This window comes from Notolepis coatsorum (assembly GCF_963971535.1).
Source record: "Notolepis coatsorum genome assembly, chromosome: 18".
NCBI classification, from domain to species: Eukaryota; Metazoa; Chordata; class Actinopteri; order Aulopiformes; family Paralepididae; genus Notolepis; species Notolepis coatsorum.
In genome coordinates this window covers 11,488,472-11,560,560 of record NC_140182.1, presented here as the reverse complement: position 1 = coordinate 11,560,560, position 72,089 = coordinate 11,488,472, and the positions used below count along the sequence as shown (strand labels likewise).

General features: G+C 43.7%; 1 protein-coding gene across 1 annotated transcript; it reads right to left on the bottom strand.

Moving 5' to 3' along the window:
* Window positions 1–32,944: 32,944 nt before the first annotated feature.
* LOC311245192 (histone acetyltransferase p300-like) lies at window positions 32,945–59,765 on the bottom strand. The gene is made up of 11 exons (XM_084335003.1): window positions 59,674–59,765; window positions 54,522–54,609; window positions 51,837–51,992; window positions 51,443–51,631; window positions 47,751–47,864; window positions 47,416–47,539; window positions 44,389–44,517; window positions 40,313–40,448; window positions 39,916–40,085; window positions 34,589–34,706; window positions 32,945–34,361 (listed from the first exon to the last, which is right to left on the bottom strand). The coding sequence occupies exons 2-11, from the start codon at window positions 54,532–54,534 to the stop codon at window positions 34,236–34,238; spliced, it is 1,275 nt and encodes a 424-aa protein (XP_084191129.1). The 5' UTR covers window positions 54,535–54,609; window positions 59,674–59,765; the 3' UTR covers window positions 32,945–34,235.
* Between the last annotated feature and the right edge of the window lie 12,324 nt (window positions 59,766–72,089).

Sequence of the window (72,089 nt, the reverse complement as noted above, 5' to 3'; positions counted from 1 at the left end):
AATGCTAGTAGAATAGACACAACGTGAGGTAATCACCATCCATTTTAAACCGGTTATTACCTAATGCTAACGTTAGCAAATAGACGCGACTGGTAACGTTACAGCGTTGTTGTTAGCCTAATGCTAACGTTAACGTTAGCATATATAGACAGCCTAGCTGACGTTAACGCGTTGTAGAATAGACACAATGAGGGGTAACGTTAGCGTTAGCAGAATAGACACAACGAGAGTCTCGTTAATGTTGTTATTGATTGATTGAAAACTGTGTTTTACTCTGGCTTGCCAAGCTCATAGCCCCTTTCGTGACTGTGATGCACCGAGTGAATCCAGTCACTTGCTCCTTAATAGGAAACCAACCTAGATTTACCATGAAGGACTGGTTCTGGCCGAACCGTTCGTTATACAAGTATCACAGAGACATTTCAAAGGTACTCACAGTTGCACGAGGGTTTCGGACAGAGATACGGGATGGTTTGAAAGCTCGGCTTTGCTAATAAACATTTTAAATATTTTTATAAACTGCTCAACACTGCATTATTTCCGGCGTTGGCTGCCTGGTGTGATCACAGCGCATGCGCATCATGCACCCAACGCCGGAAATAATGCCGTTTTGAGCAGTTTATAAAAAATATTTAAAATGTTTATTAGCAACGCCGAGCTTTCAAACCATCCCGTATCTCTGTCCGAAACCCTCGTACAACTGTGAGTACATTTGAAATGTCTCTGTGATACTTGTATAACGAACAGTTCGGCCAGAACCAGTCCTTCAGGGTAAATCTAGGTTGGTTTCCTATTGAGGATCAACTGACTGTGGATTCACTCGGTGAGCTCTCATGCTGATCACCAGCAGCCCCGCCTCCCCACACGGAGACAAACTGAGTACTTTATTTTAGTACCTGCAGTGGAAAAGCAACATGGTACCAGGTACCTAAAGCGAGTAGAGTAGAGTAGAGTAGAGTCGAGTAGGTACTATGCAGTGGAAAAGCGAATATATGCAGTCGGCTGTGAGGCAAGTGTGCAGCCAGGGACCGTCTAAAAAGTGCAACACCGAAAAGAGACACTACAAAAAGATTCAATAACTTCACTGTCATACAATATGGTCTGATATTAACATTCAGTATTCAATATTGTCTGATTCAATATTAACATTCAGTATGCAAGTAGAACAGCTAGCTAGCTGTTGTGGACACTCACCGTTCCACAGCAAAACGGTAGGCAAGGCACCTTGGTTGACAAATGCAGGTTTCAGTCTATCTATCTTAGAATGTGCTATTATGACATCATACTGTGACATCACAAATGTTCTAGAATGTTCTATTATGACATCATCTGTGACATCACAACGGAACATGTTTGAGTGTCATTTGAATAATATAAATAATATGTTTGGTAAGGCTGTCCCCGAAGCCTGTTTTTGGGATTCAAACTTCGTCAGGGTTCTTCGAACGGACGTTCGAACCTTTGTTTTTAATAAAAAAAATTAAATAAAAAATTAAAAAATTATAATTTTTCTTTTATTATTATTATATATCCTCAAAAACTAAATCCTCAATTTGAATAAAGTGATTCAAACTTCGTCAGGGTTTTTCGAACGGACGTTCGAACCTTAGTTTTTAATAAAAAAATAATAATAAAATACTATTGTATTGCAAGTATTATGTATATATCTCGTAAACTACATTTATATTGATTCAAATACTGGAATGTATAGTCCTGTGATTTATTGTGGATATTTACTGTTAATGCTTGTGTGTCTAGTTTTATGTCATGTCAAAATTTCTTTTAAAAAATTTGTTCACAAAAACAAATGCATACAAAAAATTATTCTCGTTTATTTTTATAATTTTTTTTTGTATCCTCAAATAAAATCCTCAATTTGAATAAAGTGATTAATCTGATTAAATTAGTCTTTTTTCTTTTATTATTTTGTTAGTGATGTAATCAAGAATAAAAAAAATGATAATATACGATTGGTAAACACAGTATGTCCGATATTATCGGCCTACCGATATTATCGGCCGATATTGGCATAAAAATGTGATATCGGAAAATATCGGTATCGGTTTTCAAATTATTATAATTTTTTTTACATTTATTTAACCTTTATTTACCCAGGCAAGCAAGTAAGAACAAATTATTATTTTATTTATTGTCAAAGTATGCATAATGTTGTGTTAATTACACGACAAGAGATATGTAATGTTAATTACCTGAAATTATTCATTTTTGGGGGGGGGGGGGGGGGGGGGGACCCTGAATATATCGGTATCGGAAATTAAGAGTTGGACAATATCGGTATATCGGTATCGGTAAAAAAGCTAATATCGAGCATCCCTAAACACTCTGATTAACCAAAACACTTAAAAGAAAACTGGATGAATTATTATAATAATATGTGGTTGGCACTTTTTTATCGTTGCTATTGTAGATAACTGTGGCAATTCTAGAGTTAATACATGTAAACATTTGTATTCATTGATAACCCAAAAAAACATTATCTACTTGAGGAGAGAATGTGTATATCTGTGTTTTAACTTTGTGTACACACTTACCGCCCATAATGGGAGTAGGTATGCGTTACTCATAAATTGTTTCTGCTTGGGGAGAAGTCTTGGTTTTGAGGAGAGTATTTCTTTTCTTTATAAGAGTAATACTTAGGGTTTCCAACCTGCTCTACTTCTAGAAACAAAACAGTGAACAAAATGTGTATTTTAGCAGCTTTAGGGGCTACAGGCGTGTAGTTCACCAGTTTGATAAGAATTATTTGGGAAACAGAAAATACTCTGTTACACTTGTGAGTGTAATTTCATAGTTCTCCTAATTTCTCCCAGACACCAAGGTCAGTTGTGAAGTCATGCTCGCTATTCATCATAATCAGGATTCATATGCAGGCTTGATAAAGTAGCTACACCACCAAGGTCGCAGTCTTCCTGCGATGGGCCCCGTTTGCACCGCTTCAAAAGCATATCTCTTCCGTCTTCCAAATGACCATATAAAGCCAAACCCAATCAGAAATTATCCTCCCAAAACTAAAACGCACCAATGATACGTCTCTATTCGCTATGCTTATAACGTAACACACTATGCTTTTGTTTGCTTTTCGCTCTGGCAAACCTGTGTTCATGTACCGTGATATACGCTCTGCCAAACTGAGAGTCCCTCCATGGGGGACGCTGTCGCTAATGGCGTGGCGTTGCCGCAGCCTCTGCCTGCACCTGTCCCTGATGACTTGATAGGTCATCTCTGGCAACGTCATCCTGTGAGGGAGACGGGGCGTTGTCTGCCCATTCTTCCCTTCGATGGACGCCTACGTGCGTCAGGGTGAGTGCAAGAGCGCTTCCGCATTCTTCGGCATACGCCAGTACGGTAATGCGCATTTCCTTTTCCGCCGCCCAGGTGCTCGCCGCTCGCCGCGCATGCGCGTGAGGTCGCCGCTTGGTTCGATGCGGTTCAGACCCCCATTCAACACTAATCACAGATGCAGCACACATTAACGCTGGTCAATCACATTAATACTATATGCTATTGCTATTGCTATTGCTATATATTGCTATTGCTATATGCTATTAATACTAATACGGTATATATATACACGCGATGGACGCAGCAGGCGATCACTGCTACTGTTATTCAGCCACGCCAGCCGCCGCGCCGCAGCCGTGCAAGAGGTACATGATTGATTGTGTAGTGACTGTACATAATTCACACAGAACTGTTGGGAATAGTAGTTCCCCCCGGACGATATTGTGTGTAGCACTTCCTGCCTCGAGCATTCTACCTATCGATTCGACTACGTTGACATTGTTGTTATGCTGCTGTTGAATAAAGGAATTAGGTTCAACTTCGATACACCGCCTCCGACTCCTTTATACCAGCGCTACAATTGATTGATTGATTGATAACTACTGAGCTAACATGAAGCTAACTACTGAGCTAACATGAAGCTAACTGCTGAGCTAACTGAGCTAACTACTGAGCTAACATGGAGCTAACTACTGAGCTAACGAGCTAACTGCTGAGCTAACATGGAGCTAACATGAAGCTAACTACTGAGCTAACATGAGCTAACTGCTGAGCTAACATGAGCTAACTGAGCTAACATGGAGCTAACATGCAGCTAACTAAGGGGTACGCGATTGATTGATTGACATGTATTCCATAATATGTAAAGTACATGTGGTCCTCGTTTGGATAATATGTAAAGTTGAAAAATCATGTAATATTATGGTAGTCAAGCATAATTACTCAACACCGTTACTTGAAAAAAATATAGCAAATTATTACTTGTGAATATGATCTTTGTTATTAAAAAAATGTAAATGCTTTCTTAATATCATGCATGCCAAGTGCTCTCCTGGTATTCACCACATGTGGAGTAGCAACCATTTTGTGCAAAAAATCACAACCCTGTTACGTTTGAATGTAAAGTTTGAATGTAACGGGGTTGTGAGATTGTAACGGGGTTGTGATTTTAACACTGATTTTGAAGTTATACAATAATAGTTAAATTAATTATTGCGCTTTTTCAACATGCTTATGCCACATACATATTAATTGTAATGTGCATGTTGCTGTGTGCTCACATGTTACCCTAGACTCAACCCTGTTACAGCTACATGTTTATTAATTATTTCTTTAAGTTTATGAAAAACAAATTCAACTTTTGAATAATTTTGTCTGAAACGTTTAGAGCAAACATAAGAATATAGATTTTAGTTCAAATCACATTTCTGATGAAAAAGCTTGCGGCCGCTGTCAAAAAAAGGCAAATTTCAGGGTTCAGAATAGCAAAAGTGTTGGATTTTACGTAATTTTTAGACGAGCAATTATAGAAATGGTGTGAAGGACATCTAATTATTATAGAAATGTTGACTTTAGCACAAATACATGTTTTAATCTTATTCAGAGAGCTTCCAGAGTGTCCGTAACGGGGTTGAAGAATAATGGTGTCCATATCATACAATAATGACCAAAATAATAGAGATTTCATGCCTGAGATGGGAAAATATATTTTTCTGGAAGTTAAATATGTCATTCATGTTGAGGGGTGTTCAGAAAAGTAATACCTCTTGGTAAAAAAAAAAAATCCCAAAGTCCAAATCGGACTGGGTTGGTGGAATGACTCATATACTGAACTTTGTTTGGAGTCTATTACTGTCAGAATGAAGATGTCTTTGCAAATTGAGTATTGAGGGTATTGGGATGATTTTGTTTTGATCACTATGATGGATTGGAATGTGGTGTCAAGGAGGCCTATAGCAGCCAAGCGTCATGTTTTGTTTTGTCACATGTAGGCCACATGTTATCTGTTCATGCTCGCTCTACTGAAAGAGTTTTGTCTAAATGTGTTTGTTTTTTAATAAGTTTGTATAAGGACATGATTTTTCTGCAAGATACTGGTTTTTGTGTTTTGTGATTCTATCTTTCCAGCCTGGTGAAGAGCTTGGAGAAATATATTTTTCACCTGGACACTGTGTATGAATCCACCTTTGACCACCCAGACCTGGACACTGTATTCTGAATCCATCGACCACCAGAGACAGTCACCTGTCAACTAGGGGCACCTGTCATCTGGTAGTATAGAATCCATGGTCTGATTCTGAGGATTGTGTGTAAGTCTTCTCACCCGTCACCACCAGGGGTGTAAAGTACTTGAGTAATTGTACTTTGTTACAATACTTAAGTACTGTTTTGGGGGATTTGTACTTTACTTGAGTATTATTAGGTTTGTATACTTTGTACTTTTACTCTATTACATTTCAGAGAAAAAAAACATACTTTTTACTCCTTACATTTAGAATGCAGACCTACAAAGTACAAATCTCACAGGTCCAACCATTTTAATTAGTATATTTTAATTGTTTATCTGGCCGAACTAACGTTAACGTTATTAATCCTGCGAGGTGCAAGTAAACAGCCAATCAAATCCCCATCAATGGAAAATGAACCCGCCCATACCCATGCTGATTGGTCCTTGTGCAACACTAGAAAGCGGGGATCTTTGATTAAACACCTGCTATCAGAAGAATAGACAGTCAAATCCGCATTATGCTGTGGTTAATATTGTGATATTATTCAGGGTACTCTAGTATTCTGTCTTTAATATTGTGATATTATTCAGGATAATCCAGTATGCTGTGGTTAATATTGTGATATTATTCAGGATACACCATTCTGTTTTTAATATTGTGATATTATTCATGCTGTGATGTGAATGCCGTCCATGTTAGTTTACCTTCAATGGAGAAGTGCATTAAATAATTTTAATGCAAAAAAAGTGTCCTCTGTTCTTTCATTTCAGCTTTGTCTATCACAGAACACATTCCATTGTGGGCAGAGTGTATGCTTGGTTTCATTCCAGCCTTGCCTAAACACCAGCTGATGATTTCACTAATTGGCTGACCTCTTCAACTAACTTACCTGGTGCAATGTATAGTTAAAATGAAAACTTGGCCCACGATGGAATGAGTTTGAGACCCCTGGTCTATCCCTTTTCAAAAAAAATTTACTTTTACTTTTTAGTACTTAAGTACATTTAAAAGTAGGACTTTTTTACTTTTACTCAAGTGTGTTTTTAGCCAGATACTTTTACTTTTACTTGAGTCAGATTTTGAGACGGTACCCATACTTTCACTTAAGTATAATTTCTGGGTACTTTTTACACCTCACCACACATAAGATACATTGAACATTTGCAAAGAGACACGAACGCCAAAATGACGCATCGCTCATCAAGATGAGATGAGGGTGAGATTAGCGCCTCTCTCCGACAAGTGGCATGCCGACGCCCCTACTCATCTAAGGGGTGATCGACTGTCCGGAGGATAACAACGCTAACAGTACCACATTTTTTCATTTGCTTTCATGATTGTTTTTTCTTTTTTTTTAATGATTTTTCCTTTTATTCTATTCTATTTATTTATTCACATGTACACACCCATCTGCCTGGCCACACCCACATCCGCTCTTCTACATAAGCGGGGTCATGGCCACACCAACAGCTCCTTCCCAAGTCTTTCACCACCGAAGGCGAACACCACGGGGTCCTCAGTGAGTCAGAGCAGAGCGCTCGCTATACTAATATAACTAGTGGAACACAGGAGCTGAGCAGAGCGGAGCTCGACAGATGTACCCGCTGAGGCCCCCCACAAGTTGCCACAACCATCAGAACCGGGGAGGACCCGAGCCCCCGGACCCCCCTAGAGGGGGACGGGAGGGAATCGGATCCGACTGTGCGAAGAGGGTTTAGCACCTCAAACGCACAGGGTGAGCAGATCGTGGGACTTACCTTCACACAGAAGGACCCGCAACCGCTCAGGCGCGCATCCCACATGCCACCAGGGAACGGACGGGAAGTAAAACACCCCCGTCACAGTCCCCAACATCACGGGTTCAAGGTCAAGAAACCAACCCTGTGGCAAGGCCATAGCAGCGGAGCACGGAGGAGGACCCAGCCCCAGGAACAGCTTGAGGGGGCCCGGTGAGGTCAACGATGCCGTAGCATCGGGACCCCACCAGACGGTCACTGATGACACCACCCCCCACATCGCCAGCGTATCGGACAGGGCCTAAATCAAGAGTAGGCCCTTCCCCCCTTTGGCACGCCGCCCTGAAGCACTCCAGCTTACTGCACCTGGTATTCCCAAACCTGCTTAGTTTCCGAGATCTGACGAGATTGGGCGTGTCCAGGTTGGCATGGCCGTAAGCCCCAAGAGGCTACCCCCCCACAATACTGTGGGGCCAGACGGCGTGCCGGGGAGACAACCCCAAGGGGGTTGATCCCTCAATCCAGGCAACAGGCCAGAACTCGACCTGTGCCTGGAGCATTGCGGATTAGACAGGCACCTAAAGGGTCTACTGTAAGAACTGTACCCGGCGGAAGGGGTGTTCGGTATGCTGTGCACCATGTCATGACCTCAACAAACCCGACCCCTCCAGCGGGGTCGAGGTTCAAAGGAGAGGCAGACACAATTGGCAGACATCATGAAAGATGCGGGGGCACACTCTCGGGCAGACGGGGTCAGGCCCGGCCTCAACCCGAGAGTCGACTCTGCTACCAACACACCGGCAAACCAACCACCTCCCTATGTTTAGTTTAACACTTTCGCAGCCACTTGGATGCGTCTAAAATCACTCTAAACGGCCAGCATTTCTAAACAGACTTGCATAGTCCGTGGGGCTGTTTGTAGAGCTAAATCTATGCTTTATAGTATTGCTATCTGTCCATTCTCATTGTCAATTGAAACCATAAACCATCCCTTCAAAATGGCTTAAAGAAATTATTTTTTCATCAATATGTTCTCATTTTATAGCGTCTTGAATAGCGTTATAAGGGATTTCGGCTGGGATATTTCCTGGAAGGCGAGATACAGGCCGCTAAGCTACTAACGTTAAATCCAATGGTATTTCGGATATACAGAAGCTACAGTTAAAACTCAAACTGCATATGATCGGTATGATGGTCCACCATGAATGCATGAAAGGGGGGGGGGGGGCGGGGGACGTCGTTTCTGATGATTGATTACCAATAACCGCGTTAGCCTCAGTAGCCACATACGCTGATCGGGTGGATGGCTATCATAACAAGGTCTGGTGCAACAGGTTGGTGCAAGGACGTCCATTCTCCATTTTATTTTGGCCATACAGAAGGAGGGCATACTTTCTTGCCACAGGAAAAGCCTCCTCTAGGCTTTCAAAATTGGCCATTTCTTTTAACTCACTCAAAAGGAAAAGGATCGCAACGTTAATGGGAAAGGAAGGCATCAACTGCATTTTTTATAGTGTTTGACAGATATGACCATCAACACTCAATCAAAGACCTTGAAAGGCAAAGAAGAGGCACCATCCAAACCAGCAGACCAACACATATTATCACAGGACAATCAAGTGTTCCTAACCAGGAAATACCTGAGGATCAGTGGGAACAAGGCTGCTCTATGTAGCTTTGTCAGCAACTATATAACCAATACAGGGCCACAGATAATCTCTTCAGAGAACACAGTATGCCCTCCTCCTGTATGGCCAAAATAAAATGGAGAATGGACATCCTTGCACCAACCTGGATGAGCTGAGGTACCGTACACACTAGCATCTACCACAGATTCATCAGCTGCAAATCTACCCCCAACAGAAGATGCCTTCCAGCAACATGTGTTGAGAGCCTTGTACCAAACAGCAGTGTGGTGTCACAGCCATCTGGCCAAGCCTCTTCTCTGGAGGGTGGAGGCTCAGAGAAGATGGGACCATTGAACCTGTGATGTTCCAGAAAGCACCGGCACCTAAGGACGTTTGAGACATCACCCACCTGTACTGTAAAGATGGAAACTGCAATGATGCCAGCAAATGCCAATGTCTTTCAGTGGGCTTGACTTGCACTGAGTTTTGCTCTTGCTCTTTCCCTGACTGCCCAAATATGATAAATTTGGTCACTGATGATAATGTGGATGAGTGACGGTGTTGTGTTGCTAGAATCAAGAGGTTTATTTGTCACATACATACCAAGGCTAACAGTGAAATGTCATGCCCGCATCGATTGTGCAATAATACAATAATAAAATAGACAGAAAAAAAAAACAGGTAAGACATAAGATGTGCATGATAAAAATAGACATGCTAAATTCCTGAGAAGGCACTGGTTCCTATGTACACTATTATACAATATACAATTTGAACTCCGTCATTATGTTTTACTTACTATATCTAAACTATACTATACAAGAACCACATCTGTTCTTTCCTTTTGTGTTGTGTGTGTGTGTGCTCATGTGTACTTGTGAGTGGAGGGTTCAGTGTTCAGTGTTCTGATGGCCTGGGGGAAGAAGCTGAGCCAGAGTCTCTCTGTTCTCGTAGCGTGTACGTAGGCACTTGCCTGACCACAGCAGCTTGAACAGGCTGTTGTTGGGGTGGTGGGGGTCTTTCATTATTCTGCAGGCTCTGGATTTGTACCTCCTGTTATATAAGTCCTGCAGTGGTGGTAGTGCAATACCTGTAGTACGCTCTGCTGAGCGCACCACTCTCTGGAGGGCCTTCCTGTACTGTGCCGTGCTGTTTCCAAACCAGGCAGTGATGTTTCCAGTCAGAATGCTCTCTACAGCCCCGGAATAAAAGGAGTGGAGTATCTTCCCCGATACTCTGAACTTCCTCTACTGTCTCACAGTGGCGGCTGCTGGATTTTTCTCCACTAGGGGCGCTATACTAAAACATTTTGCAAACATGTACCACGCAACCGACTCATGGCAAGACGTGAGCAATTCGACTCACGCTCACGGCAATGAATCAGCTCTTATGAACGAGTCGCTCAGCTGTTACTACAACAACACACAACAACCAGTCAAATAAAGTACAGTCTAATTCACAACTTGAAACACAATATATAAATAGAAAAGTTAGAAACAAAACTCGCTCCGTCTCCAAACACACGCAGAGAGAGAGAGAGAGAGAGAGAGAGAGAGAGAGAAGCGTTAGCTGAGTGGCTGAGAGAGAGAGAGAGAAGCGTTAGCTGAGTGGCTGAGAGAGAGAGAGAGAGAGAGAGCGAGCGAGAGAGCGAGAGAGAGAGAGAGCGAGAGAGAGAGAGAGAGAGAGAGAGAGAGAGAGAGAGAGAGAGAGAGAGAGAGAGAGAGAGAGAGAGAGAAAAAGATCGCCACTCACCAGCTAAGACAGAGTATTGCAAATCTACCTTGTTGTTGTTGTTAAATTGACAGCAGAGCAGGCAGCAGGGCTTGATAAAGTATATATCCACTCCATGGCATTGTCCATTGTGCATGTCCCTCCACACTGCATCCATATATAGCTTATAGCCAACAAGTACTGTGTGAGATAACAACAAATAGCTGCATCTCACAACAGCATAAACTCACTTTGTTTAATTGAAACGTGGTGGGCTTGATAAAGTGTATAATCCGCTGTTGATGATGTATATCCAGACCACTGTCCACTGTCCAGACTGCATCCGATCCGCCATATAGCTTGTTAGCTGTTAGCACCACAACAAGACAGTACTTGATTTCTTTGTCCATTTCCGCGTCGAACAGACTGCAAACTACCTGGCGTTCTATCGCCATGCTCTAAGACAAACTCTAACCTTAACCAACTTTGAAAGAGTGCCTAAGCTTAACCGTCGAAAGAACTTGCAGTCACGCTCTAAGACAAATAGCTCGCATCTCAGTCACAACAACACAACTATCTCTACCACCAAGCTAGAATTGGAACATAGAAATTGGATTCGGCCAATCAGAGATCGTCTCAGCGGAATGCTGCTACGGAAAAAAAAACTGACGTCGGCCAATCAGAGAGCGTCTCCGCGAAATGCGGCTACAGAAATTCTTGACGCTGCTGCCTAGACCGCTTCAAATCGCGCCCGGATTCCAACATAATAGTCATATTTCAACGCACAACGCGTTACGCACTGATTGGCTGCGACGGATACAGCGATCAAACAGTGACGCGCACTCAGAGCGCTATTGCGTCTAGCCCGGGGCGAGAAATACAAAAAAAAAAAAAAGTGAGTCACTTCCTGTTCAGGAAAACGAGTATTTTTTATTTTATATATTAACGTTATATTGTGCATTGGAAACACAAACATACTTAAAATGAGTAAATATTATTCATTTTAAACATGTTTATATTATTTATAGGGCTATAAAACAAAAAACAAAAAAAATATTTTTCTTGTTCTTCTCTCATATAACCAGGGGCCTGAGGGGGGGCGGCGCCCGAGCGCCCCTAGTGGCGAGCCGCCACTGCTGTCTCAGGTGATAGAGGCGCTGTTTTGCCTTTTTCACCACAGAATGTGTGTTGTCCATGTCAGGTCCTCTGTGATGTGGACTCCCAGGTACTTGAAACTGCTCACCTTGTCCACGATAGCCCCATTTATCCACAGTGACGTGTAGGGCTGACCTTCAAAGCTTTTTTTGGCAATCGAAGCTTCGGGGCCGAGCTTCGATTTTAATTCGAAGCTTCGAAAAATTTAAAATTAAAAATTAATCTTTTTTTTTTTTTTTTTTTTATCTTATGTTGTGGGACTTGTACAGCACTTTGGTAAACTTTGTTGTTTTTAAATGTGCTCTATAAATAAAGTGGATTGGATTAATGAATTAAGTAGCCCCTTTCGTGACTGTGACGCAGCCAACAAGGTTTCACTCGGCTGTGTGATTTAATTCAAGGTGGATCGCTGTTGTCGTTTGAACAACTTCAGATTTCATGGGAACTACCAATCCCCCAAATCAAGAATGTTTAAGATGAATGAATGAAGTAAGATTTAGATTATTTGAAATATGGCCTGTGTAGACTAAACTATGCACAGAATTATGTCAGTCTACAAGGTCCGGATTCTACATGGTCCGGCAATGTAGACCTTGTAGACTCCACTACAGACCAATTATCAGTGAATGTTTTTAAGAAGGGCTACTTCCACAAAAAAACAAAGAACTCACCAAAACATCTCAGTAGCACCTTATCTAAATGTTCTATTTCATATATGGAGATTCATATTTATTTATGTATTGCATGCATTTCTACATTTTATTTCCTATTTTTTATTCATCCCAGTATCTTTCTTTCTTATGTGTGGAATTCTACAAGGCATGTAGGTGTATATGTGTTTGAGGATGATATCCTTCAAACAGGCAATAGTGATGATATAATTTGGGCAGTGCTGAGCTGGCTTACTTTCCTCCAGTGTATTTGTCCCCCGGCCCCACCCAATGGCCCCATGCGTGCGCACACACACACACACACACACACACACACACACACACACACACACACACACACACACACACACACACACACACACACACACACACACACACACACACACACACACACACACACACACACACACACACACACACACACACACACACACACACACACACACACACACACACACACACACACACACACACACACACACACACACACACACAAATCGAAGTAAAAAGAAATTTGAAAAAAAAAAATTTAAGTTTTTTTAAACTTCGATTATTTTTTTAATGTTCGAAGCTTGTGCCATCGAACAAAGCTTCGAAGTATTTAAGACAGCCCTAGTGACGTGTGTGTCCCCTGCTGTATTCTCCTAAAATCCACGATCAGCTCTTTGCTTTTACCAATGTTCAGGAGTAGGCTGTTTTCCCGGCACCAGCATACCAGCTCATCAACCTCCTCCCGATAGGCCTTCTCGTCATTGTTAGAGATCAGCCCCACCACCACCATGTGTCGTCCGCAAACTTCACTATGGAGTTGGAGCTGAACCTGACCATACAGTCATGTGTGTACAGTGAATACAGCAGGGGGCTCAGAACACAGTAGATTGAAATAAAGGTGTTCTATTTAAATTTCAACCTGATTCAATTGGATCTTTGTTTCCATATGAAGTATCATACAATTTATCATATGAAATGTATAATTTATTACATGTATCATAAATATATTAACATTATAGACCAGAACATGACCTCAAGTGACTTTACTTTGCAGTAACATTGGATTTGTCAACATGCTTCTCACCACTGATAATGGGCTTTGGACTGAAGACTTCATTATGTCAATGTTTAATTTTCCTTCATTTAGAACACCTCATACATTTACTGATGTAACTCCCTGGCCATGCATGCTATATATACACATGTGGTATTGCTTGATTCAGCACAACGACACCTTTCCGAAAAAGCCCTCATCTGTGTTTCTATGACAATCCATGGCAGAGCTACTACAAAGTAAATGAGAACATTCTGCATAGATATAAATTTTTTACATTTCCGCTTATTTTAAGTATGTGTACATAGGTATATATTTCCTACATGCATAAAGATATTCACATCCAGGTTTTTCTATTAGGTTAAGCAACTGTCTGACTGTTAGCATATCAAGTTTGAAAGCTCTTGGAGCTTGTATTATTAATCTACATGAGTTTATATGTCTCAACTCCCATACGGCCAGGCTATATTTTGGTTATTTTTTCCTTTGGGGGTGTATAACAATATCTATCAATTTAACAAGTTTTGCAGTAAAATATTTTTATACAAGAATCCATTTCATATATGGGAGACCTTAGAGATGAGGAAAAACATGCTTGTGTTTTGTTCTACCTCCGGTAGGGGTATCTCAAAAACTAAAGCCCTTTTTGACAGTTTGTCACAGCACTATATGGTGAGGCCACAGTTACTACATGCTTTTTTATCTCGGACATGGTGTGTGAAAAACATACAATATATGTTTTTTGGTTTCTAAACATAGTAGCATAGTACATAGTAGTATTGACATATTAGCATTAGTAGGTAGTAGTATAGACATAGTAGCATAATACACAGTACATGGTAGTATAGACAGAGAAGCGTAGTAGTATAGACATATTAGCATAGTAGGTAGTAATATAGACATATTAGCATTAAGATGAGTTTATAAAAACACTTTACATGTCAACAGCTTTTACTGTAGATAGAAATGGATGATCCCATGTTGTAGAGCATGCTCTTGGCATCCTACAGTATATGGTATATTGGATGTTGGAATTTGATGCAGGCAACCTGGTGATATGGATTTTAAAAAGTATAGTTCTGTATCGTTAGTGGCTTAGCTTGGCATCGCTACTGCACTATCTCGCGTACGTGCACGCGTACTGAATAAACCACAAATGTACCTCTAATACCAGTATTAGTCTGACCACACCCCTCATCAGCTTACCTTCATAAGCAGGTGTGTGGTCACCTGCTCTCCTCCTTCTCGCTTTCACCACAAGGAAGAAGTGCCTCGGTAGATCCCCACACTTGACACCGTGATGGAAGAAATTGGATTAGGAACAGCTTGGGAAACAAGGATACGTTGACATCATATCTTTATTTTCTCTCTCACTATTTTCGAGAAAATACGGCGATATTGTCTTCGTACTGGAGTGTCTAGAAGATGATGATCATTCTAAAAACCCTCCACCGGTTTTCGTATTGGGAGCACGCCGCTGCATGCTTCTCAACTGCAGTTCCTTGCTGTGTTTGTTGGGGTGAAACCTGTCAGGCCACAGCTGAACTGTCGGACATGCCGCTGTTGTGAGGAGCGGTGCGTTCCAGGTTGGGTGAGTAGTGTTTGCTGGCGGGCTCCACTTGTCTGTTAGTGCTATGGGGGCTACTTGACAAAGTTTATGGAAACCGGCCCCAGGCTAGGGTCCTTTGTTTAGCCACCTGGGCGACAGAAGACCTTGGTCTGAAGACCATTATAGTTTTAACTATAGTGGGCCGCGACCATTGACACTGGTGATCCCTGTGTGTTCTGGACGAGTGGATTCTCTCTGTCACCGTGTTAAGGCCCCATCTTTCATATCCAAATGAGAGTATTCCTTCACGAGGGGATATGTGCATGTAATGTGCGATAGCGGCAGATTCATGTTCAAAGTCAGCTATACAGGCCAGTTGGTACTGTGCTGATTCCGCCGGACGTGGTAATGTCACCGTTGTGAAGCGGTGTTGACGTCTTGTTTTCTCTTTTCTCTTAAAAAGTGAGGAGAGGTTCAGAACGGCGGCCTGTCTGGGTGAGTGTTATGTCATTGTTTACATGTTCATAGCTTACGGTTAGCCGGTCAGTGGCCTGGCGCGGGGTAGCTTAGCTTCTCGCGCGCCGCCGGGAGCTCGCTTCTGATCGCGTGCGTCGTTAGATCGGCGTCTCGCGAGCGGAAGCAATAGCACCCGAACGGTTGGAGCAGCCGTTAGCTTGATGCTATTCTGTTGAACGTGCTTTGATTTTAACATGTTTTACACTCTTGACCACGACGTCATCCTTGACAGGGGATGTTCGTCGACCCTGCCCTGAGCCTGGACGGCGATTGCGTCAACAAAGAGGACTGTAGCGACTGGTTGGAGCGGTGACGCTGCCCGGGTCGAACAACACAGGACGGCTGTGTTCTACGGTGTCTTGTGACTGCACTTCGCTGATCTGCGTTCCGGGTAGGTACGGGGTTGGCCAGACCTCATAACACGTCTTCTGGTTTTACTTTGCTAAATGTATTGTGAATAACGATGTTTTTTCCCAAAACGTGTGTTGTTGCAATGCATTTGGGATACGTTGCGGGTTATGTGTGGGCTGTTTTTGTCACTGGCAGTTAGCTTCTCCGTGCAGATCGTGATGTATTGGTCTGGTTGTTGTGTGAGAAACATCATGGTGTTTATGTGTACCGTGTACTCACTACTAAGGCAACTAACCTATGAAGCTATGCTTGGTGACAAGTGAGTAAAAGAATGTTCTTTCTCAGACTGTAATGACAATGAACAGTGAGTTCACACATTAACAGGTTTTCCTGTTTTAACTGGCCGTATTGAGGGTAAAATAGGAGGATTGTGTTTTTCCCCCCCGGTTCCCTGGGGACTTTGTCACCTCCTATCAGACATGTTGTGCATTAATTGTGTCTTTTGTGTGGTAGGGATACGATGTAACTCTTAGCTTGATTGCTGAGGTTGTGCTAAATCTGCTGGAGAAACTTATTTCCTAAAGGGAAATTGGTTTGGTTGCTGTCATATGTGCTTAGCAAGGCCTGTGGTCGATACTAATCGAGAATGATGTATTCTCTCATTGTGGAAAAAACGGCGTTCCTCTGTTGAGTGTTTTTGCCATTTTTTGTAGGTGATGATGGGTTGTGTGTGTCATGTGACCTACAACTGGGTTGTACTGGCCACAGAAGCACATGTGTATGTTGGACCGGGGTTCTTAGAGCCCTCTCTATTCTGTGTTTTTCCTTAGTAAAAATCAGATAGCAGGTTAGCTCATGCGCTGTGTGGAGTTGTGAAACGCTTCATAGAGCTGACTATGACTGTGTCATATTCTCTTTTTGTCGTTACGTCGTATCATGGGTGTGGGGTCGTAAAGGGGTGAACTGGTAACCTTTCCTCTCCCCATTGTTCTGTCGGTCAGGGGTACACCCCCTGTCCTTCAAGGTTCCCGTCACGTGGCGGTTCGGCACGTTACGGGGGGGGGGGGGGGGGGGGGGGGGGAGGGAGGGAGTTCCTGGTCCCACGGCCTGGTATATTGGGCGTGTGCACCGCAGGAATTCCCCCGCCATAGAGTACGTCACCGTGCGCGTCTCTGTTGGTAGGACTTCCGTGTGCTGTTCAGGTCCATGTGATGGATCTGTTTTCAGGGGGGGTGGTCAGGGCTCCTCCTCACCAAGCGCCTACTCAGGCCTTCTGTGAGTTCGGACTCCTTCTTCCATGTGAGGAAGCCTCCATCAGAGTACAGAGCCTTCCTCCTCAGATTGTCAAAGTGAGTGGACCCTCTAGAAGGGTCCTTTTCTATTGTATGTATATTCGATTCAATTCGTTTATTGAGTGTGTATGGGTTCGGTGCCTCTTCCCCGGAGGCCCTAAAACCAGTTTTTTACATGGCTCAAGGTGCAATATATTCTTTTCAATCTGTACAGCTCGCGTGGGAAGTCTCTCTGGGGATCCCCGTCTCTTTCCTATGGGAGGGTGGTGGGATGTAAAAATGTGAACATTTTTTACCCCGGCTGTGTAGACTGGGATACATACTGTTGATGCTTCCTTCTTTCTATTCCAGAAGTGTTGGAGTTAGGGAGTGTCACACCCCTCTTGTCGTTCCCCTGGGCGCCTTGGGGATTCAATGACAGGTCTAAATAGCCTGTTCATTGATGGGGGTGTGTCCCGACGCACGTATAGTGCTAGCTCGCTGTAAACAGGCGATTGACTGGCACGCCTTGGTTGCTTGTGGTTGAAACAGCGTTTTTATAAAGCAACTGAGATGGGGGTTTTTCCTCTTCCGGCGACCACATCCCATGACCTGGGTGGGTTGTCGACGGATTCTCGTTCATGTCTGGGGGATGATGACGGGATGGATCTGAACATATGTAGTGGGGTCTCACGCCCTTGGGGTGGGCCACCAGGCGCGGTTCGTCCGAACGTCTGGGTGGCGCCTTCTTTTCATGTTAAGATCAACACGCATATCTGCCCTTCTCCTGGAGTAGGCATGTCGGCGTGGTTAGGGCACGGGACTGGTTCTGGTCACGCTGGTCCAGATCAGTTGAACCCGTTGTCCGCCGGGGATGCAGATCTGCTGTTCTGGTACCCTGAGGGACTTGGGCTTTTTTCAGGGGGAAAAATGCCAGGTCGGTCTGGGTGTCACAGGGTTAAGCGCTATGGAGACCCTGGTTGGGTATGTTTTTACTCAGCACTGTCGTCATGGCTTACAGCCATGCCATTCTGTACGCGCTCGATCTCGTCGGATCTCGGCCGCTACACAGGTTGGTCCTGGTTAGTACTTGGTTGGGAGACCGCCGGGGAATACCAGGTACGGTGTGCTTAGGGGTTGGTTCTCCATTATTTTTCGCTCCTCTCTCACGCATGGCGAAGAGGGGCCTGTGGGGGTGGTTTTTTGACCTCCTCTGGTGACCCTGTGCTTCCCGTACCGCCAGGCCCGGTCCGAAGTGATGTTTGCGACCTGTAGGCCTGGGTTAACCCTTTTTGGAAACTGAAACACTTGTACTGCGGTATAGCCGGTGTATACCCGCAGGTGTGTTTTGGAGTTTTTTCTTGAGGGGTTATAGGAACAACCACCGCATTGGGTAACACCGAGGTGGTTGATTCCCTGGTGTGTTGGGGCAGTGTCAACTCCCGGGTTCACCGTTTGAGGGTGCCCCTGCACGTTCATGACGTCTGCCAATCGTGTCAGCCTTCTCTGCCTCGACCCCTCTGGGTGGGGGTTGTTAAATGGAGGCTTGGTCATGCAACACCGCCAGCTTACGCTCCTTCCGCCGGGGCGGCTGTGTTCAGCTGTCCCCTCTGGCGCCTGTCTCGTCCGCAGTCTCCAGGCTAGGGTTAACAGCCTGTTGCCTGGTTTTTCCCCGGTGCGCTGCCTGCTTCCGTTGGTTAACCTTTTTTGTGTGCTTACGGCCATGCTGACTGCCTGTTCTGCAGGGTCAGTGTGCCAGGCGGTGTACTATTGGGGGGACGGGGCCCGCTCGGCTTACGGCCATACCGACCTGAACGCGCCCGATCTCGTCCGATCTCGGAGGCTGGGCAGGTTCTGGCCTGGTTGGTTCCGCCTGGTACCAGGTGCAGTAACTGAGGGGCCTTTGTCCGAATACGCTGGCGATGTGGGGGGCGGGGCACTACGTGCCCACCTGGTGGGGTCTTGATGCTGGCATCATGGACTTCTCCGGGCCCCCATTCTAGGGAGTCCAGTCCTTTTGGTGGGTCTGGGTCTTCCTTCGTGCTCCGCTGCTACGGCCTTGCCACGGGGTTGGGTTTGCCCTTGACCCCGTGATTCTGGGGGCAGTAACGAGGTTGTTCCTCCGTTCGTTCCCGGGTGGCATGCGGGTTGTGCGTGTGTGTAGTCGTGGGGTCGAGCCACGGTCTGCTCACCCTGTGCGTTGAGTTGCTTGAGTGCCTCTTCGCACGGTCGGGTCCGTCGCCCTCCCGTGACGTCCCTAATAGGGGGGCTACCCTCCATTAGGGGGGGTCGGGGGGGCTCGGCCCTCCCTGTTCTGATGGTTTTGGGGGGCTGTCAGCGGGGTGTATTTGTCAGCCAAGTGGCTCCGCTTGGCCTCCCTTGTGCAGTAGCGATGCCAAGCTAAGCCACTAACGATACAGAACGTTAGGTTATGACTATAACCAAGTTCTGTTAGTTAGGGGCGATGCTTGGCATCGGACGGCCGCTGCAGCCCTTGTCCTCACCTTGTGGTGAAAGCTTGGGAAGGAGGAGAGCAGGTGACCACACACCTGCTTATGAAGGTAAGCTGATGAGGGGTGTGGTCAGACTAATACTGGTATTAGAGGTACATTTGTGGTTTATTCAGTACGCGTGCACGTACGCGAGATAGTGCAGTAGCGATGCCAAGCATCGCCCCTAACTAACAGAACTTGGTTATAGTCATAACCTAACGTTTCGGATAGTAATAGTCACCTTTTATTTAACAAAAAATAATGTTTGGTGAAAGTTAGATTTGCACTTTATTAATCCCAATACGGAAATTCATTCTTGTTTGATGATCAAGAGGCACCTTTTTTTTTGTTTTAAGTGAAGTTTGGTGAAAAAGCAAGTTATTGCACTATTAATCCCAATAGGGACATTCATCTTTGGTTGATCAAGAGTAACCTTTTTATATATATATTATTATTATTATAATTTTCTTTAAGTGAAGATTGGTGAAAGTTAGGTTTGCACTTCAATCCCAATAGGGAAATTCATCTTGGTTTTATAAATTTTTTTGTGTCAAATAAAAACAAAGCGTATTTGAATGATTTTCTTGGTGTTTCTAGTTTTTAAGAGAAACAAATCGATGTGGTGTGAAAAAATCACAGATTTAATTTTTAGGCCATATCGCCCAGCCCTAGCTGTGACATTACTTCTATACTAGTTGACATGACCAGTCTAGTCTTGATAAAATTTGTAAATTGTAACATTCATTCTTATATCTACTTTTAGCTATTTTGTGATTTTTCTTTTTTTTCTTTAAAAAAATTATACTACTAAATAGGAACATTTGGGGTGAGACATTTTTGAAAAATCATTGATCATGACCAGATTGATTCTATACATCTATACTGTTAAGCTAAACTTACTAGTGAGGTTGCTGTACTGAGGAACCACAGGGGAACCAGCCTTATGTTTTCCCTTTTAGGTTCATTAGTTTGATTTACAAAAGCTTTTACAGAGTTCAAGTTCAAGTTCAAGTTCTTTAATAGTTGTCATACAGAAGTACAGAATACTTTCATACAAAATGCTTCTTACTGTTACGCTCCAGAGACTGTGCTAGACAAGATAGTATCAAATAACATAATATAGCATGTAATTTAGAAGAAGAAAAATGAGGTCACAGTGTTCGGTATAGACATATGTACAATGTTCTGAGTTACCATATAATATACAATACTATGCAGTGTACTAATGTACAGTACTATCTAGTGCAAAGCAGAAATGGGATGAGGTACAATTTTAGGTACAATTTACAGTAAGGTGTACGAGTTGTAGTGCAATCCTTCATCAATAAATATAAAGTGTGGGGAGTGGGTGCTACAGTGTGTTTGTTTAAAGTGGGTGTGTGCTATAAAGTGTGTGGAGTGGGTGCTACAGTGTGTTTGTTTAAAGTGAGTGTGTGCGTGTGGATGTGTGTGCTATGTGCGTTTGGTGGTTGTTGTTGTGTAGTGTTCATTCATTGTTCGTTTAGCAGCCTGATGGCCTGGGGATAGAAGCTTCTTCTTAGTCTTTCTGTGCTCGCCTTGAGACTCCGGTATCGCTTGCCTGACCGCAGCAGTTCAAAGAGGCAGTTGTTCGGGTGACTGGAGTCTTTAATGATTCTCTTAGCCTTGCCCTTGCAACGCTTGTTGTAAATGTTCTGGAGGGTGGGGAGCCCCCCTCCAATTGTGCGTTCGGCTGAACGTGTCACTCTTTGTAGTCTGCTTCGGTCTTGTGCAGTGCTATTCCCAAACCAGGAGGTGATGTTGCCGGTCAAGATGCTCTCTATTGTACATGAGTAGAAGTTCTTAAGGATCTTCTGACTGACTTGGAACTTCCTTAGGCGCCTGAGGAAGTAGAGGCGTTGTCGTGCCTTCTTCACAACACTGTCAATGTGTGTGGTCCATGTCAAGTCCTCGGATATGTAGGCTCCGAGGTACTTAAAGCTGTTGACTCTCTCAACCGGTGCCCCGTCGATGCTGAGGGGGCTGTAGTCCTTGACCCCCGACCTCCTGAAGTCCACAATCATCTCCTTTGTTTTGCTGACGTTCAGGGAGAGGCTGTTTTCCTGGCACCATCCCGCCAGGACCTTGACCTCTTCCAGGTAGGCCCTCTCGTCGTTGGCAGAGATCAGGCCCACCACCACTGTGTCGTCAGCAAATTTGATGATTGTATTGCTACTCCGCTGAGCCACACAGTCGTGTGTGTACAGGGAGTAGAGGAGGGGACTCAGAACACAGCCCTGGGGGGCCCCTATGTTGAGGGTGATGGATGAGGAGGTGCAGTTGCCTGCTCTCACCACCTGGGGTCTGCCAGTCAGGAAGTCCAAGACCCACTGGCAGAGGTCATAGTTCAAGCCCAGGTCCCTGAGCTTGGCTATGAGTATGGAGGGGACTATGGTATTGAATGCAATCTTTCGTCCCATTTCTCCCCTTGGCCCTACCACTTGGCCCAACCCTCTGTTATGCGCGTTCCCGTGAAGTGTAGGGTTGTCTCATTTCACTTCGCTAAAGACAAATATAATACCATTTTAGCTTATGGAGATGACCAATTTTAACTCAAAATAACATTCTGTTTCAGAACCTCAAACTGTAGACCTGGACCACACACATTGACAGTGTAGTCAAAAAATCTAACCCTAACTAACCGTACTGTCATGCACTTGTCCTAATAAACTAACCTACACTGTAGCACTCAACACTTTGATGAACATTGTTGCTCAGAGAGCATCCTGACTGTCAATATCACCTCCTGGTTTGGGAATAGCACCGCACAAGACCGTAGCAGACTACAGAGAGTGGCCCGTTCAGCCGAACGCACAATTGGAGGTGGGATCCCAGTTGTATCTCCTCCGTGAGATAAAGACTGGTAAAGCACTACGGCCGAAAGTGTGAATTTCCCGTGTATGTACTTCCCCTGGAAGCTGCCTCCGAACGGACCAAACCTTTCCCGAATCCTGTCGGCAAACAAGTTAGAACGTCCCGGTCATGTAGTAAATTCTTCAGGCAAAGCCGTTGCAGTGGCTTAAACGAAACACTGAAGTGATTAGACTGGGTATAGAATTATAAATTAGTACTACTGGATATAGTGCTTGTCACTGTATGTACAAAGTTGTAGTATTAATATGTACAGTGATACAGCTATGAAGACACTGGTAGTAAATCGCAGCGTAACTAGTAAGAGTAGGTAAGGGATATGTACAGATATAGATATAGTATCTACAGATTTGTAAAAAGGATTATAAGCAGGTATGCACAGACGGATGTGCGTAGATATATATATACACGGTAAGAATAAATATATTTATGCAGTATATACAGCATTATTATAAGTTATGATGATGTACTTACATTATGATGTAAGTACTTGGTTCGTCAGTTGAGTTTTTGTGATTCGAATACAACAAATCAGTGTTTTCGTACATCTGTTTCTGTGCCCCACATCACACCCTTCAACCCTGTCACCCCCCTCTCTCTCTGCCTCTGTACCTCTTCCCTTCTCCCCTCCCAGATGGGTATGATGGGGCCCCCCAGAGGGCAGGGGAACCTGGGTCTGGGAGGAGCAGGGCTGGGCCCTCAGCTCCAGAACAAGGGCCCCATGGCCAACAGCTTGGCCCAGTTCAACATGGACAAGAAGAACCAGCCCATGCAAGGCATGGCGGCGATGGTAAGACATTTAAGACCCGACCGCCGCCTCTGTGACTGGAGAAAGTGGTCACCGTAGAGTCGTAGACACCGGAGAATGTGGTGGTGGGGCAAAAAAATAAATCAAATTAGTTTCAGATGGGGGTAGATTGGGTTCAGAAACTACAAATAATCTTGTGCACTATTAACTATTTTATAGATGTTGAAAATAAGAAAATGGTTTGCAGATTACACAGGGTATCTGCAGGATATTAAAAAGGCGATCCAGCAGCAGCTGGTGCTCCTGCTCCACGCGCACAAGTGCCAGCGGCTGGGGCAGGCCAACGGGGAGGTGCGACAGTGCAACCGGCCACACTGTCGAAGCGCGAAGAACGTCCTGAACCAAAGTCCTGCCAGGGTGAGTACAGGATGGAGGCTGGGTGGGTAGTGAGTCCTGTCGGGGTGAGTACAGGATGGAGGCTGGGTGGGTAGTGGAGTCCTGTCAGGGTGAGTACAGGATGGAGGCTGGGTAGCACTGTCCTGTCAGGGTGAGTACAGGATGGAGGCTGGGTAGCACTGTCCTGTCAGGGTGAGTACAGGATGGAGGCTGGGTGGGTAGTGAGTCCTGTCAGGGTGAGTACAGGATGGAGGCTGGGTGGGTAGTGAGTCCTGTCGGGGTGAGTACAGGATGGAGGCTGGGTGGGTAGTGAGTCCTGTCGGGGTGAGTACAGGAGGAGGCTGGGTAGTGGAGTCCTGTCAGGGTGAGTACAGGATGGAGGCTGGGTAGTGGAGTCCTGTCAGGGTGAGTACAGGAGGAGGCTGGGTAGTGGAGTCCTATCAGGGTGAGTACAGGAGGAGGCTGGGTAGTGGAGTCCTGTCAGGGTGAGTACAGGATGGAGGCTGGGTGGGTAGTGAGTCCTGTCAGGGTGAGTACAGGAGGAGGCTGGGTAGTGGAGTCCTATCAGGGTGAGTACAGGATGGAGGCTGGGTGGGTAGTGAGTCCTGTCAGGGTGAGTACAGGATGGAGGCTGGGTAGTGGAGTCCTGTCAGGGTGAGTACAGGAGGAGGCTGGGTAGTGAGTCCTGTCAGGGTGAGTACAGGAGGAGGCTGGGTGGGTAGTGAGTCCTGTCAGGGTGAGTACAGGATGGAGGCTGGGTGGGTAGTGAGTCCTGTCAGGGTGAGTACAGGAGGAGGCTGGGTAGTGAGTCCTGTCAGGGTGAGTACAGGATGGAGGCTGGGTGGGTAGTGAGTCCTGTCGGGGTGAGTACAGGAGGAGGCTTGGTAGTTTGAGACATAGTGAATGGATTGATATAGTGTAGGGATTAGGGGTGGAACGGTTCACACAATTCACGGTTTGGTTGGTATCACGGTTTTCGGTTCGGTTCGGTATACGTTTAAAAAAAAAATAATAATTGTATGTAACACTCCAAAAATACCATACATCAGCATAAGATATATAGCCTAAAATAATCCAACTTTTCAGTTATTCTCAAGGACATAGTCATGCAAAAACTGAAAGAATGAGGCAGTTTAACATCAGGCACATTATTTTGACAGTGACCGGTTAGAGCTAGGAGAGATTTTGGTACAGCAAGAGAGGGGCATTGCTGATTTAAAAATGCTTCTCATTTATTTGGTAAAAAAAAAGGTTTACAGCGGTTTGCCTTAAATAATGTTTGGCACACAAAGACCGAACTGACTGAAAGATATAGGCAACATTTGTCAAAGTATTAACTTAGTGCAAACAAACAAAATAATTCAATTTTTGTGGCCACATTATAGATAAAGGCCATCAACTTAAAGTATTGATTGATTGATTGATTGAAAATGTTATTAACAGATTGCAGAATGGGTACAATACAGTACAGCTCAATACACACAATTGTTAAGGGGATGCACAGAGGATGCACAGAGTATGCATATGCTCAACCAGCACTAGACTTTCTTATCAAAAAGGAATAGTCACATAAATCATGTGTACTAAATATATATTTACTTTTTAATTGCATGAAACATTATGAAGTATTCTCTTATGCCGCTTTTCACTGCATGGTACCCAATCGACTCGCTTTTTGCTTTTTGACTCTTGGTAGCTGTATTTGAAGTGACGTCACACCAGGAAGTAAATAGTCAACAGTAAGACACAGCGTTGGAACGGGAGCATGTCTATGTTCCCCGGGTCCCATGTTCCCCGGGTTCTATGTTCCCCGGGTTCTATGTTCCCCGCTTTGATTGATTGATTGATTGATTGAAAATTTTAGACCACCAGCCCTGATTCCAAACTCTAACCTTAACCAGTTTGAAAGAGGGCCTAAGCTTAACCGTTCGAAACAAGGCGGACATTAATAATTAATAAAATAATAAAAATGTATAAAATTTTCAATCTATTAATCAATCAAAGCGGGGAACATAGAACCCGGGGAACATAGGGATGATCCCGTTGGAACCTGGAGAAGCCCTGATATTATAATATAAGGGTGTTAGTTATCTTTGAACCTATGTTGTCAAGCCTCGTCAATATACCCCCCCTTCCCCACTAATGGAACTGGTGTCGTGGAGTCACTTCGCTGTGAGCGGTTCCACGGTTAGCTTGCAGCTAACGTTCGTTAGCTTGTGGCTAACGTTATAACCGAACAATACACGCATGCCCCAAACCGCGGAGGTCATACCGAACGATGTGCGGTTCGAATGCGAACCGTTCCACCCCTAGTTGGGATGCACTGATAGATGCCTAGTACCAAACTTGACAATATCGCCTGACAAGAGTGCCTCCGATCCCACCCATTATTCTTACAGAGCAATATAGACTTACCATTAGTTTTGGTGCATTGTACAAGACTAATTGAGATATAATCAATTTCTCTCCCATTAGAGAGATCTAACACGCGTCTATATGCCAAGAATGCAGAAATCCAAGTCGCTTGTTACACATGTCTAACATTTTACACATGGCCCTAAGTATCTGATTTTAGTATTGGGGGGGGGGGGGGGGATCTCGAGATATCTGATACCAGTGTTGTTATCGGTGCATCTCCAGTACAATGTGGCGAGCAGCTTTCTTTCTGGTTTGTTGCCAGTAAGTAACTTGCTGACATCTGAGGGACGTCTAAAACGTGTGTCGACGGAGCATTTCTGTTTCCCCGGCGGTGATGTTCATTCAGTAGGTGTTAATAACATTTCATCCCTGTCTTTCTTACCCTGTCTCTTTTTCCCCTTTTTTGTTTGTTTGTCTGTCTTTCTCTCTCCCTCTCTCGTCCTCAGTGGTTCGCTGTTGGTCTTCGAGACAGATCATCTCCCATTGGAAGGACTGCACGCGGCACGACTGTCCCATCTGCCCCCCGCTCAAGAACGCCGGATACAAGAGGAGCCAGCCGTGTGAGTGTTTGTATTATCTGACCAAACGACACTATTCCCTAAATGTTGTGTTCGTTTTATTCCTCTGTTTATCCCATTTGGTCCTGATTTTTTCCAAATAACTTTGACCAAATCAATTACTAGCATATAAGACTGTAATTGGTAACGCATTATTTATTACGTGGGGAAATAAGACCTAATCAACATCTGTCTCCTCTCATCTCCGTTCCTGCAGCTCTTCTGACTGGTGCCGGTGCAGTGCTCGGGGGCTCTCTTGGGGTGGTGCCGGGGGGGCAACCAAGCGCTCCCAATCTCAACCCGCCGGGTCAGATCCCCCCCAGTGTTGTTGTAGCCAGCGGGTAAATCGCGATTTTTTTTATTTGTTTGTCATGACAAACCAATTACATAATCCAACATATGTGTAAAGGCACAACATATTCCAGTTAACGGTATATTTTTTTAATGATTTGTTACGGCGTAGTCGTTCTATATGAATTGAAAATGGGGGACCCTGATGTAAACAAGACAAACATCTTTCTCAGGTCTGCATCCCCTTAACAATTGTGTGTATTGAGCCGTACTGTATGGTACCCATTCTGCAATCTGTTAAATAAAGTTTTCATTCATTCATTCATTCATTCATTCATTCATTCAGTCAATACTTCCATGCGTATAAATTGAGGAAGTGAGCGAGTCCGCGGCCGCTCTGCCGCGCGCGGCAGCGGTGGATAGGGGGGCGGGTCACGTGGGGGTCGCGGCCAATCAGAGGAACCCGGAAACCGAATTCCGTTGCGGAAAGGATACACGCGTCCCCCACCAGGACATTTTTTGTTACAAAGACTTTATTTCCTGCATTCTGGTGTAGAATAATTTTTATTTGTACTTTAAACACACGGATCAACGCAATATTGGTAATATAGAGTCCTTACCTGGTCTCTGGTGTACTGCAAAAAGAATAATCCAATTATCTGATCGCCATTCCAGATATCCACAGCGATCCTGTCTCCGACGTTATCCGGCATTGCACATGAACGGGCGGGCAGGGTCAGTTGTCCAAGCCATCCCTACAAGCCCTTGTTTTGCCGTAGTGTTTAGACCCCGCCCCCACGCCGCAGCTTGGTAGAGAAAAGAAACCACATCATTTCAAATGGAGTGCAATAGCGGCCGCAAGGCGTTGGGCGGCGGTATTGACCGTCTGCGATCTCAGACCGTCTGCGATCTCAGACAGTCTGCGATCTCAGACCCATTCAGTACAGCATGCACAAGGTGCCTCGATGGATTATGAATGGCGATAGCGAATAAAAAGGAAAACCGAGACAAAAACGTATAGATCTACGTTTCCGGCACTCAACCGCGGCTGGGCCACAGAAACGTAAATCTAAGTGAACGGCAACCAATGTGTTAAAGCAGGGCTGTACGTTAACTTTTTTTGCACATAGCACTGGTGCTACAGAGGTTGATAGTTTTGTAGCACTGGCCAAAATCTTGTAGCACAAGTATAAAACGTGTTATATTTGTAACAGTCACAAATGTGCCTATTGTATTTGTGTTATTTAGTTGCAGTCAGGGAACAAACTTAACTTTTTGACTTACCAGCCATTTGGCTGGTAGATTTAAAAAAGGCAGATTTTTTACCAGCCAAAAATTATAAATTGCTTTTTAGTATATCGCCATGTGTTATTATTACTATAATACTCTCATATGCTATTTTCAATTAATATCATAAACAACATAAGGAATATTAGCATAATTTTGAGTGGACTGAAGGAATGAGTCAGCGTTAATAGTTTTAAATGCAAATAATTTATTGAAACATAGAAGTGGGGTCGGTTGGGACGCCTATTGCTTATTAACAGCGAAGGAGTGCGCCGAATGCTTCCGCGTTTTCCCTGATTGGCTGCGACACGCCCCGCGGCAGGCGCGGCAACCGCAGAGCGGAGCGGCAGAGCTTGCGGCATTATTTAGCCGTAAACCGCCATGATTCTCATTCGAAGCTTAGCTCACCTGGCAGCGTGGCGGTCCTGCGGTCCGTTGGTTTCAAGTTCAAATCCCATCAATTTTTTTTATTTTTATTTTTTTAACGTGTATTCTTTCGCCGGTTAAGGTTAGTGTTGTGAAGGATCAGATTAAACCGAATATATATATTTATTTATGGATATATATTTAATAGTATTTGTATATCGTTTGATATCCCTTGTATATTCCTTGTACATATACACTGAATATCCCTTTAGTCTACTAACAGCCCATAATAGTTTCATTCTCTCATTGGACAAGAACTTGGCGCCAGCAGCCAAGCCCCTTGGTTCAAGTTCAATCGTGCCGACGAACATGTCGTTACTAGCCCGGTTCCGCGTAGGAATACGTCTGGCGAAATACGAATGGTACTATTTGTTCACAGCGCATATATATATGGCGCAAGTAAAGTAGAACTTCCTTTTTAGTCCCTTAGCCCTTAGTTCTTTACCCTCCAACCTAGTGGCAAGACGTTAAGCCTCACCCACGATACACGTGTGGTGCAGTATGGTCAACTTGGCCTCAGAATGGCATTGAGACATCGTGTGGATTAATAGTTGAATTGTCATAGTTTGGCACTATACCCTCGAGTGGGACGTAATTCTATTAAGTTAATAATAGTCTATTATGTATGGTGCATCGTTCGGTTAGAGTTATACAGTGAGTAGTACCCCCATCGTTTCCTCGCGTTATCTAGAGTCTTAACCAGGCTGGGCAGACCACATGTGGTGCTTTCATCCGAGGAGTTCTGGGCTAGGACGAGTGGACCTGCACATTGGATTACCTTACCCAGACGACGGCGAGCCCTACACGGCTTGGATTATCTACTTGCTTTGGGTGCTTTGATTTATGCCATGGATAACAGCCAACACTGGTGAGTGTTGGAACTACCCCCGAGAGGAGCCCAGGTGAGACGGCGCTCTACCCCGAGTGAGGTCGCCTCACGTCTCTTCGTTGTGGACCGGCAGCTACCGTCTACAAGAGGGCCCAACTGTATTCATCTGTGGACCAAGGTTCTGTGGGCACCGTGTTCAGCACTCTGAATTCTCCCAAGAAATCGTTGGCCAGATGGGATATCGCCGGCGGCTCTCCTAACCCCCCCCCCCCCCTTCTGACTTACAACCAGCAGGACCCCCCTTTAGTATATCCAGCTATAATCATTAAGTACCATCGCTATAGTTCCCTAAAGAACCAGGTTGTATACTTGCTTCCTGCGTAACCAGAGATTGGACATTCAATGTTGATTTGCCTACGAATACTCATTTGCCTTACAAGTGCATTCAAATCATAAATGTCATTAAGTGAACGTTGTATATACCCTTTGCTATATATTAAATATTCGACTTATACATTTGTGTGGACTTGGTTTCATGGTGGGAAAGTGTTCATCATATCTATATCATGTACTGTGTGGCCAGTAGTTAAAGTACATAAAGCGGTAGTGGTTTAATGATACCATACTTATCAATACAGTCAGGGAATTGTACCCCTCAGTTACACAATCCATAGAACCAATCGTAATCAAGGGCACACAACATAAAATTAGTTTATATGCGGACGACGTAATATTGTTCATGCAAAGCCCCAACACCACATTGCCTCATCTATTGATTGAATTGATTGATTGAAAAGTTTATTAACAGATTGCAGAATGGGTACAGTACAGTACAGCTCAATACATACAATTGTTAAGAGGATGCAGACCTGAGAAAGACTTTCGTCTTGTTTCCATCAGGGTCCCCCATTTTCAATTAATCATGACACACACGACATACAGATAGACAGTACTGCTACATCTATACATTTATGACATACCAGATTTTCAAATACAGTACTGTTTGTGATACTAAAAAAATCCAGAAAAAGAGTGTATATACATTTGACATAGAAACTGTGCATTGGGGGAGGTTGGGTAGGTGGGGTGGGGCTGTACATTGGAGGTGGGGGGGGGGACACTGTACATTGGAATACTGACATACATTTGACATAGAAACTGTACATTGGAGGAGGTTGGGTAGGTGGGGTGGGGCTGTACATTGGAATACTGACAAAGCCATGCTTGGTATTTATTGTACAACTGGGTTAGGACATTTGTAGGGGCCAGTTTTGAATTGCAGTCTCCCGTAGGTGTTCTTTGAGAGTGTTTTTGAAGGTGGGTAGTGATTCACATTCCTTTACAGCTTTGGGTAGGGCGTTCCACATTGTTGTGGCATAATTGCAAAACGTGTTTAGACCCTTGTTTGAGCCGAATCTGGGTTTTACATGATTTGTGGAGCTCCCTCTGGTGTTGTGATCGTGGTATTCACTGACCTTTGGGAAGTATTTTGACATGTACATGGGTACCTTGGTCGTGTAGTGTATCTTGTAGACCAGGCCCATTGCAAGTTGCTGTACTCTGTTGTCTACTCTAAGCCATCCTAGGTTGGCAAAGTGTGCAGGGGTGAGGTGGGTTCTAGGAGTCAGGTCAAGCAGTAGTCTGACTAGTTTGTTTTGAGATGTTTGTAATTTGGTTTTTAGTGCCTTTGAGGTGCTTTGGTACCATGAGGTGCAAGCATAGTCGTAGTACCCTTGAATGAGTGCTCCTGCCAGAGTCTTCAGGGTATTCTTGTTTACCAGGAAGGAGATCCGGTACAAGAATCAAGTTCGTTGATTGACTTTTTTTATTACATTGGATGCCATTTTGTCACAGGAAAGATTAGCCTCTAGGATGGAACCCAGGTAGGTAATTTCATCTTTCCTTGTGACAATATTGTCACCCACTGTAACTGAGAAGCCGTCGGTTTTGCTGAGTTTGTTATTTGAACCGAAGAGAATGGACTCTGTTTTGCCCATGTGTAAAGATAGTTTGTTGTCGGCGAGCCATATGCAGATTTTGCCTAGTTCCGAGCTGAGGTTTTTTTCAACCTGTAACTTGTTCTTGTCAGAGACCAGCAGGGCTGAGTCGTCCGCAAACAGGAACAAGTTGCAGTCACAAGCTGACGACATGTCATTTGCATAAATTAGGAACAGTAGTGGTCCGACTCCTAGTATGCTTCCTTGTGGAACACCACAGTTCACTGTGAGGGGGGGGGATAGGGTACCGTTTACCTCCACCATCTGTTCTCTCCCCTCCAGGTAGGATTGTATCCAGCTCACTGATAAACTATCAAAACCAATTGCTTTTAGCTTGTCAATCAGAATGGAGTGATTGACAGTGTCGAAGGCCTTTTGTAGGTCTAGCATGACCATGCCGCAGTATTTGCCCGCGTCCACCTCTTGTTTGATGTGGTCGTTCAAATAGAGAAGGCATGTGTCAGTGGAGTGGGATGTTCTGAAGCCAGATTGGAATTCGTAGATTATATTTTTATCCGTAAGGTACTTTTCGACCTACTCAACCTACTCAAGTTGATTGAGAATTTGTGATTTATCGGGATTTAAAATAAATTGGCCGAAGTCGGCTTTCCTTCCACGTAACACCCCTGCAAAAAAAGATATAACCCTCCCAGGTGAGATACCTATGGTAAAACATTTTAGATGCTTGGGAGTGGAAATATTTCCCACCATAAGACAAACGGTGAAGCACAATTACACAAAAATACAAAACAAAATCAAAGACGACCTTGACAGGTGGGCAAAACTTAAAAACTCAGTACAGGCAAGGGTATCAATAGTTAAGATGGATGCACTACCTAGAATCAACTTCTTCAGTTCAATGCTACCGTTACCCCCTCCAGAGGGTTACTGGAAAAGATTACACTCCTCCACATACAAATTTATTTGGAATAACAAACCACCACGTATAAAAAGATCCACCGCACAGAGAAATAAAGCAGACGGTGGCATGGCATTTCCAGATTTTTTCAAATATTTTAAGGCGTACACATTAAGACCATTGACAACATGGTTTGATCCCCAAGCATTAGTATCCTGGAGAAAATTGGAAGAAAACATAGTAGCCCCACATAGACTGAAGGACATAGCATACACTAAACTACCAATCAAGCACTGTGAGCGGAAATTTGGCCCCATAATTACCCATGCGATCCGGATATGGCGTGAAACACAAAAAAAATATCCTAACCCACAAAAATGGCACAATCACACTCCCTTATTCAATAACAATGCAGTCTTAATTGAAAAACGTCCTATAAGATTCCCTATATGGGAAGAGCAAGGCATACACTCATTAGGGGATGTTTTTAACAACCAGGGTTTTTGTAGTTATGGAGAAATATGCACAAAATTTAATCTCACAGAGTCCACATGGCTTTTTTTTACATACAGTTACGGCTATGTTTGAAGTCTCACGGTGTTCCATTAGACATACCAGTTGAACACCACAGATACCACAAATTCTTCTATGAAAGAGAGACATCGAGAGGTTTTGTTTCAGGTTTTTATTATCAATTACTAACGTCCTCGTATGAAACCCTCCAACTAGACTCTGTCTGGAGGAGGGATATACCAGACCTGGAAAGTGACTTTGATTGGCAAGGAGCATGGGCAAATGTCCGACTTACATCAAGGAACCCGGACCATCAACAAATCAATCTTAACTATATTCACAGGACATACTTGACTCCTATAAGACTGAACAGAATGGGTCTTAAACAAGACTCCAAATTCTCCCAATGTACAAATGGAGACGAAGGGACATTTATGCACATGTATTGGGACTGCCCACCAGTTAAGGCATTCTGGAAAGATGTGACCCAACAATTATCAAAACTCGTATCTTGGAATATACCAGTACACCCCTCTGTATTACTATTGAATGATGTTTTTGAGTTTGCAGTAAATCCACAGCTAAAGAGATTGGTTTTATCGGGTATCACAGTAGCTAAAAAGCTGATCGCATCACGCTGGTTTGAACCGGAAAAAATGTGCCGGAAGGTTTGGTTTCTTACATATCTCGATGTGATTTATCAAGAAATATCTACAGCAAGAATTCTGGGTCTCAATGAATCCAAAATGTCAATGTGGTTAGAAGTGGTGGAGAGAATAAAAGCTAGCTTATAATGGTAGTGTCTGGTTAGGAGCGAGGGATAATGGAGGTACTATCCAAGGAGGGGTCCGGGAGGGGGGGGTTCGAGCTGGAGCATATGTGTGTAGGGTTTTAGATAATAGGTATTAGGGGTATATCCTGTATAAGACATTGGTATAATTGGTGATTTCGTTGGATATACACTGTATACGGTAAAATATTATTATATATTTTTTTTGCTTTCTGTTTCTGTGCTTGCATGTCATTTTAGCCATCTTAATTGTTAGTTTCATTATGCATTGTGTGTTGAGTACTGACTTTTAATAATTTTGTTTTGCAATAATAAAAAAAAAAAAAAAAAAAAAAGTATTAAAACTTGGAATTTGAAAAAGATCTGTTTAACTTTAAGATAGAAAAAAATAAAAAATGCGATTAATTTGAAATTAAACTATGGACAATAATGCGATTAATCGAGATATTTAAATCGATTGACAGCACTAATATATATATATATATATTTTTAGCCAATTTAAATTCTAGACGGCCATTGGCCTGTATTTACCAGCTACCGGAAACCCTGGTGTGTGTGTGTGTGCGTGTCGTTTTGGCATCTAGCCTACAGGAGGCATTCCAGTGGGGGGTAGTCGTCTCATTCTGCGCCGCCTGGTCCTCCTCTTCTTCTCCAGCTCCTTCTTGATCATATACATGTGCTCTGCCACCAGGTGGTAGTACTCCGCCTGAGAGAGAGAGAGAGAGAGAGAGAGAGGGGAGGGGAGGGTGGGGACGAACGGGAAGGAGGGAGGAAATGTAGGAACAAGACGACAAGTGGAGGTGATGACGGGAGAAAAGAAAACACCACCGAGGAACAAATCAATACGTGTTCAACAAGCAGTGAAGTCAAGGACGTGTCCGTCCTCCAGGCTCCGCACCATTTGTGAAAAAGTGTTGAGAGAGAATTCCTTACCCTGCTGTTGGCAGACTGGTACATGTCTCCCTCCTTCTCCCTGGCGTAGGCCATTATGTTCGCCATCCGCGGGTCTTTCAGGGCAGCAGGGTCCGAAGTGGGGAATATGACCTGCATTCTGTGTGTGTGGGGGGGGGGGGGAGAGAGAGGTCAGTAGGGGTGGGGGCGGGATCGATACAGCAATCTATTGCAATATTTTGCATGCCGATCAATATATGGATATTCTCAATCTAATTTAGCTGCGATACAAATTATTTTATTGCAGTTGAAGTTTTGACATAATTTGGAAAAAAGGCAATAAATCGCAATATAACAATATCATGACTCTTGTCTCGTGCTATTTTAGTCGTATTGTGGGGGGCCTCTGGTGAATCCCACCACTAGTTGTCAGGGGAATGAGGACTGAAAACAACCACTTCTTAGTCAAACAGTGGTTGGTAAAACAGTGGGTACATAGTGAGTGTGGTTTTTTTTCTTCTTTTTTTTGTCACAGTGCCTCTTTTTTTTTCTTTACAGACTTTGATAGTACCTCCAACAGAGGCACTCTGCGATGTCAGAGTGTGCAGCGTGGTTTAAAGATCAACCACTAGAGGGCAGCAGAACGACCATGTGTTTAGGTACCCTTTAACACATTGGTTGTCAACAACGAGATTTCTCGTAACTTATTGGCCGCCATGCATTGGTTGCCAATAACGAGATTTCTCGTTATTTAAAATCGTTATTTCTTTTATTAGCAATATCCATTCATTTTTCATCCGTCCAGCCTGACATTATCATTGGGAATGTCTCTGAGCTCGAAAAGGGCAAATACCGCCCCCTATCGTCTCCCGGATGGTATTGCACATCATTGGATTGGATCGAGTGAAAAAGTGCATCAGAGAAATACTCCGGTCCAGGATTTTCCTATCTCTGGCAAGCAGTGTCGTGTTACCAGATTCACTGGCGAGGCTGGAAGCAGCTTGGATTATGCGTTTCGGACTATAACGTTGGATCAATAAACGTGATCAATATTTGGAATGGCGATCAAGAATTGGATTCATCTTTTTGCAGAACATCTGATCTGAGGTAAGGAATCTATGTTACCAGTTTTGGGTTAATCAGAGTTGTTTTTCACAGATTTCACAACGTGTGTGTGTGTGTGGCGTTAGGTGCTGAGCGCAGCACGAATAAATTATTTCGTATCGTGCATAAGAACACAAATACTCTCGATAATCTAGCATTTATTTGAAAACGATTCATAAATCAGCCGGAAAATGACAACGTGTTTTGTGTATTCCAGTAAATGGCTATTTTCGCGGAATTTCTCTGAAATTACTAGAACTCTCCGAAACTATACTCGTATTCAAAACGGTATAAAACGGAAATGTACTGATGAAAAAACAATGTTGACTGCAAGCAAGTCATTGATAAGCGATGGGTGTATTAGACACATAATGTTGTGGAAAAAAAGTCTGCACACCGTCTATAGTGTTCCCAAGTTTTAATGTACAAAACTTGGGAACACTATAGACGGTGTACACTTTTTTTCCACAACATTACAGATCTAATTTGAGTCTAGCACCCGTGACTACACTTGGGATGTGCGTGAGTCTTTTCTACTATGTATTAGACACATAGCCATAATTTAAGATATAGTTTATGCATTCGCAAATGTGCTCGTCCTCCCATTGATTAACGTGGTGGCATCCATGCGATAAATCGTCATATCAGGCTGGCAACCAATGTGTTAATACTCAGGTTGTTGTGTCTTGTCCATGTATGTCATGTATATGTATACGTATGTATTTCCATTTATTATCCATCCAGGGAGCCTGGTGTTATCATAGGGAACGAGTCTGATATCGCAAAAGTCCAATACCGCCGCCTGGTAGGATGTGGCCGGTATTGCACATCCTTCGAAACTCTGTATTGGGCTGTGTGTCGATTATATTGGTCCAGGCGGACTTTTCTAGTAACCTGAACCTAGGGCTTCACCCGATCGCATTGAATCGTTTTCGGGACCACCGATTCATTATGCTGTGGTGGGTTATGTCATGGGCCAAATGGACATACAATCTACCAGATGGCAATCAAATAATTGGAATATTCTTTTTGGAATCCCACCGGCCACAGGTAAAAGCAATTTAACGTCAATTTCAGCTTGATTGTGCCTTGTTTTCATAGCCATGTTTTCATAGTCAGCGTATGTTGTTGTACTAACGAATGCCGTTATTGACAATCAATTAATCAGAAACTACCCCCCCCCCCCTTTCATGCATTCATGATGGAACATAATACAGATCATATATGCATTTGAATTTTTTATTGTAGCGTATAGGGACCAAATGCCAATGGATTTAGTATAATACACGTCACAGGCTATTACTAGCCTCCCAGGAATTACCCTAAACCGCTCTAAAACCATACTTATATTCACCACGGTATAAAACGGGAATGTATGGATGGATTTCTTTTATTTTTTTTCACATATTGAACGATAGATACTCTATGTCAAATGGGCCATAGTATTGCATGCATCCATAGCTATAATATAGAATAGTTATAGCCCTGCAAACAAGGTGACGGACTCCATTGGTTTAATGCGTGGCAGCGTATAGCCATATCCCGGAAACAGCGTGGCAGCCAATGAGTTAATGTCCCCTGAGTTTGCTCGGAATGTTAGGATTTTATATGCTTTTTTATTTTGCTTATTTCTGTATGTACACTCAACGTGACTGTAAATGAGGGAAACCTCAGTTGTCTTTCGAGTTTAAATAAAGGTTTCAAATGAAATTAAATGTATATATATATATATATATATATATATATATATATATACACATGTATGTCAGGGGTAATTGTCGGTTTTGACAGTTTTTTATGGTCAAAACCAGAAAATGTAATTCCCTCCGGACATTCGGGCCGGTAAAAAAAAAACTCTGCAATATAGCCTAGTAATTTGTATTGATTATTCTAGTCTGAAAGGTGTTTTATTTTGAAAAAACGACCAAATGTTTTCCGACGTAACAACTCTCTCGCTTTTCTCTCGCCTGTGCCTCTTCCACAGGTGACTCGCGCCAAGTCTCCTCTGCATAAATGGCCGCAACAAGCTAGCAAACTGTTATGGGTTAGGTTTGTCCCAGTGCTATTGCCATGCTCACCTCGAGTTGGCACGTTGCGATTGCACACCTGTGGTTGTTATGATTTGACTACCAACGAAGTAAAGTCACGTTACTAAGTACCCTCTCTGTGTTGGATCCATTTCTTATTGTTATATCGCCTGATTAATCAGTTAAGGATATAAGAAATTGAGGACGAGGACGAGAGATCTAACGAGGCAATAAAGCCTTCAAAACAGCTTCCGCACATCGATACCAAGCACCCTGGATTAAATGTGTTTTGAAAGAAAGAAACGTGAGCAAAGAACGGGACCAATAGATGGGACCATCTCGTTGCAGAGAAACAAGCCCAGGGCTCCCACTGGTTCTGCGTTATGGTGAGTTGTATATTTCATTTAACTATAATATGTTGAATTCCATATTAAATCTATAGTTTATTATGAAGATGCCACACCTTGAAGGCGGGTCCGTGAAAATAATGCCAACATTAAACCAGTTAGAAAAAAGGTTGGTAATGGGGACCCCAATCCATCCGCTTGTGCAAGGCGAAGCTGTAGGCTAATATATTATTCCCTTATTTTCAAATCGTTTTCAGTCCAAAATATAATACGCTAACACAATGCGCGAGATCTCCGTGTTTCGATTCCACCCGTGGACAGAAGCACGGATATATCCGTGGCAAGTTGTTTTTGCTTTTATTCCATTTTAATAACCTATTCAAGGTCGCCGAGATGCACTGCAGATGTACCCTACTCTTTGAATTCGATACCGGCCAGATCCTCTTAGGGGCGCTATCGCGATAATGCAGTGTGCCCTGTGGCTGAACGGAGCATTCTTTTTTTTGACTTTCAATGGAGTTTTCAGTTAGCTGGATTCTGGATGTGCAGCATGTAGCTTGGATTACGTTTTGGATTGCGGATTTCACTATGCAATAAGGGGATTTATCATCAGCCAATGGACATATCGATCTACCAGATGGCGATTGATAACGGGGAAATGCTCGGGGGGATCCAACCGGCTCATGGTAAGATCTTTTTCATGTAAATTAGAGCCCGATCGAGCCTTGTTATGATACGATAGGCCTATATGGCTACTTAGACGAACACGGTTATTGGTAATCAATAATAAGAAACAACGTCCCCCACCCCCCCCCCCCCTTTCATGCATACATGCTTGAGGATCGTGCCGATCATATGCAGTTTGAGTTTTAACTGTAGCATCTGTATAACGGAAATGCCATTGGATATAACGTTAGTATCTATTAGATTTAGCTCTACAAACAGCCCCACGTCTGTTTACATTTGCCAGTCCTCTAGAGATTTATTAGACGCATCCCAATGGCCCAGAATGTGTTAATAGTTAATATAATATGTTGTTATTGTTAGGCTACATCATTAACACATTAATTGCCAAAAACAAGAATTCTCGTTTCTGTGCCCCAACCATTCAGTGCCATAAACGAAGATTCTCGTTTCTGGGTCGTTTTATCCTTTTTTCCGATTTTAATACCCTATTCAATCTTAGGATGCTGTGTGTTGCCTGACAAATGCATAGTGGGAATCCGAAGGTGCAGTACCGGCCGCATCCTACCAGGCGGCGCTATCGAGCTACATTTATAACATTGTATCCTGGGCTGTGGAATGACCCCAGGTCTCGGATTTCATTTTCTGTTCTCGGGTTCAGGCGAAGAACGCTAGCGTCTACAATGTAATCGACGTGTAGGACTATAACTCAGCATTTCACGGATTACGATAGACCGCTCTAAAACCATACTTATATTCACCACGGTATAACACGGGAACGTATGGATGGAAAAATTATTTCTTTTTTGCATCTTGACCGGAAGAAACCCAGTGTCAAATGACTATAGTACCGTATCCATAGCTATAATATAGAATATGGTTATAGCTCTACAAACAAGGTGACCGTTTACATGGGGTTAATGGTTGGCACGAGGCAGTAACTTCCCGGAAGAGGTGTGGCACTGGAAGTGTTAAATGCACCTGCCTGTCATTCATGCATTGAAAATAGATATGGCAGTTTTTTTTTTTATCATTTGTCCGACAAACTGTAATCATTCAACATTCTGGCCGGCAGTTTAAAATCCTAGCGCGACCCCTGATGTATGTGTGTGTGTGTATATACATTTTGTTCTGTTATATTCATGTATGTTTTGTCTTGTATCATTATCAAATAAATACTAATAATTATATATAAAAAAATACTCACATTTTGTGCACCAAGATGTTCCGTAGGTCCTGCGTGATGTCCTCGTGCCAGCTCTTCCTCGTGCCTGCCGCAGAGGGAGGCGTGGCCGTGGGCAGCCTGGTCCTCCTCTTCTTCTCCAGCTCCTTCTTGATCATATACATGTGCTCTGCCACCAGGTGGTAGTACTCCGCCTGAGAGAGAGAGAGAGAGAGAGAGAGAGGGGAGGGGAGGGTGGGGACGAACGGGAAGGAGGGAGGAAATGTAGGAACAAGACGACAAGTGGAGGTGATGACGGGAGAAAAGAAAACACCACCGAGGAACAAATCAATACGTGTTCAACAAGCAGTGAAGTCAAGGACGTGTCCGTCCTCCAGGCTCCGCACCATTTGTGAAAAAGTGTTGAGAGAGAATTCCTTACCCTGCTGTTGGCAGACTGGTACATGTCTCCCTCCTTCTCCCTGGCGTAGGCCATTATGTTCGCCATCCACGGGTCTTTCAGGGCAGCAGGGTCCGAAGTGGGGAATATGACCGAAGTGGGGATTATGACCTGCATTCTGTGTGTGTGTGTGTGTGTGGGGGGGGGGGGGGGGGGGGAGAGAGAGGTCAGTAGGGGTGGGGGCGGGATCGATACAGCAATCTATTGCAATATTTTGCATGCCGATCAATATATGGATATTCTCAATCTAATTTAGCTGCGATACAAATTATTTTATCATTGGGAATGGCTCTGAGCTCGAAAAGGGCAAATACCGCCCCCTATCGTCTCCCGGATGGGATTGCACATCATTGGATTGGATTGAGTGAAAAAGTGCATCAGAGAAATACTCCGGTCCAGGATTTTCCTATCTCTGGCAAGCAGTGTCGTGTTACCAGATTCACTGGCGAGGCTGGAAGCAGCTTGGATTATGCGTTTCGGACTATAACGTTGGATCAATAAACGTGATCAATATTTGGAATGGCGATCAGGAATTGGATTCATCTTTTTGCAGAACATCTGATCTGAGGTAAGGAATCTATGTTACCAGTTTTGGGTTAATCAGAGTTGTTTTTCACAGATTTCACAACGTGTGTGTGTGTGTGTGTGTGGCGTTAGGTGCTGAGCGCAGCACGAATAAATTATTTCGTATCGTGCATAAGAACACAAATACTCTCGATAATCTAGCGTTTATTTGAAAACGATTCATAAATCAGCCGGAAAATGACAACGTGTTTTGTGTATTCCAGTAAATGGCTATTTTCGCGGAATTTCTCTAAAATTACTAGAACTCTCCGAAACTATACTCGTATTCAAAACGGTATAAAACGGAAATGTACTGATGAAAAAACAATGTTGACTGCAAGCAAGTCATTGATAAGCGATGGGTGTATTAGACACATAATGTTGTGGAAAAAAAGTCTGCACACCGTCTATAGTGTTCCCAAGTTTTAATGTACAAAACTTGGGAACACTATAGACGGTGTGCACTTTTTTTCCACAACATTACAGATCTAATTTGAGTCTAGCACCCGTGACTACACTTGGGATGTGCGTGAGTCTTTTCTACTATGTATTAGACACATAGCCATAATTTAAGATATAGTTTATGCATTCGCAAATGTGCTCGTCCTCCCATTGATTAACGTGGTGGCATCTATGCGATAAATCGTCATATCAGGCTGGCAACCAATGTGTTAATACTCAGGTTGTTGTGTCTTGTCCATGTATGTCATGTATGTGTATACGTATGTATTTCCATTTATTATCCATCCAGGGAGCCTGGTGTTATCATAGGGAACGAGTCTGATATCGCAAAAGTCCAATACCGCCGCCTGGTAGGATGTGGCCGGTATTGCACATCCTTCGAAACTCTGTATTGGGCTGTGCGTCGATTATATTGGTCCAGGCGGACTTTTCTAGTAACCTGAACCTAGGGCTTCACCCGATCGCATTGAATCGTTTTCGGGACCACCGATTCATTATGCTGTGGTGGGTTATGTCATGGGCCAAATGGACATACAATCTACCAGATGGCAATCAAATAATTGGAATATTCTTTTTGGAATCCCACCGGCCACAGGTAAGAGCAATTTAACGTCAATTTCAGCTTGATTGTGCCTTGTTTTCATAGCCATGTTTTCATAGTCAGCGTATGTTGTTGTACTAACGAATGCCGTTATTGACAATCAATTAATCAGAAACGACCCCATTCATGATGGAACATAATACAGATCATATATGCATTTGAATTTTTTATTGTAGCGTATAGGGACCAAATGCCAATGGATTTAGTATAATACACGTCACAGGCTATTACTAGCCTCCCAGGAATTACCCTAAACCGCTCTAAAACCATACTTATATTCACCACGGTATAAAACGGGAATGTATGGATGGATTTCTTTTATTTTTTTTCACATATTGAACGATAGATACTCAATGTCAAATGGGCCATAGTATTGCATCCATAGCTATAATATAGAATAGTTATAGCCCTGCAAACAAGGTGACGGACTCCATTGGTTTAATGCGTGGCAGCGTATAGCCATATCCCGGAAACAGCGTGGCAGCCAATGAGTTAATGTCCCCTGAGTTTGCTCGGAATGTTAGGATTTTATATGCTTTTTTATTTTGCTTATTTCTGTATGTACACTCAACGTGACTGTAAATGAGGGAAACCTCAGTTGTCTTTCGAGTTTAAATAAAGGTTTCAAATGAAATTAAATGTATATATATATATATGTATCTCAGGGGTAATTGTCGGTTTTGACAGTTTTTTTATGGTCAAAACCAGAAAATGTAATTCCCTCCGGACATTCGGACCGGTAAAAAAAAACTCTGCAATATAGCCTAGTAATTTGTATTGATTATTCTAGTCTGAAAGGTGTTTTATTTTGAAAAAACGACCGGATGTTTTCCGACGTAACAACACTCTCGCTTTTCTCTCGCCTGTGCCTCTTCCACAGGTGACTCGCGCCAAGTCTCCTCTGCATAAATCGCAGCAACAAGCTAGCAAACTGTTAGCGTCTCTACAATTCGTAGCCGCATTTCTGCAGACCCCTCTCTGATTGGTTGAACTCTATTTTTGCAGACCCCTCCCATTTCTGCAGACCCCTCTCTGATTGGCCCCCCGCATGAGCCGAGACAAGCTCCTCTAGCCAGGAGTCGAAACTCCGTTAACTCCAGAGAGAGAGGCTGAACGCAATTTATACGCATGGAAGTATTGATTACGCCATAACGAATCATTAAAAAAATATACCGTTAACTGGAATATGTTGTGTGTGCCTTTACACATGTTGGATAGGATTATGTAATTGGTTTGTATAGCGTCGCGTATAACGTTATTTCGCGTGACTTCACGGTTTATTCACATTTCACAACACAGCCAGCGGTCAACTTGTTTACACTCCCCACTTACTGTACAATGTAACATTTAGATTAACCCAGTTGTCTATCTGTATGTCATATGTTACGATGAATTGAAAATGGGGGACCCTGATGTAAACAAGACGAAAGTCTTTCTCTGGGGTCTGCATTCCCTTAACAATTGTATGTATTGAGCTGTACTGTGTACTGTATACCCATTCTGCAATCTGTTAATAAAGTTTTCAATCAATTCAATCAATCAATAACTAGACAGTTACAATATAACATTTAGATTAATTAACCCAGTTAATGCCTTAAGAGCGAGAGGCTGGTGGTCAAGTCAAGTCAAGAGTTATTTGTCACAAGTTGTTTATTAGCCTAGACATTTTCAATTCATCATCTTGTTTACATCAGGGTCCCCCATGTTCAATTCATGATAACATATATGACATGCTGTGTGTTGCCTGACAAATGCATAGTGGGAATCCGAAGGTGCAGTACCGGCCGCATCCTACCAGGCGGCGCTATCGAGCTACATTTATAACATTGTATCCTGGGCTGTGGAATGACCCCAGGTCTCGGATTTCATTTTCTGTTCTCGGGTTCAGGCGAAGAACGCTAGCGTCTACAATGTAATCGACGTGTAAGACTATAACTCAGCATTTCACGGATTACGATAGACCGCTCTAAAACCATACTTATATTCACCACGGTATAACACGGGAACGTATGGATGGAAAATTTTTTTCTTTTTTGCATCTTGACCGGAAGAAACCCAGTGTCAAATGACTATAGTACCGTATCCATAGCTATAATATAGAATATGGTTATAGCTCTACAAACAAGGTGACCGTTTACATGGGGTTAATGGTTGGCATGAGGCAGTAACTTCCCGGAAGAGGCGTGGCACTGGAAGTGTTAAATGCACCTGCCTGTCATTCATGCATTGAAAATAGATATGGCAGTTTTTTTTTTATTATTTGTCCGACAAACTGTAATCATTCGACATTCTGGCCGGCAGTTTAAAATCCTAGCGCGACCCCTGATGTATGTGTGTGTGTATATACATTTTGTTCTGTTATATTCATGTATGTTTTGTCTTGTATCATTATCAAATAAATACTAATAATTATATATAAAAAAATACTCACATTTTGTGCACCAAGATGTTCCGTAGGTCCTGCGTGATGTCCTCGTGCCAGCTCTTCCTCGTGCCTGCCGCAGAGGGAGGCGTGGCCGTGGGCAGCCACGCAGAGGGAGGCGTGGCCGTGGGCAATCGACTGGGATGAAGAGGGAGACACAAGATGAACACAGTCATGTTAGTAGGGGTGGGAAATCACCAGTTTCATCACGATACGATATCGATTCTTTGGACAACGATACGATATTTTCCGATATCACGAAGTCTGCCACGATACGATACGATTCGATTCAGGTGCCTGCGATCGATACGAGACGATATTATTATATGCCCATTTAACACAATCAGTCACATTTAAATCAACAACAAAACAGGCAATGGAAATATCATTTTATTTTTTTTATTTTTGAGCTCTTCCAGACATTTAAATGAAAAACAATCTATTGTTTTTAATACAAATAGACCTGTTCACTGTTTTTGGTTCGTTTTTCTTTTTTTTTCCTCGATATTAATATCCTATTCACTGTCACAGAGCTGTATTTTGGCTGGAAAAGGCATATTGGGAGTCCGAAGGTGCAGTACCGGCCAGATCCTGGTAGTGGGGCTATCTCGAGAATGCAGTAACCACCCCCCCCCCCCCCCTTCCCAGTCCCTAGTGGACCTCTGCTGTTCTCTCTATATGGCTCTGATCAGCTTAGCTTAGTTAGCTTACGCTAACGCAACGTTAATTTCGGTATTTAACGCGACGTGGGCATAAAGGAATGGCGAGGATGCAAAGCGTGTTTAGATGCATTTGACCCGTTGTGGGGGGAAAAAAACAACAGGCACTTATTTCGGGTCGCAAAATAGGCGGACTCTGAAACAAGTAAGGGATAATGTATAGCTACAAGGTCATTGTCGCAAAATAATTGACCGACAGAGTTTAAAATACAGAGGCGCAGCGCCGAGGTGTTTTAAACGTCAGTGAAGGTCAATTATTTTGCGACAATGATCGAGTATAGCTATACATTATCCCGCTTATTACATGGCTAACTTACTAACAATATACCTAATTCATCGACAAGACTAGATCAAATGAAGACGCAGTTGTTCTGTGGCTCTGTCAGCCCAAATAAAGTGATTATTATTATCGCCTCGGCAGCCGGCAGGTCTGTGGTCTCTGGTCTGATTGCATGACTGAGTGCAGCTGTGCATATGCTGAGCTGCACTGAGGCAGTGTGTCAGTGGGGCTTGATTGCGAACAGCTGCGCATAGCGGTCATTATTGTCCCACAGCGGTCATTATTGTGTGATAACGAACCTCTGATGCGCGCTACGCTATTGACCAATCACAAGCAAGCATTTCGGCGAATGTGAAAACGCCATGTAATAATGCTGTCTAACGTCTAACATCACGCTGCTACTGAGCTACTGTTGTTGTGGCGGCCGGGCGGATATGCTCACCAGGGGATTTTCAAAATAAGAGTAGCGCAATATGAATCGATCTTTTTACGTTGCATCGATCCTATTTGATCATTGATAATAGATCGATATATCGATCTGGATCGATGTGTCGTCCCACCCCTACATGTCAGGGTACGCTGACGCCTCACACACAGCTACAACTCTGACATGTGTTGGCCATATGGCCATATGAAGGAAAGCAATGTCCCCCTTGAGTAGATTTACCACATACTTATCGCTGAAGATATCCATTTGTTTGAAATACTAGTATTCTAATAAATTCTAATTTAAAAGGTCCCCTATCTTATAAATGGCCCTTTCCAGTGGTTTGCATTGTTTTCTAGCAATGTGGGGGTTGTACCCAACACTGACTAGATGTGAAATTCTCATTCAGTCCCATTCCTCCAGTTCAGTTGAGACAAGATCCTCCCCCACTAAAAACCAAGCCATTCAGAATTTACACTATCAACTGTGATACGTTGAAATTATAATAAAAACGGAACGAGTGGAAATAATGCGGAAGCGGTTTCCCTGTCAGACACTTGCACTTCCTCAAAAGAGGGTCTGGTCGGTCGGTCTCTCCCTCCCTCTCTGTCCCTCCCCTCTCTCTCTCTCCCTCCCAGTTATCTGCCAGTGCAGGTGTCACTCAAAGTGCATTGTGAGTATGGGCGGAGCCCAGCCAAACAAAAAAAACAATAGTTCCCCTTTAACACATTGGTTGCCGTTCACTTAGATTTACGTTTCTGTGGCTGTACTGAATGTGTCTGAGATCGCAGACGGTCTGAGATCGCAGACGGTCAATACCGCCACCTAACGCCTTGCGGCCGCTATTGCACTCCATTTGAAACTATGTGGTTTCTTTTCTCTACCAAGCTGCGGCGTGGGGGCGGGGTCTAAACACTACGGCAAAACAAGGGCTTGTAGGGATGGCTTGGACAACTGACCCCGCCCGCCCGTTCATGTGCAATGCCGGATAACGTCGGAGACAGGATCGCCGTGGATATCTGGAATGGCGATAAGATAATTGGATTATTCTTTTTGCAGTACACCAGAGACCAGGTAAGGACTCTATAATATTACCAATATTGCGTTGATCCGTGTGTTTAAAGGGTACAAATAAAAATAATTCTACACCAGAATGCAGGTAATAAAGTCTTTGTAACAAAAGATTTCCTGGTGGGGGACGCGTGTATCCTTTCCGCAACGGAATTCGGTTTCCGGGTTCCTCTGATTGGCCGCGACCCCCACGTGACCCGCCCCCCTATCCACCGCTCTGTGGACTCGCTCGCTTCCTCAATTTATACGCATGGAAGTATTGACTGAATGAATGAATGAAAACTTTATTTAACAGATTGCAGAATGGGTACCATACAGTACGGCTCAATACACACAATTGATAAGGGGATGCAGACCTGAGAAAGACGTTTGTCTTGTTTACATCAGGGTCCCCCATTTTCAATTCATATAGAACGACTACGCCGTAACAAATCATTAAAAAAATATACCGTTAACTGGAATATGTTGTGCCTTTACACATATGTTGGATTATGTAATTGGTTTGTCATGACAAACAAATTAAAAAAATCGCGATTTACCCGCTGGCTACAACAACACTGGGGGGGATCTGACCCGGCGGGTTGAAATTGGGAGCGCTTGGTTGCCCCCCCGGCACCACCCCAAGAGAGCCCCCGAGCACTGCACCGGCACCAGTCAGAAGAGCTGCAGGAACGGAGATGAGAGGAGACAGATGTTGATTAGGTCTTATTTCCCCACGTAATAAATAATGCGTTACCAATTACAGTCTTATATGCTAGTAATTGATTTGGTCAAAGTTATTTGGAAAAAATCAGGACCAAATGGGATAAACAGAGGAATAAAACGAACACAACATTTAGGGAATAGTGTCGTTTGGTCAGATACAAACACTCACACGCCAGGATCCTCTTGTATCCGGCGTTCTTGAGCGGGGGGCAGATGGGACAGTCGTGCCGCGTGCAGTCCTTACAATGGGAGATGATCTGTCTCGAAGACCAACAGTGAACAACTGAGGACGAGAGAGGGAGAGAGAAAGACAGACAAACAAACAAAAAGGGGAAAAAGAGACAGGGTAAGAAAGACAGGGATGAAATGTTATTAACACCTACTGAATGAACATCACAGCCGGGGAAACAGAAATGCTCCGTCGACACACGTTTTAGACGTCCCTCAGATGTCAGCAAGTTACTTACTGGCAACAAAACAGAAAGAAAGCTGCTCGCCACATTGTACTGGAGATGCACCGATAACAACACTGGTATCAGATATCTCGAGATCCCCCCCCCCCCCCCCCACCCCCCCCAATACTAAAATCAGATACTTAGGGCCATGTGTAAAATGTTAGACATGTGTAACAAGCGACTTGGATTTCTGCATTCTTGGCATATAGACGCGTGTTAGATCTCTCTAATGGGAGAGAAATTGATTATATCTCAATTAGTCTTGTACAATGCACCAAAACTAATGGTAAGTCTATATTGCTCTGTAAGAATAATGGGTGGTGTAACTGAGGGGTACAATTCCCTGACTGTATTGAATAAGTATGGTATCATTAAACCACTACTGAGTTATGTACATTACTACTGGCCATACAGTACACATGTATATGAGATGAACACCCACACAATAACACGGCTTAACAAGAAAGTACTGTTTATAATATTTATTAGAAGAGCACCAAGATTATCTTACATTTATTAAGAATGAGAGTTGCGCTTGTAAGGCGAAGAATGTGCATGAATAGGTCAAGAGCGTAAGTCCATGAGCATATTACGAAGGGGATCATTAATACCACCTGTAGCATGAGAATTATACAAGGTACACTAGTAGGTCAGCTGGAGATACTAGGGGGGTTCCCTCCGGTTGTAAGCCAGCAGGGGAGAGGATTTGTCGGTAGCAAAAGTCTGGATCAACGAGGAATAAAGAGACTCCAGGTACAGGAGACAGTGCAATAATCCCTTGGTCCGTAGACAAAGCAACAGCTATTCTCCGGTATGCACTGCAGCATGGGTGAAAGCTAGCCAGCCTCAGAGTCCTAGAGGCGGGCTCGACGGTGCTCCTCACAGGGTAAATCCCACACGGTAGTGGGGATAGACGATTCTCTGCTCCAGCAGCCACAGGACCAAAGCAATATAATCCAGCCGAAAAGGGCTCTGTAGTCGTCGGTGTAGGTTATCCAGTGTACATATCCACACGGTTCTCGTCTGGGGCTCCTCGGAAGACGGCACAAGGTTAGGCCGCCCAGCCTGGATAAGCACACTAGCTCGGTACGATGAAACGTTGGTAATGCTGGTCACTGTAGAACGGTAGCCGCACGATACACTATACATAATAGACTATTACTTAATAATAGAATAGGTCGAACTCGACGATACAGCGTTAAACTCTGACACTTCAGCTATCAATTCGCACGCGGTCTCAAGGCTCTATTTCGGGGCAAAACGGGCCCACTTCACAGCACGTTGTATCGTGGTGAAGGCTTCAACTTATTAGGGTAACTAACTGCTGTATCCACCTGCAACGTATTTATACGTAAGGTGAATAATCTAGTACCAGCCTTATTTCTGTCTCGTATTACTGCGCAAATCTGGGCATGTTGAGACATGTCTTAGCGGTGACTTTGAACTAGACATTGGGGGTATGGCCGTGGCGACTAGGGGGTCGCTGTCCAATAGGAGAACGAATATTATGGTCTGGCCTGTACTAGGTAAAGGGATATTCCGTGTATATGTACAAAGAATATACAAGGGATATCAAACGATATACAAATATTATACAGGGTATCTCAAGCAATAAATATATATATTCGGTTTAATCTGACCCTTTGTAACAGGTGGGATCGGAGGCACTCTTGTCAGGCAATATTGGTCAAGTTTGGTACTAGGCATCTATCAGTGCATCCCTACTAGGGGTGGAACGGTTCGTATTCGAACCGTACATCGTTCGGTATGACCTCCGCGGTTTGGGGCATGCGTGTATTGTTCGGTTATAACGTTAGCCACAAGCTTGTTTGTTTGTTTGCACTAAGTTAATACTTTGACAAATGTTGCCTATATCTTTCAGTCAGTTCGGTCTTTGTGTGCCAAACATTATTTAAGGCAAACTGTAAACTTTTTTTTTACCAAATAAATGAGAAGCATTTTTAAATCAGCAATGCCCCTCTCTTGCTGTACCAAAATCTCTCCTAGCTCTAACCGGTCACTGTCAAAATAATGTGCCTGATGTTAAACTGCCTCATTCTTTCAGTTTTTGCATGACTATGTCCTTGAGAATAACTGAAAAGTTGGATTATTTTAGGCTATATATCTTATGCTGATGTATGGTATTTTTGGAGTGTTACATACAATTTATTTTATTTTTTTAAACGTATACCGAACCGAACCGAAAACCGTGACACCAAAACCGTGATACCAACCAAATCGTGAATTGTGTGAACCGTTCCACCCCTAATCCCTACACTATATCAATCCATTCACTATGTCTCAAACTACCAAGCCTCCTCCTGTACTCACCCCGACAGGACTCACTACCCACCCAGCCTCCATCCTGTACTCACCCTGACAGGACTCACTACCCACCCAGCCTCCATCCTGTACTCACCCCGACAGGACTCACTACCCAGCCTCCTCCTGTACTCACCCCGACAGGACTCCACTACCCACCCAGCCTCCATCCTGTACTCACCCTGACAGGACTCACTACCCACCCAGCCTCCATCCTGTACTCACCCCGACAGGACTCCACTACCCAGCCTCCTCCTGTACTCACCCTGATAGGACTCCACTACCCAGCCTCCATCCTGTACTCACCCTGACAGGACTCACTACCCACCCAGCCTCCATCCTGTACTCACCCTGACAGGACTCCACTACCCACCCAGCCTCCATCCTGTACTCACCCTGATAGGACTCCACTACCCAGCCTCCTCCTGTACTCACCCTGGCAGGACTCCACTACCCAGCCTCCTCCTGTACTCACCCTGGCAGGACTCCACTACCCAGCCTCCTCCTGTACTCACCCTGACAGGACTCACTACCCACCCAGCCTCCATCCTGTACTCACCCTGACAGGACTCACTACCCACCCAGCCTCCATCCTGTACTCACCCCGACAGGACTCCACTACCCACCCAGCCTCCATCCTGTACTCACCCTGACAGGACTCACTACCCACCCAGCCTCCATCCTGTACTCACCCCGACAGGACTCCACTACCCACCCAGCCTCCATCCTGTACTCACCCTGACAGGACTCACTACCCACCCAGCCTCCATCCTGTACTCACCCTGACAGGACTCACTACCCACCCAGCCTCCATCCTGTACTCACCCTGACAGGACTCCACTACCCAGCCTCCTCCTGTACCCACCCTGACAGGACTCCACTACCCACCCAGCCTCCATCCTGTACTCACCCTGACAGGACTCCACTACCCAGCCTCCTCCTGTACTCACCCCGACAGGACTCCACTACCCACCCAGCCTCCTCCTGTACTCACCCCGACAGGACTCCACTACCCACCCAGCCTCCATCCTGTACTCACCCTGACAGGACTCCACTACCCACCCAGCCTCCATCCTGTACTCACCCTGGCAGGACTTGTCGGCCTGGCAGTGGGTCATGTGGTTCAGGACGTTCTTCGCGCTTCGACAGTGTGGCCGGTTGCACTGTCGCACCTCCCCGTTGGCCTGCCCCAGCCGCTGGCACTGCGCGTGGAGCAGGAGCAACAGCTGCTTCTGGATCGCCTTTTTAATATCCTGCAGATACCCTGTGTAATCTGCAAACCATTTTCTTATTTTCAACATCTATAAAATAGTTAATAGTGCACAAGATTATTTGTAGTTTCTGAACCCAATCTACCCCCATCTGAAACAAATTTGATTTATTTTTTTGCCCCACCACCACATTCTCCGGTGTCTACGACTCTACGGTGACCACTTTCTCCAGTCACAGAGGCGGCGGTCGGGTCTTAAATGTCTTACCATCGCCGCCATGCCTTGCATGGGCTGGTTCTTCTTGTCCATGTTGAACTGGGCCAAGCTGTTGGCCATGGGGCCCTTGTTCTGGAGCTGAGGGCCCAGCCCTGCTCCTCCCAGACCCAGGTTCCCCTGCCCTCTGGGGGGCCCCATCATACCCATCTGGGAGGGGAGAAGGGAGGAGGTACAGAGGCAGAGAGAGAGGGGGGTGACAGGGTTGAAGGGTGTGATGTGGGGCACAGAAACAGATGTACGAAAACACTGATTTGTTGTATTCGAATCACAAAAACTCAACTGACGAACCAAGTACTTACATCATAATGTAAGTACATCATCATAACTTATAATAATGCTGTATATACTGCATAAATATATTTATTCTTACCGTGTATATATATATATATATATATATAGATATCTACGCACATCCGTCTGTGCATACCTGCTTATAATCCTTTTTACAAATCTGTAGATACTATATCTATATCTGTACATATCCCTTACCTACTCTTACTAGTTACGCTGCGATTTACTACCAGTGTCTTCATAGCTGTATCACTGTACATATTAATACTACAACTTTGTACATACAGTGACAAGCACTATATCCAGTAGTACTAATTTATAATTCTATACCCAGTCTAATCACTTCAGTGTTTTGTTTAAGCTACTGCAACGGCTTTGCCTGAAGAATTTACTACATGACCGGGACGTTCTAACTTGTTTGCCGACAGGATTCGGGAAAGGTTTGGTCCGTTCGGAGGCAGCTTCCAGGGGAAGTACATACACCGGAAATTCACACTTTCGGCCGTAGTGCTTTACCAGTCTTTATCTCACGGAGGAGATACAACTGGGATCCCACCTCCAATTGTGCGTTCGGCTGAATGGCCACTCTCTGTAGTCTGCTACGGTCTTGTGCGGTGCTATTCCCAAACCAGGAGGTGATATTGACAGTCTGGATGCTCTCTATTGTGCATGAGTAGAAGTTCTTAAGGATATTCTGACTGACTTGGAACTTCCTTAGGCGCCTGAGGAAGTAGAGGCGTTGCCGTGCCTTCTTACATTTACATTTACATTTAGTCATTTAGCTGACGCTTTTATCCAAAGCAACTTACATGTTCTGTACGACAAGCCATCAGGAAGGGCACAACTCAGCTGAGCAACAATGTTCATCAAAGTGTTGAGTGCTACAGTGTAGGTTAGTTTATTAGGACAAGTGCATGACAGTACGGTTAGTTAGGGTTAGATTTTTTGACTACACTGTCAATGTGTGTGGTCCAAGTCTACCGTTTGAGGTTCTGAAACAGAATGTTATTTTGAGTTAAAATTGGTCATCTCCATAAGCTAAAATGGTATTATATTTGTCTTTAGCGAAGTGAAATGAGACAACCCTACACTTCACGGGAACGCGCATAACAGAGGGGTAGGGCCAAGTGGTAGGGCCAAGGGGAGAAATGGGACAAAAGATTGCTCAGTAAAAGCTTTTGTAAATCAAACTAATGAACCTAAAAGGGAAAACATAAGGCTGGTTCCCTTGTGGTTCCTCAGTACAGCAACCTCACTAGTAAGCTTAGCTTAACAGTATAGATGTATAGAATCAATCTGGTGATCAAAACTAGACTGGTCATGTCAACTAGTATAGAAGTAATGTCACAGCTAGGGCTGGGCGATATGGCCTAAAAATAAAATGTGATTTTTTCACACCACATCCGATTTATGATTTTAATCGATTTGTTTCTCTTAAAAACTAGAAACACCAAGAAAATCATTCAAATACGCTTTGTTTTTATTTGACACAAAAAAAATTATCAAACCAAGATGAATTTCCCTATTGGGATTGAAGTGCAAACCTAACTTTCACCAATCTTCACTTAAAGAAAATTATAATAATAATAATATATATATAAAAAGGTTACTCTTGATCAACCAAAGATGAATGTCCCTATTGGGATTAATAGTGCAATAACTTGCTTTTTCACCAAACTTCACTTAAAACAAAAAAAAAGTGCCTCTTGATCATCAAACAAGAATGAATTTCCCTATTGGGATTAATAAAGTGCAAATCTAACTTTCACCAAACATTATTTTTTGTTAAATAAAAGGTGACTATTAAAAAAATTATTATTAAAAGAAAAAGAAATTATATTTTCATTTAAAAAAAGTCATCCTAGGGCGGTCAGGTGGCGTAGCGGAGATTGCGCTCGTCACCAATGCAAGAGACTGCGCTCTCGACTCCCTGAGTCAGCATTGCCTTGGCTTGGGCTGATCGCTATACTATCCGAAACTATACTTTTTAAAGTCCATATCACCAGGTTGCCTGCATCAAATTCCAACATCCAATATACCATATACTGTAGGATGCCAAGAGCATGCTCTACAACATGGGATCATCCATTTCTATCTACAGTAAAAGCTGTTGACATGTAAAGGGTTTTTATAAACTCATCTTAATGCTAATATGTCTATATTACTACCTACTATGCTAATATGTCTATACTACTACGCTTCTCTGTCTATACTACCATGTACTGTGTATTATGCTACTATGTCTATACTACTACCTACTAATGCTAATATGTCAATACTACTATGTACTATGCTACTATGTTTAGAAACCAAAAAACATATATTGTATGTTTTTCACACACCATGTCCGAGATAAAAAAAAGCATACAGTAACTGTGGCCTCACCATAGGCATCCATGACCGGCTTCAAGTCCTTGTACTGGGAGATGACATTAGTTATCTCACGCACCGTCACTTCTCTGTATTTGTATTGCTGAGGAAAAAAAGAGGGTTGTCATTAAAAAGCAAATACAGCCGTGTGAGCGAATACATTTACATTTAGTCATCTAGCTGAACGCCTTGATCCAAAGCGACTCACAAGTCCTGTACAACAAGTCAGCAGGAAGGATACAACTCTGGCAGCTAAGGGAAAGTAACATTGTTCATCAACAGTGTTGAACTTGAGTCAGAGTGCTACAGTCTTGAGTGAATGGTAACTGGTAAATGTTGCGTTTTAAGTGCTTTACAATTTGTTCCTCCCATTTTACCCATTCACACACCGACAGCGGAGGCGACCGTGTAAGGTGCCAACCTGCTCATCGGTACTGTAGTTAGGGGTTAAGTGTCTTGCTCAAGTGGGAATGGAACCGGGAACCTCCGGATTACCAAGCGACTGCTCTACCTCCCGAACCACTGTCGCCTCATAACTGTTCTAGGTTGTAATCAGTGGGAATGATTCATTCATGTCACTATACAGCGGGCTCGGGGCTGAGCCTGTGTGTCTCTCTCTCTCCCTCCCTCCCTCTCCTGTACGCGTGTATCACTTCCGCAACGGATTTAGTCGGATTTTCTTTTCCGGGTTCGCCTGATTGGCCGCGACGGCCACGTGACACGCCCCCGCGGCAGCGGCGCGCTGCTGTGTTGATGCTCGCGGCGGCGGCGTGGACTTGACCGCGAGGCTGGAGTTCACTTCGCCTTTCACATCGCGCCACGCTGCAGTTAGTGTTGTGTTCATTCATAGTTAAAGACAGTAGAGGTACATTGCATAGTATATTGTATGGTACAGTAACAGTCTCTGGAGCGCAACAGTAAGAAGCATTTAGTTCACTTCCCCTTTCACATCGCGCCACGCTGCAGTTAGTGTTGTGTTCATTCATAGTTAAAGACAGTAGAGGTAGTACATTGCATAGTATATTGTATGGTACAGTAACAGTCTCTGGAGCGCAACAGTAAGAAGCATTTAGTTCACTTCCCCTTTCACATTGCGCCACGCTTAACTATGAATGAACACAACACTAACTGCAGCGTGGCGCGATGTGAAAGGGGAAGTGAACTAAATGCTTCTTACTGTTGCGCTGTATCCCTCGGTGCTAACTAAGTGCCAACTAAATCCGTTGCGGAAGTGATACACGCGCCCCGGCAACCAAGGGCCAGAAGAAGCAGGAAGGGTCCTCAACAAGAGGAGTAATAATGTCTCTTGACTATCCGGTGGAAGTCGGGCGTGAGCAGTGTGGCAATAATAATGTTGAATAAAGACAGAAAAACTAGCTAGTTATGATCAGAGCCTATCTGATCCCACTGATCCAGGGACTGTAGCCAGACCCTCTTCAATCCCACGCCTATAGATTGTGGGCCACGCAATCGTTGGCCGGCCCTCTTAAGATTTGCATGCAACGCTTTCGAGGGTTAAAATCATATTGGTCGGATGTGTTGTTTTTTAATCAACACGGCTAGCACAATTAACCCCTTTAATCCAGAAAGCCTGCAGAGATTTGAGTTATCTTGGCAGGCTTGCACATGGAAAGAAGTCAGAGACATTTGTGCCTCGAATGCAAATGGTTATCTTCTAATCTATCAAAAAAAAACATATATATAAAACATATATATTTTCAGTATATATATATTTATTTATATATACTGTATTTCAGAATAAGGGAAAATATGTTTAATATGCCCTTGTGCCATGAGATAAAATGTCGCTCAACACAAAATTTGATTAGATTAGATTAAAATGCATTGTCATTATACAGCACAAGTACAGTACAACGGAAATAAGTTTGGCATCCAACCAGAGTGCAAATATAGCAGTAAAGTGCAATAGCAATATTCACTTTACATTGGAATACTGACATACATTTGACATAGAAACTGTACATTGGAGGAGGTTGGGTAGGTGGGGTGGGGTTGGGTGGGGCTGTACATTGGCCTCCTTGCACTGGCTTCCTATACATTTTAGAATTAATTTCAAAGTCCTGGTGCTCACTTTCAGAGCTCTGCACGGCCAGGCACCAGAATATTTAACTGACCTGCTGGAACCATATGTGCCCAGCAGGACCCTGAGGACAGCTGACCAGGACCTGTTGGTCATTCCGCGCACCAGGCTGATCACCAAAGGTGACAGAGCCTTTCAGTCTGTAGCGCCTAGACTCTGGAATGCCTTTCCTCGTGGCCTAAGAGCTGTATCGTCTGTTGAAATTTTTAAAAATCAGCTAAAAACATTACTGTTTAAACAGGCCTTTGGGTAATGTTTGAGCTTCTCCTTCAGGTATAGAATATCTTTTGTTTTGTTTTGTTTCTCTGTGATGCATTGTGTTTTGTTCTATCTTATCTCTTGAATGGTTTCTTGCTTTTTATTTTAATTTAATTTAATTTCTGCTGTATGTAAAGCACTTTGTGAGCTGTCTCTGTGAAAAGTGCTATATAAATAAACTTTACTTACTTACTTACATTGGAGGTGGGGGGGGGGTTGGGTACATTGGAATACTGACAAAGCCATGCTTGGTCTTTATTGTACAACTGGGTTAGGACATTTGTAGGGGCCAGTTTTGAATTGCAGTCTCCCGTAGGTGTTCTTTGAGAGTGTTTTTGAAGGTGGGTAGTGATTCACATTCCTTTACCGCTTTGGGTAGGGCGTTCCACATTGTTGTGGCATAATTGCGAAAGGTGTTTAGTCCCTTGTTTGAGCCGAATCTGGGTTTTACATGATTTGTGGAGCTCCCTCTGGTGTTGTGATCGTGGTATTCACTGACCTTTGGGATGTATTTTGACATGTACATGGGTACCTTGGTCGTGTAGTGTATCTTGTAGACCAGGCCCATCAAGTTGCTGTACTCTGTCGTCTACTTTAAGCCATCCTAGGTTGGCAAAGTGTGCAGGGGTGAGGTGGGTTCTAGGAGTCAGGTCAAGCAGTAGTCTGACTAGTTTGTTTTGAGATGTTTGTAATTTGGTTTTTAGTGCCTTTGAGGTGCTTTGGTACCATGAGGTGCAAGCAGTGTCGTAGTACCCTTGAATGAGTGCTCCTGCCAGAGTCTTCAGGGTATTCTTGTTTACCAGAGAGGAGATCCGGTACAAGAATAGAGTTCGTTGATTGACTTTTTTTATTACATTGGATGCCATTTTGTCACAGGAAAGATTAGCCTCTAGGATGGAACCCAGGTAGGTAATTTCATCTTTCCTTGTGACAATATTGTCACCCACTGTAACTGAGAAGCCGTCGGTCTTGCTGAGTTTGTTATTTGAACCGAAGAGAATGGACTCTGTTTTGCCCATGTGTAATGATAGTTTGTTGTCGGCGAGCCATATGCAGATTTTGCCTAGTTCCGAGCTGAGGGTTTTTTCAACCTGTAACTTGTTCTTGTCAGAGACCAGCAGGGCTGAGTCGTCCGCAAACAGGAACAAGTTGCAGTCACAAGCTGACGACATGTCATTTGCATAAATTAGGAACAGTAGTGGTCCTAGTATGCTTCCTTGTGGAACACCACAGTTCACTGTGAGGGGGGGGGATAGGGTACCGTTTACCTCCACCATCTGTTCTCTCCGCTCCAGGTAGGATTGTATCCAACTCACTGATAAACTATCAAAACCAATTGCTTTTAGCTTGTCAATCAGAATGGTGTGATTGACGGTGTCGAATCAGTGGCCGCCTCAGATCTACTCCTATCCAAGCTCCCGGAGGGTCATCAAAGAGAAGCCGCCTATTCTCAGTCCTTGCCCCACAATGGTGGAATGAACTACCCATCCCAGTTAGGACAGCCGAATCCCGTCCAATCTTTCGCCGTCGACTAAAGACTCACTTCTTCAACCATTATCTGAAATGATAAAAAAAATTAAAAAATCTAACCCCGACTAACCTTACTGTCATGCACTTGTCCTAATAAACTAACCTACACTGTAACACGCAACACTTTGATGAACATTGTTACTCAGCTGATAGAGTTATACCCTTCTTGCTGTCTTGTCGCACAGAACTTGTAAGTCGCTTTGGATAAAAGCGTCAGCTAAATGACTAAATGTAAATGTAAATGAAGGCCTTTTGTAGGTCTAGCATGACCATGCCGCAGTATTGTGACAAATAAACCTCTTGATTCTTGGTTGTAATCAGATGTACTGTACTAATACGAATACGATCGAAACTAGTGTTGCTCACTTTACCAACGTCAGTATGAATGAATGAATGAATGAATGAAAACTTTATTTAACAGATTGCAGAATGGGTACAATACAGTACGGCTCAATACATACAATTGTTAAGGGGATGCAGACCTGAGAAAGACGTTTGTCTTGTTTCCATCAGGGTCCCCCATTTTCAATTCATATAGACATTTATGACATACACAACATACATGACATTTATGGCATAGGGACATATAGGTATTTAGTACTGATACATTTGTGACATAAACGGTATTCAAATATACAGTACTGTTACCCCTAGATCCTGACAGAGTATATATGATGGGGAGGGGACTGTACATTAGGAGGGGGTGGGTGGGTGGGAGAGAAATATACATACGGCGGGGAGGGAATATATACATGCGGTGGGGAGGAGACTGTCTATTAGGAGGTGGTGGGGGTTTTGGGCATTTACGGTGGCCAGTTTCGAATTGCAGCCTCCCGTAGGTGCTCTTTAAGAGCGGTTTTGAATGTGGGTAGTGATTCACATTCCTTTACAGCTTTGGGTAGGGCGTTCCACATTGTTGTGGCATAATTGCGAAACGTGTTTAGTCCCTTGTTTGAGCCGAATCTGGGTTTTACATGATTTGTTGAGCTTCCTCTGGTGTAGTGGTTGTGGTATTCACTGACCTTTGGGAAGTATTTTGACATGTACATGGGTACCCCGGTCGTATAGTGTATCTTGTAGACCAGGCCCATTGCAAGTTGCTGTACTCTGTCGTCTACTCTAAGCCATCCTAGGTTGTCAAAGTGGGCAGGGGTGAGGTGGGTTATAGGGGTAAGGTCAAGTAGTAGTCTGACCAGTTTGTTTTGTGATGTTTGTAATTTTGTTTTAAGCGCCTTTGAGGTGCTTTGGTACCATGAGGTGCACGCATAGTCGTAGTACCCTTGAATGAGTGCTCCTGCCAGTCTTCAGGGTATTCTTGTTTACCAGAGAGGAGATCCGGTATCCAGTATGGTTTTGAATTGATTGATTGAACACTTTATTAACAGATTGCAGAATGGGTACAGTACAGCTCAATACATACAATTGTTAAGGGGATGCAGACCAGAGAAAGACTTTCGTCTTGTTTACATCAGGGTCCCCCATTTTCAATTAATCATAAGATATATGACACACGACATACAGATATACAGTACTGCTACATCTATACATTTATGACATACCAGATTTGCAAATACAGTACGGTTTGTGATACAAAAAGTGTCCAGAAAAAGAGTGTATATACATATAACGTTACATATACATGGTAACGTTAACTAACTGCATTTAGAATCTAACAAGCTATTAACTTATGATAAACATAAACTAAAGATTGCTACATAAAATACCAATATTGACTACATCCATGAGTGGTCTGCTAATGCGTTAAAAGGTAAAAAAAAAATGCAGTAAGTAAGTAAAGTAAACTTACGTTACGAGCGAGTGGCGCCTCGGCAACAATAAAATTAATGGCGATGAGCTCAGCTGAAACTTCCTGAAAGCTTGAACTACGTACGTACCCCCATAGATATATCTATGCGTACCCCACCCTGAGGCGCTTTACTTCCGCATTCCACGATAACAACACAAGCGAGTAGGGTCGAGCTGCATGGCACAAGCGGGTGGGAGAGTGGCGCAACTCTAATTATACGGCTCTGGTTATGATGTTGATGCGATGGATGCGATGATCAACAACAACAGCGACATCCGGCGGTTTAACATGACTGCTTCCGGTCCCTCTGTGGCACATTCTTCCGTGGCGCGTCGTACATCAACAATAATAATTACAATAACGACAAGACGATTAGAAATAAGAAAAATAAGAAAATACAGAATATTAAAAATCTAATTATATTATTACAGACACCACAAAAGACATTTCCTACCCCACTCCCACCCCAGGACGCGTCTATGCTTTAAGCAAGTGGCTTGTCCTTCGTTCCCGTTTTGGGCTCTGATTGGCCACGCACGTTTCTGGTCATGTGACACGTGCGCCAATCGTGGGACGGCAAGTTCTGCGCCTATTTCCGGGTCTAACAGCCTGCAAACTACCTAACGCCTAGTTTATCACTGGTTAAGCTTAGCCGACTCTTTCGCAGTTGGTTAAGGTTAGAGTTTGGAATCAGGGCAGGCGCTCTATCGCCCTTCGAAAGAGCGCCTAAGCTTAACCGTCCAAAAACTTGCCGTCCCACGATTGGCGCACATGTCACATGACCAGAAACGTGCGTGGCCAATCAGAGCGCAAAACGGGAACGCGGAAGGACAAGCCACTTGCTTAAAGTATAGAAGCGTCCCAGGACACCTCCGGACCAACATCACGACCCAGCTTCGCCGGCGCTGCTAGATCATGGCCTTTACCTTCTCGGCCTTCTTCGATGTTGGATTCCCCAACTCCAATCACCCGAGCAGTGGAGATCTCCATGTAAATGACATCCAAAAGTGTCAAAGACCAATTGGTCATTGTGAGTTTCTCAGGTTGTTTCCACCTCATGGCTATCAATTTCTTGGCTGCTGTAACGCCTGCCAGAATGATAATTTTTTTGCTGTATGGAGGCCGGTAGTAGTGATATATCATTTAGGAGCAGTGTTGCTGCTGCAAGTGGAATTGTCAGGTTACATTATGTTTGAACGTTTAGTTGTTATAGATTTCCAAAAGTGAGTGGGCATTCCCAAAACGTGTGCATATAAGTGCCAGTGGCCCCCAGAGCGCACAAAGTACACAGAGAGTCGGCCACCAACCCCATAGCGCACAGCTTTCTAGGTGTGAGATACGTCCTATGAATATAATTAAGATGTATTTGCTGGTGATTAGAGTTACGGGAGGCTAATGTGACATTAGTCCAGATATCATCCCAGTCAAACTCAGGGTCTAATTCTGGGATGTCCTCTGGCCAAACTATATCTAATGATAGGTTTTTATATGTGGATTGGATTAAGAGTGTATAGAAATCTGAAACAAAACCCCTTGAGGTTGTTCTGTCTATGATGAGCTTAGAAAAAGGGGGTGGATGTAGTGTTTGAGCCCACAGAATCCCATGTGCCTTGAGTGCCACCCTTAACTGTAAGTAGAAGTAAAAGGATACACCGGGGAGGTCATAAAAAATCTCTTAGGTCTTGAAACGTGCGAAGACCGGTCTTATCATCCCCCAGAGTGTGTACTCCTTTCCTTTCCCACTGAGGGTTTATGGGTTACTGTGTTTATGCAAAGTATTTCTCTGGTCTGCATGCCCTTAACAATTGTGTGTATTGAGCTGTATTGTATTGTACTCATTCTGCAATCTGTTAATAAAGTTTTCAATCAATCAATCAATCAATGTTGTCTCAGGGACCCCCATCCTGAGAAGATATTTGTTGGCAGGTGTGATTTAGTCCAGAATTCCATAACTGTCATAATGTATGTAGGTATGGAGATAATCGAGAAAAGTAAAACACATGATCACAGTAGTCTTCTTATACATTCTCTCATTGGGTTCATTTCTAGTGAATACAATATTATTGTATAATATAGTATATATATATAATTTTTTGTAACAGATTTTATTTTCCAAGCTTGAGAGAGAAGGCAGAATACTTTGTTTAATTCTTTCTGCGCCATACCCGAGAAAAATCGGGTTTCGCCGCCATGTTTTGAGCGCCATACCCGATCACTTTTTCACTATGGCCACAGATAATAAACGATGTTGTTTTTAATAACTCGACTCAGAATGATTTCACAACGGCTCATCCTTTGTTCTTAGTAATTTCCACGACACTGTGTATAGTGGGTGGGAGGGGTTTTCCCTGATGGCCTGGAGGCCTAAATATTAAAGGCAACCAACTTGTGTCTAACCACGCCCAACTTGCGTCTCGCCACGCCCCCCGGCGACGCGGCAGAGCGGAGCTCATTATATGCCAGTAACCGCCCCTTATTCAGTATCCATAAATAGCTCAATTGGCAAGACTGCATGGCTGTGGATCCTAGGCCAGCCGTGTATAGGTGTAACAGACTGACAGCCAATGAAATGGGTGCATTTGTCACGCTGTCCAAGGAGCTGAACTGCTCTCGTGCAGCCGTGTTCGAATCCCGGTCGGGGCAAAAGCCTGTCATACATTATCAAAGATAAACAGCTATGTTGAATCAATAAACATGAATATCACTAAATAAACATGAATATTGCACAGATTTAGATTATAATAGTAAAGCTATTATAATAGTTCAATGGTTGTGATGGCAAAGTTTGCGTCAGGTTCCTTACTGTATATTTGCATATCGTATGTCACAAATGTAACAGTACTATATACCTGTATGTCATGTATGTCCCTGTCATAAATGTCATGTATGTCATAAATGTCACTATGAATTGAAAATGGCAGACCCTGATGTAAACAAGACAAATGTCTTTCTCTGCTCTGCATCCCCTTAAACATTTTGTGTATTGAGCCGTACTGTATTGTACCCATTCTGCAATCTGTTAAATAAAGTTTTCATTCATTAATTCTGTCCCCGTCTCTCCTTGTTGCACATATTTAGATTATCATTAGATTGTAGCGGCAGAGGTTTTTGTCAACTTAAATCATGTTTCTTAATTTATGCACAGGACTGTGTGTGGATGACCACAGGCCTGTGGTCCCCAACACCTCTGGGGTCAAACACCATCTCCTCAGTCTTCTTAACATTTAAAACCAGACAGTTATTGTCGCACCAGTTTACAAACCACTGGATTTCCAAATAATAGTCAGCTAGGTCACTGTCATTCTTAATTAGAGCTAAAATGGCAGCGTCATCAGGAAATGTTCATATCATATCTGGTGAATTACCTAGCTCATGGAAGTCGGCCATGGTTCTCCCCTTGTTAAAGGGCGGAGACCCCTCTGACCTAAATAATTATCGCCCTATTTCCAGATTGTCTGTAATGGCCAAAGTCTTTGAATCTCTTGTAAACAAACTGAAAGAGTTTCTAGCTGACCATAATATTCTTAACAAGTCTCAGTCAGGCTTCAGATCCATAGTACTTCAGCGACTATGCTAGTCTCAAATGACATAATTGAAGCACTAGACAAGAAAAAACACTGTGCAGCATTGTTTGTTGATCTGTCTAAAGCGTTTGACTCTGTGGATCACGCATTACTGCAGAGGCTTGGCTGCATATAGGTCTTGGTAAAACGGCTTTGAGCTGGTTTAAAAACGATCTATCTGAAAGAACTGTGTCTCAGTAATAATAATAATAATAATAATAACTTTATTTGTGTAGCACCTTTCATACAGGGGATTGCAGTTCAAAGTGCTTTACATCAGTAAGAAATAAAACATAAAATCAGTGTAAAACAAGCAGCAAGAGCAAAGCATAAAGTGGGATAAAATAATGCAGATATATTAATCAATTCATATCAGAACCTCACGTTCCAATATGCTTCTGTAATCTGTTACAAAACATGATAAGGTTATAGTATGCACCCAGCAGATAGTGGGGCGTAAAGATAAAAGTAGAAATAAGTCAAATGAGCAGACATATAAAATCACAGTTTTTCACATTAGGATCTAACATCCTTTAGGGCCACCTTGTTTATGGTTTGATTCAGTTTTAGTAGAATGTAAAATACATGAATGATGAAATGAGCACATAAAGTGCAGACATACTATAAAATCCTCTGATATATAAAATAAAGGAGAATAAAGACATCCCTCCAGGCCTCCAACTCCCTCTGAAAAAAACTCTGTCTCAACAAAGTCCTGGAATGGCATCCTGGGATTGGTGAGTCCTTCTGCTGCATAGGTCTGGAAGACCTTAGTGGAGCAGTAGAAGTACAGTATCTCACCGCTCCAGTCTGATAAAAAAAAAAGTGGATGGTGGAGCCATCTCTGAGGAACCGGGACTTTGGCTGACCACAGGCAAGGTCCTCTTGGGGAGCCGCTGTTGTTGTTGCTGCTGCTTCTCCAGCATCTCACTGAATGAATGAATGAAAACTTTATTTAACAGATTGCAGAATGGGTACAATACAGTACGGCTCAATACACACAATTGTTAAGGGGATGCAGACCAGAGAAAGACGTTTGTCTTGTTTACATCAGGGTCCCCTATTTTCAATTCATAGTGACATTTATGACACACACAACATACATCATGACATTTATGACATAGGGACATACATGACATACAGGTATATAGTACTGTTACATTTGTGACATATACGATATGCAAATATACAGTACTGTTACCCATTGATCCTAACTATTATAATAGTTCAATGGTTGTGATGGCAAAGTTTGCGTCAGGTTCCTTACTGTATATTTGCATATCGTATGTCACAAATGTAACAGTACTATTGTTTCTGGCTTAAAGGCCAACCTTCATGTTGTATTTTTGTTCAATAAACAATGTGGACTAAACCTTCAACAATACACAGAAGGTTAACCCTTTCACTGCCACACGACAGCCGGTTAACCCTGTAAACCTTCTAGTCCCAAAACATTCTGTGACTAATTCAGTCCAGATTGTAATGTATTGTCATCATGCAGCACAAGTACAGTACAACTAAAAGAGGTTTGGCATCCAACCAGAGTGACTATGTAGCAGTAACGTGAAATAGTAATATACACTGTACAGGTGGTTAAACTGGGTATAACATATATAAATTAGTACTATGAGTACTACATGTATGTACAGAGTTGTAGTATTAATATGTACAGTGATACAGGTATAAAGACACTATGGTATAAGTCATACTGGCCAGCAGTGTAACTAGTAAGAGTAGGTAAGAGATATGTACAGATTTAGATATAGTATTAATATGTACAGTGATACAGGTATAAAGACACTATGGTAGTAAGTCATACTGGCCAGCAGTGTAACTAGTAAGAGTAGGTAAGAGATATGTACAGATATAGATATAGTATTAATATGTACAGTGATACAGGTATAAAGACACTATGGTAGTAAGTCATACTGGCCAGCAGTGTAACTAGTAAGAGTAGGTAAGAGATATGTACAGATTTAGATATAGTATTAATATGTACAGTGATACAGGTATAAAGACACTATGGTAGTAAGTCATACTGGCCAGCAGTGTAACTAGTAAGAGTAGGTAAGAGATATGTACAGATATAGATATAGTATAGCTGGGCAGAAACAAAACACGACTCAGTCAGCTTCACCGAGTACATCCAACTGTTGAAACTGCCAACACAAACCTAAAAAACAGTTTAACCTATTGGTAAACAAACGTATTGTTGAAAATATACAATATGACTGCTGTTGTGACATTGTTGGGATCTTATACTGTAGTTTACATTTGAGAAAAAACGAACTCAGTCACTCGGTAAATCAATTCAATTGGAGTCTCTTTAAACAGCGGCAACACAAACCCAATAACCTATTGGTAAACAAACGTATTGTTGAAAATATACAATATGACTGCTGTTGTGACAGTGTTTAGGAATCGGATCTTATTTAGTAGTTTAAACTCACCTTCAAACGTTAACAGGTTTAAAAAACGCTACTTTCTCCAGCAGCTGCAAAACGGATATCTTCTTCTGTTCTTCTCCTAAATGTGGATACAGCGGCGCAGCATCCACAAACTCGCAACAGCGCCACTAATGGCCAAAATAATACATGGTTTTGTAAACAGGGAGTGGATGGAAGTTAAGGGAATAGTCGTTGTTAAGACACACGAGTGGATGGTTGTTAAGGCCAACTACTCCAGGGTGCCGCGCAGCGCGGCTCGTTGCTGGCGAGTTCGATTCCCTTCAATTTTTTTTTTTTTTTTTTTTTTAACGTGCATTCGCATTCTTTCGCCGTTTCATTTCGCCGGTTAAGTTTAGGCATTGTTTCGGAGTTGGTTAAGGTTAGGCATTGTTTCGGAGTTGCTTAAGGTTAGAAGGGTTAAGTTTAGGCGCTGTTAAGGAGCTGGTTAAGGTTAGAGTTTGACTTAGAGAATGGCAATATTTTTTAACGTGCATTCATTTCGCCGGTTAAGTTTAGGCATTGTTTCGGAGTTGGTTAAGGTTAGGCATTGTTTCGGAGTTGCTTAAGGTTAGAAGGGTTAAGTTTAGGCGCTGTTAAGGAGCTGGTTAAGGTTAGAGTTTGACTTAGAGAATGGCAATAGACAGCCTATTTCCGCGCTGCAGCGCGAGGCAATAGACAGCCTATTTCCGCGCTGCCGCTCTCTCGCGCTGCCGTGGTCACATGGGCGTATTGGCCAATCAGAGAAACGCTTTACACAAGTTGGTTGCCTAAAATATTCACGCGGCCTGGAGCTTAGCAAGGCTCCTCCTCTCCGCCACCCGAACCACGCTACTGGCCTTCCTGACCAGCTTATCCAAGTTTCAAGTTTATTTATTAGTTGTCATACAAAAATACAGAATACTTTTATATGAAATGCTTTTTTCCGTTTCTGCTCCTGAGTGCTAGATAAAAATAAAAATAGATAAGTATAAAATAGATAGTCAAAAGTACGTAAACGAGTGTAAACAAAGTGTTCAATATACATATATACAACACAGAGTAGGACAAAAAAATTTGTAACTGAGTTACAGTACAATATACAGTACAATACAGAAATGGGATGAGGTACAACTTAGGGTAAGGTGCAATGATGTATGAGTTGTAGTGCAAATCTCTTTACCAATAAATATAAAGTGTGTTAAAGTGTCTAAAGTGGGTGCTACATTGAGTTGTTTGTTTAAAGTGAGTGTGTACGTGTGGATGTGTGTGCTGTGAGTGTATTTGATGGTTTGTTACATAGTGTTATTGTCGTTGAGCATCCTGATGGCCTGGGGATAGAAGCTCCTTCTGAGTCTCTCTGTGCTTGCCATGAGACTCCGGTATCGCTTGCCTGACCGCAGCAGTTCAAAGAGGCAGTTGTTTGGGTGGCTAGAGTCTTTGATTATTCTCTTAGCCTTACCCCTGCAACGCTTGTTGTAAATGTCTTGGAGAGTGGGAAGGCCACCTCCAATTGTGCGTTCGGCTGAACGGGCCACTCTCTGTAGTCTGCTACGTTCTTGTGCGGTGCTATTCCCAAACCAGGAGGTGATATTGCCAGTCAGGATGCTCTCTATTGTGCATAAGTAGAAGTTCTTAAGGATCTTCTGACTCACTTTGAACTTCCTTAGGCACCTAAGGAAGTAGAGGCGTTGCCGTGCCTTCTTGACTACACCGTCAATGTGGGTGGTCCATGTCAAGTCCTCGGATATGTGGACTCCGAGGTACTTAAAACTGTTCACTCTCTCGACCGGTGCCCCATCGATGCTGAGGGGGCTGTAGTCCCTGACCCCTGACCTCCTAAAGTCCACAATCATCTCTTTTGTTTTGCTGACGTTCAGGGAGAGGCAGTTCTCCTGCCACATGGTTTTAATCCCCTGGCTTTGATGTGGATGCAGAGTTATCTGTCCTCCAGATCTCAGCAGGTTTATTTGAATGGCAGCCTATCTAGTAGTAGAAGTTTGGAGTGTGGTGTTCCACAGGGGAGCTCCCTATGGCCTCTGCTCTACTCAGTGTTCACCAATGACCTACCGTGGGCTACTAAGAATGCCAAATTGGTTCAATATGCAGATGATTCCACCTTGTATTATATGCTTCTCCATCAAATGGTATGCTTAATGAAGTCCTGAGCAGAGAACTTAATGATGTGAATGATTGGATAGTAGCTAACAGGCTTGTACTGAACATCTCTAAGACAAAAAGCATGGTGTTTGGATCGAGGCATGGGTTGTCTTGTAACCCAAAGCTTATTTTAAATTCATGTAACTCCATCGTTAAGCAAGTTGAAAGCATTAAGCTCCTGGGAGTGACACTGGATAGTACTCTATCTTGGTCAAACCACATCACTAACATTGTCTCAAAGATGGGAAGAGCTGTAGGCATTGTTAGAAAATTTGCTTCTTTTGTTGATCGTCCTCTTCTACGTCAGATTATTCAGAGTCTAGTCCTGTGTCATGTTGATTATTGTTCGGTGATCTGGTCATCTGCCACCAAAGGTGAGATCAGGAGACTACAGGTAGTCCAGAACAGGGCAGCACGGTTGGCTTTGGGTTGCTCACTAAGGTCCAATGTCAACCGTATGCATGCTGGTCTCTCCTGGCTCACAGTTGAAAAAAGGTTATCGTCTAACTCACTTGTATTGTGTAAATCAGTCATTAACAGCAAGACTCCATATTTTGTGTTTGAGCAACTTGTTTACAGAAGCTCTGTAACTGAGGGGTTACAAAACCCTGACTGTATTAAAGATTGTGATAGATTAAACCACTGCTAATTATGTACTTAGTATTACTTGCCAGACAGTACAACTAATTATGGCAGACACTCATAATAACACGGCACGGTGACAAAGAAATATCATTGAGGGTATTTGTAACTGAGGGGTACAATTCCCTGACTGTATTGATAAGTATGGTATCATTAAACCACTACCGCTTTATGTACTTTAATTACTGGCCATACAGTACACGATATATGAATATGATGAACACTTCCCACAATGAAATCGGTTCCAGTCAAAGGTATTAATCAAGTATTTAATGGAGCAAAAGGTACATAGGATACTTTACATTATTCTTTGAATGCACTTGTAAGGCAAAGGAGTATGCGTAGGCAAATCAATAACGAATGTCCATTCTCTGGTTACGCAGGAGGTAATTATACAACCTGAATCTGAGGGAATTATATCTATGGTGCACTAGTAATATAGCGGAAGATACTGGAAGGGGTTCCCACTGGTTGTAAGCCAGCAGGGGGGGTAGAAGATCTGTCGGTAGTAGGACGTCTGGTCAACGATGACTAAGGAGACTTCAGGTACAGAAGCCGGTGCAGTAGCCTCTTGATCCACAGACGAATACAGCTTGGTTCTCTTGTAGACTGTAGCTCCACAGGGAAGAAAGCTAGTCGGCCTCAGGCTCTCTGGGCGCCGACTCGACTTGACTCCTCTCGGGGTAAATCCAACACGTGCAGGCGTCGGCGATTATCCGCTCCATAAATCACAGGACCAAAGCAAATATATTCCAGCCGCAAAGGGCTATGTAGTCGTCGGGTAGATTAATCCAGTGTACATGTCCATACGGCTCTCATCTAGGTCTCCTCGGGTGAAAGCGCCATGCGGTCGGCCCAGCCTGGATAAGAACTCTAGCTAATACGAGAAAGCGTTGGAGATGCTGGTCACTGTAGAATTCTAACCGCACGATACACTATACACAAATAGACTATTAAAGACTTAATAGAAATATGTCGCACTCGACGGTATAGCGCCAAACTCTGACAATTCAGTTATTAATTCGCACACGGTCTCGATGCTCTATTCTGAGGCCAAACAGGCCATACTTCACCGCACGTTGTATCGTGGGTGAGGCTTCAACTTATCGGTAACATACTAAGGACGAAGGGTACGGAGGTAAGGGTACGGAGGTAAGGGTACGGAGGTAAGGGGCTTCTACATTCACCTGCGCCGTATTTATACGCACGGTGAACAAACTAGTTCCACTCTCACTTCTGTCGCGTATCCCTGGGCAAGGCCGGGCTTGTCCAGACACATCTTGACGGTGACTTTGAACCTGGCTCCGGAGGCCGGTCCCTGGCGCCGGTGGACCGCTGTCCAATAGGAGAATGAACTATTATGGTCTGGGCTAAAGGGATATTCCGTGTATATGTACAAGGAATATACAGGGGATATCAAACGATATACAAATACTATGCAATATATATCAATAAATAAATATATATATTCGGTTTAATCTGATCCTTTGTAACAGCCGCCCCCTAATTAGTCCCACCTAATTAGCTAAGCAGAGACAGATTAACCGCACTGTCCTCTACTCAATGTCTGTTGTGAGGGGTCTGTCAGTTCACAAAGTCATGGGGTCATGGTCGTCATCGATGGTATCGGGGAGCCTTGGCAGTTCTATTAGCCTCGCCACGGGTCGGGTGTAGGTCCGCCCTTGGACGAGCACTTCGGCTGCTCGGACCTTTCCGTCGGCACCGGTGATCACTTTGCTTACGCGGCCAGCCGGCCACATAGCTCGGGGTAGTGACTGGTCGATAATCATGACGACTGTTTTTTCTGTCAAATTGTCTCTCTCTTTCACCCATTTCTGGCGGGTCTGTAGAGACGGTAGGTAGTGGAGTAGGAAGCTGTTCCAAAACTTGTCAGCCAGTACTTGACTGTACCTCCACATTCTTCGGCCGTTCGCTTCTTCAGGCCTGTACATTGTCTGTGGTAGCGCGGGGTCCAGCCGCCCAATCAAGAGTGTGTTGGGGGTGACTGGGTCGACATCTGCTACATCACTTGAGACGTAACCGAGGGGCTTTGAGTTCAATACTCCCTCGATCTCTGTGAGGATGGTCATTAAGACTTCTTCCGCCACGGTCTGGGCCCCAAGCACGGCGTACAGGGCTGTCTTTATTGAACGTACTTCTCGTTCCCAAGTTCCACCGAAGTGAGGTGCGTTCGGGGGATTAAACTGGAAGTCAATCTGGTATGGAGCGAGGTGGGTCTTAAGTTCTGGGCCCATAGCTTGGAAGCTCTCTCTCAGCTCTCTTTCTCCGCCTTTGAAGTTTGTCCCGTGATCAGACAACAATATAGACGGTTTACCTTTCCGCGATGTGAATCTTCGGAAGGCCATAAGGAATGAGTCTGTGCTCATGGTTGGAAGGAGTTCTATATGCATCGCTCGGGTGGTCATGCATTTGAATACAATACCCCACCGCTTCTCGGTGCCTCTTCCTTTCTTTATAATACAGCGGGCCGAAACAGTCCATACCGGTGGAGTGAAAAGGCTTGTCGCCGAGTCGGAGGCGACAGGGAGGTAGGTCAGCCATCCGGGGTATACTGGGCTGCGCTCGCCACTTACGACAGTCTAGACAGGTTCGCTGGAAGCGCCGCACTGCTTCTCTCCCTTGCAGTATCCAATAACGACGTCTGATCTCCGCGAAGACTCTCTCTGCCCCGGCGTGATGCACATCCTCGTCGTATTTCTTTATGATCAGCTCTGTGACCTTGTGTCGGCTGTTTAAGACTATCGGGTACTTGACGTCATCCGGTAAGTCTGGAGCTCTCCGCAGACGACCACCCACTCTGATGAGACCATGGGCGTCGCTCTCGGGGGCTAGGTGGAGCAGTCTGCTGTCTGATGGGACGGGCTTTGCTCCCTGTAGACAGTCTAGCTCATCGGGGAACGAGTCTCTCTGGGCTCGTTGTAGTAGAAGAAGTTCCGCTTCTTCGTAGTCAGCTGCAGTAATGTCAGTAGTGAGCTGAACCTCTGGGTGGTGCCACAGGAATGTCTTTAGCTGCGCACTCTCTAGGGTGAGGCAATCGTCTATGTCGGGGTCTGTGGAGACGAGTGTGTTCAATCCACA

Excerpts from the sequence above, each read along its gene's own strand:
- LOC311245192 (XM_084335003.1), bottom strand. Across the intron at positions 44,518-47,415 it reads AGTGTTGTTGTAGCCAGCGG|TCGATTGCCCACGGCCACGC; the intron begins GTAAATCGCGAT and ends TCTTCATCCCAG. Across the intron at positions 40,086-40,312 it reads ACCAGTCTGCCAACAGCAGG|GCGGAGTACTACCACCTGGT; the intron begins GTAAGGAATTCT and ends TCTCTCTCTCAG.